The sequence below is a fragment of the Hypanus sabinus genome, chromosome 10 (assembly GCF_030144855.1).
Source record: "Hypanus sabinus isolate sHypSab1 chromosome 10, sHypSab1.hap1, whole genome shotgun sequence".
NCBI classification, from domain to species: domain Eukaryota; kingdom Metazoa; phylum Chordata; class Chondrichthyes; order Myliobatiformes; family Dasyatidae; genus Hypanus; species Hypanus sabinus.
In genome coordinates, this window is record NC_082715.1 from 135,105,657 (window position 1) to 135,177,745 (window position 72,089).

The window sequence follows — 72,089 nt, forward strand, 5'->3', positions numbered from 1 at the left end:
ACGGATCATTCGGGAGGCGGAGGCAGAGATAGATTGGAGTTATCAGGAGGTAGTCACACCAAAAAACCAAGAAGTAGGCAGATGGGTGACGGTCCAGAGAGGCAGGGGGAGCAGGCAGAGAGAGCAGAGCACCCCTGCGGCCATTCCCATTAACAATAAGTATACCGTACTGGATACTGTTGATGGGGATGACCTACCAGGAATGAGTTGTAGTGGTCCTGCCTCTGGCACAGAGGTTGAACCCTCAACTAGAAAGGGGAGGAGGGAAGAGAAGAGAGCGATAGTTTTAGGGGACTCTATAGTTAGGGGGGCAGATAGGAGATTTTGTGGGGCAGATCGGGAGTCTCGGATGGAATGATGCCTCCCTGGTGCCAGGGTCCGGGACATCTCAGATCGGGTGCAGGCTATTCTTGAGAGTGAGGGCATGAACCCAGATGTAGTGGTCCATGTAGGGACCAATGATGTAGGTAAGGTGAGTGAGGGGGTCCTGCTTAGAGAGTTCAGGGAGTTAGGAGTGAAGCTGAAAGGCAGGACCTCCAGGGTTACAATCTCGGGATTGCTACCTGTGCCACGTGCGAGTGAGGCGAAGAATAGAATGATTATGCACATTAATACGAGGCTGAGAGCATGGTGCAGGAAGGAAGGGTTCAGGTTTTTGGATAATTGGTCTTTGTTCCAGGGACATTGGGATCTGTTTCGAAGGGATGGTCTACATCTGAACCGGAGGGGTACTAACATTCTTGCAGGAGTATTTGCCAGTGCTGCTCGGGGGGGGGGGGGTTTAAACTAGATGTGCAGGGGGCAGGGATCCAGATCCAGAGGGTTGGTCAGAAGGTGCATGGGGTTAAATGTGTACAAGGTTTGGGTGATCTTGAGAAGGTCATCAAAATTCAGGGTGCAATTTGCCCGATGGAAGTTCAAGGAGCTGGGTTAGGTACAGTAGACAGTGTTTTAAGCAAAGAGAGGAGGAATGGGCTAAGAATTCTATACTTGAATGCGTGTAGTGTCAGAAATAAGACAGATGAGCTTGAAGCTCAGATGAAAATGGGGAGCTACGATATTGTTGGGATAACGGAGACATGGCTGCAAGGGGATCAGGCCTGGGAATTGAGTGTACCAGGGTATACGTGCTATCGTAGAGACAGAAATATGGGAAGAGGGGGTGGGGTGGCCCTGTTGGTGAGGAATGAGATTCAGTCCTTAGCAAGAGGTGACTTGGGAACAGGGGAAGTAGAGTCTGTGTGGATTGAGCTGAGGAACAGTAAGGATAAAAAGACCCTTATGGGTGTTGTGTACAGGCCCCCAAACAGTAGCGTGGATATTGGGTACAAGTTGATTAGGGAGTTAACATTGGCATGTGCTAAAGGTAATGCAGTCGTTATGGGAGATTTCAACATGCAGGTGGACTGGGAGAATCAGGTAGGTGCTGGACCCCAGGATAGGGAGTTTGTGGAGTGTCTAAGGGATGTATTTTTGGAACAGCTTGTGCTTGAGCCAACCAGGAACGAGGCTATTTTGGACTTGGTGATGTGTAATGCACAGGAATTGATAAGTGATCTTGAAGTAAAGGAGCCATTAGGAAGTAGTGATCATAACATGATAAGTTTTTATCTACAATTTGAGAGGGATAGGGGCAGATCAGAGGTGTCAATGTTGCAATTAAATAAAGGAGACTACGGAGCCATGAGGGAAGAGCTGGCCAAAGTTAAATGGGCGGATGCCCTGGCAGGAAAGACAGTGGATCAGCATTGGCAGATATTCTTGGGCATAATACAAAAGATGCAAAAGCAGTTCATTCCAATGAGAAGGAAGGATTCAAAGAGGGGAAAGGGGCCACAGTGGTTGACAAAGGAAGTCAGAGATTGAATAGCATTAAAGAAAAAGAAGAATGACAGGGCTAAGATGAGTGGGAATACAGATGATTGGGAAAGTTTTAAGGAACAGCAGATCTTAACTAAAAAAGCAATACGGAGAGAAAAAATCAGGTATGAGCTCAGTCTAGCCAGGAATATAAAAGGGGATAGCAAAAGCTTTTTTAGCTATGTGAAGAGAAAGAAGATAGTTAAGAACAATGTTGGCCCCTTGAAGAATGAATTGGGAGAAATTGTTATGGGAAACAGGGAAATGGCAACAGAATTTAATGCGTACTTTAGATCTGTCTTCACCAGGGAGGACACAAGCAATCTCCCAGATGTATGGATGGGCCAGGGTCATAAGATATCAGAGGAATTGAGACAGATTGACATTAGGAAAGAAACTGTGATGAGTAGACTGGTAGGACTGAAGGCTAATAAATCCCCAGGTCCAGATGGTCTGCATCCGAGGGTTCTAAAAGAGGTGGCCAAGGAAATTGCGGATGCATTGGTAATCATTTTCCAATGTTCCTTAGATTCAGGATCAGTTCCTGAAGATTGGAGAGTGGCTAATGTTATCCCACTTTTCAAGAAGGGAGGGAAGGAGAAAACGGAGAACTATCGCCCTGTTAGCCTAACGTCAGTCGTGGGGAAGATGCTTGAGTCCATTATTAAGGACGAAATAGTGGCACATCTTGATGGCAGAAATAGGATTAGGCCGAGCCAGCATGGATTTACCAAGGGCAAATCATGCTTGACTAATCTGTTGGAGTTTTTTGAGGGTGTAACAAGGATGTTAGACGAGGGTAAGCCAGTGGATGTTGTGTACCTAGATTTTCAGAAGGCATTCGATAAGGTGCCACATAGGAGATTGGTGAGTAAAATCAGAGCTCATGGCATTGGGGGCAGGGTTTCAACATGGATAGAAAACTGGTTGGCAGATAGAAAGCAAAGGGTAGCAGTGAATGGGTGTTTCTCGGACTGGCTGGAGGTGACTAGTGGGGTACCACAGGACTCTGTATTGGGACCACAGCTCTTTACGATTTATGTCAACGATTTAGATGAGGGCATTGAAAACTATATCAGCAAGTTTGCTGACAATACTAAACTGGGTGGCAGTGTGACATGCGAAGAGGACGTTAGGAGAATACAGGGAGACTTGGATAGGCTGGGTGAGTGGGCAGATACTTGGCAGATGTCATTCAATGTGAATAAATGTGAAGTTATCCACTTTGGAAGCTGGAACAAGAGGGCAGAGTATTGTCTGAACGGTGTCGAGTTAGGTAAGGGAGAAATGCAAAGAGACCTAGGAGTCCTAGTTCACCAGTCAATGAAGGTGAATGAGCAAGTGCAACAGGCAGTGAAGAGGGCAAATGGAATGTTGGCCTTTGTTACAAGGGGAATTGAATACAAGAGCAAGGATGTTCTTTTGCATTTGTACAGGGCCCTGGTGAGACCACACCTGGAATATTGTGTACAGTTTTGGTCTCCAGGTTTAAGGAAGGACATTCTGGCAATTGAGGAAGTGCAGCATAGATTCACTAGGTTGATTCCTGGGATGGCAGGGCTGTCTTACGCAGAGAGATTGGAGAGATTGGGCTTGTACACGCTGGAATTGAGGAGATTGAGAGGGGATCTGATTGAAACGTTTAAGATAATTAAAGGATTTGATAGGATTGAGGCAGGAAATATGTTCCAGATGTTGGGAGAGTCCAGTACCAGAGGGCATGGATTGAGAATAAGAGGTCAGTTATTTAAAACAGTTGAGGAAGAGCTTCTTCTCCCAGAGAGTTGTGGAGGTGTGGAATGCACTACCTCGGAAGACGGTGGAGGCCAATTCTCTGGATGCTTTCAAGAAGGAGCTGGATAGATATCTGATGGATAGGGGAATCAAGGGATATGGGGACAAGGCAGGGACTGGGTATTGATAGTGAATGATCAGCCATGATCTCAGAATGGCGGTGCAGACTCGAGGGGCCGAATGGTCTACTTCTGCACCTATTTTCTATTGTCTAATACCCCTACCCACTGAATCAAATATTTCCACAATCAGTGCCACATACATATCATTCACATCCACAACTCTATATCTTACCCCATTCCTTATAAAACTAGCAACACCACTCTTTATTCTATCACACCTAATTACAATATAATCCTGCAAAGAAAAACTTAAATGTGGCAACAAACAGGTTTCTTGAATACATACAAGATCATATAGATTTGATAAATCAGAAACAAACTTTTTTAACTCTTGTCCATTAGAAATCAGGCTTCTCGCATTCCTTTGCAATATTCTTATGTGCATTATGTATATTCACAAGGAGACTGAAGTACAGATACCCCACCCATTAGAGCTTTATTTGCAGCTTCCCACATAACACCTGTCACACCCAGATACTTTTCAGCAGCTTTCACCATGGTTTTAATTTTCTCAGTATGACTTGATGTTTGAGCAGTACAATTCACCACATCCATTATGAACATCACAAACTTCATTTTATCAAAAAAAGTATCTTTAGTAAGAGAACTATGATGCAGTCATATAGCCTCCAACTTCACATTCTGTTCTCTGACTGGTAATACTTTATCAACGTTTGGTTTAACTCTTTGCAAGGCCTCTGCACAAGACACACCTAACTGTACCTAAACCTACTGAACTTCAGCTGCCTCCTTAAGCACTTCACATCCTCCATAAGCTGCACCATGTTCTCTTCCACAATTACAATTCAACTTTATGCCTTCACAATCTTCATACTTCTGTTCCACACCACACTTAACTACATCTTAGTTTCCCATGACATACTGCTGCAACATGCACAGACCTCTGATATTTGTAAAATCTAAGTGAAGGTGGAATATAAGCTCATACATTACAAGTAACATATACCCCAAACTTTTATCATGGAACTTCACCTCAAAAATACAGCAATAGAGATAAACCATCCATCCTTTCCGCATTTCTGACAACTTGCAATCTCTTTACACCCTTAACCTTTCCTCCCAATAAATGAGATTTAACCTCTTGTGTCGAAATCTCCACCACAACACCCATTATGACATCCCCAATACCTCTGTTTTCATTGGGTAACATAGATACTATCCTTTCTCCAAGTAAAGTTTTCAAAAGTAATGCCTTCTCACACTGTTTCTTACCTTACAAATGATTAACACTTTACCCCCTCTTAAAGTACGAACATAATCTATATTCCACGATGGCCAATTCTAACTCTGTAGATTACTTAATGGGATTGATAGAAGGCAGTTCCGTATCGATCTTAAACAATACCTTGAAGGATTCTTTTCTTCCCCCACCCCCCATATCCTGCCCCTCCTCTCCATCACTTGAAATCATTCCAACGTTATACTTCTTTTCCCGTTTTCCATATCTAGATTCAACTTTATTCCAACCTCCTCCTGCCAACCTGCACTCACCCGAACCCTCCATTTGCGGATCCTTTTCCAGACTCTTCCCCCCCCCCCATCTGAACCTACAATACTTTCCAACATCCCCACACCATTCACAGTCAGCACCACCAACCACCACTCCTCCGAGTTAAAAAATCCACGGGATTTCTCAAAAGAGCCCAACGAGCCGATACAGGCAATAAACTAATGGTCAGGTGTTCCTTAAGCACTCAATTCTGAGCACAAAACATGATTATCAATTAACGGGAACATCCTAAGCCCTTAAAGAGGCTGCGCCAGCTATCAATACTCTGGAGAGTTAGAGTATTGAATTCTCGGAAGCTGGCATGATTAGGAGTGTCTCGTAGCAATGGCATTATTGAAGCCATGATAGAAATATGGTGAGGGAGGGACAGAACTAGAAACTCACAGTTTCAAGGTATAGATGAAACATATGTGACAGAGTTAGAGATGAGAGAAGAGAGGCAGTTATGTTTTGGATCAGGGTGAACTCAGTTTATAAATAGGATATTCCTGAAGGATGGTCTGCTGAGACTATAGGTGTCACTTTAAGGACTCTATCTTGTTATTTCATGCTTGTTATTTATTGCTATTTATTTATAATTCCACAGTTTGTTGTTCATTGATGCTGTTTACAGTGACTATTCTATAGATTTCCTAAGTATCCCTGCAGGAAAAAAAATCTCAAGATTGAATGTGGTGACGTGTATGTATTCTGATAATAAATTTTACTCTAAACTTTAATAGAGGCATTTTGAACTTTCTTCCCACTTCCAAAGATGTATGAGTCAGTGTTAGAAGTTGTGAGCATGCTATGTTAGTGCTCGAAGTGGTGCGACATTTGTGGGCTACCACAGCATATCTCTGACGCACATAACCATTTAAATGTATGGTTTAATGTTTTGACATATACCTGACAAATAATGAGAGCTAATCTTTAATAAGTGAGAGACATGTCCCTCAAAGATCAGTGTGGTCATCCACATGCGGAGGCTCAGGGGATGGAAGAGATTTTAAATGAATACTTCTTGTTTGTATTTACTCTGGTGAATATGATGAAAGCTAATGATTTAAGGGAATGATTCATCAACTCCTTGTGCATATTGGCATTACAAACTTTAAGCCACATGAAGGAGAATACATCACCAATGTCTCATAATGTTGATCCTTGGATACTGTGGAGAAGCAAGGAAAGTGTTTGTATGTGTCCTAAAAGAAATATTTATATAATCTTCTGGCCAGATAAATGGAGGGTTGATAATGGTGTGTCTTAAAACTGTAAGACCACAAGACCAGGAGCAGAATTGGGCCACTGTGCTCATTGAGTCTGCTCTGCCATTTCATTATGGCTGATTCATTGCTCCCTCAACTCCATTCTCCTGCCTTCTCCGCATAACCTTCCATGGCCTCTCTTATAAGGAATCTATCAACTTCCACTTTAAATATACCCAATTACCTGGTCTCGACAGCTGCCTGTGGCAACCAATTCCACAGATTCATTACTCTCGGAATAAAGAAATTCCTCCTGCTCCTCCTCTTTCTAAAGGGATGTCCCTTTATTCTGGAGCTGTGCCCTCTGGTCTTAGACTCCCCCACTGAAGAAAACATACTCGCCACATCAAATTTTTCTGGGCTTTTCACCATTCAATAGATTTCAAGGAGACTCCCCGTCATTCTTCAGAATTCCAGTGAGTACAGGTGCAGAGCCACCAAACATTTTTCATACGATAAACCTTTCAATCCTGAAACCATTCTCGTAAATACCATTGGTGATTCCACACTTGGAATACTGCACACAGTCGTAGTCTCCCAGCTACAGAAAAGATGTCATTAAGTTGGAAAGGGTGCAGAAAAGATTCGTACCAGGACTGGAGAGCTCGAGTTATAAAGGAAAGCTGGATTGTGTTCCTACCAAAGGGAAAAAACGACTGGAATCGCTTTGAATTTTTGTGTGTCATAAATCAAGCTTACAAAAATTAGTTTAAAGAAAACTGCCAATATTTACAAAAAGATATCTGCCATGACACAATAAATCACTGCATACTATTTGTCCAGTGTGAACTCATCGTAGCTCGATCTCTGAGAGCGAAGAACCCTGTCAACTATGCACAAACTTAAATTAAGACTACACATAATTTAGTCCAGATGCATGTCATAATGTAGTTACAATCATATTACAAATTAAAGAGAAGTATCTACGTTACATACAGCACACAAACAATATATACGCACTTGCACATCCGGTCACTAAAGAAAAAGAATATTCCTGTGTGTGTGGCGGGGAAGTACAATAAAACCAATACCTCATGAGAAGGGCAACAGAACTACAACAATACTTGTGTGTGTGTGCGCGCGCGCAAAGTGCGTTTACCAAGTGTTCTCCGTCTCTATCAGATTGTTTTCCTGAGAAGGTAGGACGATCACATATAATATTATTAAGTGTGTAAATAAGGCAGATGGTCAGTTTTTTTTCTCTCAGGGTAGGGGATGCCTGTTGATATTTCAGTGAGTTGCTCCAGCATTTTGTGTTTTTCGCTCCCAACAGCGCAGCCATTCACAATTCGCCGTCTCCGACCCAGCGATCAACTGCGCAGGCGTCGGGGGAGGAGCGAGGGAAAAAAATCCCCGAAATTGCGCATGCGCTCAACGGACAAATGACTCTGGCGAATTGGACGTAGGTCGAATCAAGGCTGCAGTTTGGGGATCCATCAGTACTGGCGTCGGTACCGCGGCTAACGGAAAACTTCTGTGAGTTCCGGTAACATGGTGACCCCGCTAGTTCGGGACAATCTCGGTCCTTTCCCTCTGTCAGCCCCACCTCCCTATTAGGACTCCACTGCAATTTCTGCGGATCAGTAATGGCGGCGGCGGCGGCGCCATTTCTACTGCGCATGCGCATTACTGGAAGCGTGCCGGATAGATGGGTGTCTTATTCGTGGCGATTTCTGGGTAAAGAGGCAGTCATGGCTGAAATTTTACTGCTTTCCTCACCAGTCCGTAGATTGTGTTTGGAAGCACAAGTGGATGGAATATGAGTGGATGGGTCTCCCAAACACGCCGACCTCCAGATACCAAATTCCAAGGTTTAGGTACTCGGAACAAAAATATCGTTCATTTTTTATAATAGAATATAGAAGTGTTCTGCTCAGGAACAGGCCATTCTGCCCACATTATCGTGCCAAACCAGCTGGAAAGCAAATCAAAGTTACCTAAATCCCTCCTACATACACCATGTCTAAATCCCTCCGTCCTCCTTGTTGTTTCGATGTGTGCATCCAAACTTCTCTTAAAAGCCTCTAATGTATTTGTGTCTACTACCATACTGGGCAGTACATTCCAGGCATCCATGACTGTGAGTAAAAAAAACTTACCCCTACCACACCCACTCCACCTTAACCTGTCCACTCTCACTGTCAATGCATGCCCTCTGCTATTTGACATTTCAACCCTGGGAAACACATACCCTCTGTCCAGTCTATCTCTGCCTCTCATAATCTTATAAACATGTATCAAATCTCCCCTCCAGCGCTCCAGAGAAACCAACCCAAGTTTATTCAGCCTCTTGTGATAGCACATGCTTTCTGAACCAGCCAGCGTCCTGGTGAGCTAATTCTCCACCTCCAAAGCCTCAACATTCTCCTAAGTTTGGGTGACCAGAATTGTACTCCAGATGTGGCCAAACTAAAGTTTTATAAAGTTGCAACATAAAAGCAAGCATACCATAAACCCTCTTAACCACTTTGTCAACCTGTGAAGCCACTTTCAAGAACCTATGAACTTGGATTCCAAGATCTCTCTGCTCAGCAACACAATTAAGGGTCCTGCCCTGAACAGTGTATTGTATCCTTATATTTGCCTATCGAGCTGCAATCCCTGACATTTATCTGGGTGAATCTCTCCATCTGCCATTTCTCAGCCCATATCTGCGACTGATCTACATTGTACTCTGTTCTTTGCCAGTCTTTTCCACTATCCACAACTCCATTAATCATGCTGTCATCTGCAAATTTTCCAATCCACTCATCTATCTTTTCATCCAGGTCATTCATATACATTACGAACAGCAGAGATCCCAGCACTGATCCCTGTGAAACACCACTAATTACAGACCTCCAGCTGGAATAAGTCACTTCAACAATTACCCTCTGTCTTCTATGTGCAAACCTGTTCTGAATCTAAACAGCCAACTTGTATAAATCCCATGCATTTTAATCTTCAGGATTAGCCTCCCATAAGGGACTTTGTCAAAGACCATACTGAAATTCATGTAGACAACATCCACTGCCCCACTACACTCATTAATCTCTCTCATCACCTTGTCAAAAAACTCATTCAAGCTGGTAAGCCATGGCTTGCCCTGCACAAAGCCATTCTGACTCTCCCTAATTAGGCCATGGGTTTCCAAATGCTTATATATTTTATCCTTCAGAAATTTCTACAGCTATTTCCCTACGACTGACGTGAGACTCACTGGTCTATACTTCCCAGGATTTTCCCTTGTTCCCTTTTTAAGTAGAGGGACAACATTAGTGACATTCCAGTCTCCAGGACCTCGTCTGTTACAAGAGAGGACACAACACTACTGACCAAGGGCCACCTTTGGTAACCTAGGGTAAATCCCAGCAGGCCCTCAGGATTAATCCATCTCAATACCCCTTAGGAGGCCCAAAACTTCCTCTTCCTTGACCTCCGAGAACAGGTTGAAGATGGGCAGAAATGGCACATTCTGATGCAGAAAGGAAAACAGAGAATTTGATGGTCAGTCCAGATGACTGATCTCTGCCCAGTTGGAAGAGGAGGAGGAGTTCCTTCAACGTGGGTTGAATTTCACTTGTTACAGTGTGATGTCAGAGCTCTCCATAGTGACTAAAATTATCACATCAAAAATGCTGTCCATCACTCATCGATGTATTTTATAAATCTTACAGGGTTAGAAATGGCGAAGAATTCGAGCACCTCAGGTTTGCTGTCTCTGCATATTTTAAAGAGTGACCAGATATTTCCTCTGTGACACCAATATATTTATTGTGATCCTTGGAGATGAAGAATTTTCTCATTCCAGCTGAGAATGTGCTTTGTGACTGAGATGAAGATTTCTGTTGTGACTCAGTGAAATCCACTGGAACGGATGTGCTGAGAACACTCGGTCTTCAACTTCTTTAATTGTACAAGGGAGTCACTACGTCATACATCTGACTTAGTGAATTGCTAGAGAGTTGACAGTAGGGAGATATCATTCTCATTCTGTTACGTGGAAGGGATTCACTCAGTTATCTGACCAACTGTCTCACTGTTCATTTCACCTTAGAGAAAGGCTGTTCACCTCAGAATTTGGGAAGGAATCCATTCAGTCATCTGACCTACTGACACACTAATCAGTTCATACTGGGAAGATGCTGTTTACTTGCTCAGACTGTGGGAAGGGATTTCCACGGTCATGTCAACTGAAGCTACATCAACGAGATCACACTGATAAGAAACAGTTCACCTGCTCAGACTGTGGGAAGGGATTTGATTCATCATCTCAGCTGCAGAGACATCGGTCAGTTCACACTGGGAAGAAACCATTCACCTGCACGGACTGTGGAAAAGGATTCACTCTCTCATCCAACTTATCTAGACATCTGAAAACTCACACTGAGGAAAATCTGTTCAGCTGCTCAGACTGTGGAAAACGATTCACTCGGTCATCTGACCTTCTCAAACACCAGCCAGTTCACACTGGGAAGTGGTCGTACACCTGCTCAAACTGTGGGAAAGGATTCAGTGAGTTATCTGACCTTCGCAGACACCAGTCACTTCACACTGGGATGTGGCCATTTACCTGCTCAAATTGTGGGAAAGGATTCAGTCGGTTATCTGATCTGAAAGGACATACGCGAGTTCACACTGGGGAGAGGCCATTCACCTGCTCAGACTGTGGGAAGCAATTCATTTGGTCATCTCACTTGTACAGACACCAGCGACTTCACTCTGGAGAGAGGCCATTCACCTGTTCCGTGTGTGGGAAAGGGTTTGCTCGATCATCCCACCTACAAAGACATGAGTCAACTCACAGTGTGAAGAAACCGTTCACCTGCTCAGACTGTGGAAAGGGATTTTGTCAGTCAACAGACCTACTGATACACCAGTCAGTTCACAGGGGGGAGTATTTGTTCACCTGCTCAGATTGTGGGAAAGGATTCACTCTGTTATACAACCTACAGGTACACCAGCGAACTCACACTGGGGAGAAACCGTTCATCTGCTCAGAGTGTGGGAAGCGATTTGCTCAGATATCCAACCTGCAGACACACCTGCGAGTGCACACTGGTGAGAGGCCGTTCTCCTGCTCTGAATGTGGGAAGCGATTCAGTCGGACATCCGAACTTACGAAACACTACCGAGTTCACAGTGAGGACATAATTTAAGGATGCCTTATGCTGGATATTTAATCATCAAAGTTGCTGAATCCAGAGACAAATTTAAAAGAGACTGTTGGTATTGAACTCACTAATTATTGCTGCTGCTTATCACACCCAGTTCTACACCCTGGCCACTGGACATGAGAGGAGTTTCTTCTGCTGATGTTCACCTTTAATCCTTTAATGGAAGTGGAAATTAATATTCTGGATCTGTGATTAATAAATCAGTTGTATTATATCATTTGCCTTGGGTTCATGCTGAATTTACAACTCACCCCATGTACAGTAGGGAATCATCTTAGTCCAGTTAGACCCTTCCAGTGTTTCTGTTCCATGATAATCCTTTTAAATCCATCTTGCTGTTCACCTCTCACTCTTCCTTTGGTGATGGGTTCCAGACAGTTTCCACTGTGGGTGAAGAAGTTTCCCATGAATTTCCTGCATGACTTTCTGCAGACTGAAGAAGAAGAAGACAAACTGACTGCAGTTATGTTTCTCTCTCAGATCTCTTGCCTGAGGAAGAATATCCTTGTTGGCCAGAAGGGACTACTGTCTACAAATCATTGGATTTGAATGAATGGAGGTCAGTGGAAGTAGACAAAAAGAACAACAGTCTACAAATCAGTGGATTCAGATGAATCAGGACAGAAGTAGCAGACAATCCAAATGTCTTTGTTTTCCCCCATTTTGTGAACTCTGATCTGATACTTGCTTGGGGATAATCTAATCAGAGCAATTGAATGAGGAGTTTCAAGTGCTGACTTGCTGAACCTGTATTTGTTCTCAGAGGAGTAGCTATTTATTATGCAAAGTTCCAGACCTACCAAAGAAGCAATCTGTAATCACGTGTCTGAGTCACCTTGTTTAACTGGTTTGGACTAGTCAGAGTTGAAAGGCACAAATACAGAAAGATGGGAGGGGCAGAAACCATGGAACAACATTGGTTGTAGTGCTGGACTAGAACAAGTAAGAAGGTGACTTTGAGCCAATAGAATGGAAATCCACTAATTCAACTGATGAGGGAAACTAAGAGTCTGGAGCTTCAAGATTCAAATAAACCAAGGTCTATTTTAGTTTGCTTTCATCACTTTAAAATGAAAGATCAAATTATGAGAGGGCAAGGAAAGTGAGAATTTTCAGATTCAAGATGAGGATTACCCGAAGGAGGTAATGGAACAAAGATCAAAATTTGCTTTGGGAATGAAACAGGCATATGATTTTTTAAAAAACTGTACCTGTTCTTGCGTTACCCAACCTGAATTAAAGTTTTTCCCCCAATTCTTCTGCTCGTACATTTTTTGATCATGAAGATGCACTATACCCACTGTAATTGACGATTGAACTGTGTGGAAGACTGCTTGGTTATCTGACATCTCATTGGTATTTCGGAAAGAAGATTTATGAAGATCACTTGGACATTTCATTGAGAGACTATTAAAAAGAAGATAAAGGTTCTTGTTCATTATTGCATATCATTGGTATTTCGGAAAGAAGATACATGGTTCAAATATGTTCAAATGGTTATTCGGACATTTGTCCGAGGAAAATAAGATAAAGGGACTTGTTCCTTTGACCTATTAATTGGTTTGATGTTTTTTTTTGTTTGTTTCTTAATGAATTGGTAGTTTTTCTTATTAATGGATTTTTATATATATATACACACACACACACATATAGCTGGGGAGGGTTCAATTACTTACATAATATTACTAGTTGGTATTTTTGAAAATTTATTTGGGTTAAATATGCTATTAATCTTTTTTTCCTACTCTTTTTTTGAAGAACTGTGCTGATTTGTTATTAAAAACTATGCTTAGGTTTTTCTAGGTGACATGTTTTAGATCTTAAAAATTGCTTTTTTTTTCTTTTTTGGTTTAATTTCAATATATCAGTATGTTTTTAGATAATAGAATGTCATACCATCATATAACAGAATTTAAAGCTTTTTTAGGGATTTAATGTTAAATTTAAGATGGTGTTGGATTTTCTTTTTCAGCCATAACATAGTTATCTTTAATTTATTGTTTTGGTCCTGTCGGGTTCTTTCTTCATTTAAGAAAGGCTAAATATGAACATGGGATAGTTTATAGATGTTGGAAATGTAAACATTTTCCTTCATTGAGATTTTGCTTTTCCTCTTACAAGGTCAGTGAGTTTTGTTTCTTTTAACTAGAGGGAGCGATTTAAAAATCTTTCTGAATTTTCTGTTTTTTTTTCACAGTACATCACTTTGTATCTATTTATGGGGTGCCTGCTATCCTTCAGGCTGTGGGGGGAGGGAGTGGGGTTAGAGTTCGGGGGCTTTTCCCATTGGGTGGTTCCGGAGCATGCGTGTTTTCTATATGGTGGTTTCTTCATCACTGCCATTTTTGATTATCCCATATTGGTATGTGCTCTGCGCTTGTGTAAAGTAGAATAAAACTCTGTTATGGTATTTAAACGGATTAATGTAATATGCTGGAATGTGTCTGGTTGGAATCATCCTATCAAACTAAAAAAGACTTTTAAAATCATCAATTGATTCCAATCTGATACAATTTTTGCCCAGGAGACACAAATCAGGGCAGGAGATCGAAAGAGATTTTTTAGATGGTAACCACAAGGAAATCTACAGATGCTGTAAATTCAAATAACACACACAAAATGCTGGTGGAACACAGCAGGTCAAGCAGCATCTATAAGGAGAAGCACTGTCGACGGTTCGGGCCGAGACCCTTCGTCAGGACTAGCTGAAGGGAAAGATACTATGAAATTTTAAATTTAATAGGGGGAGGGGGAAATGCGAAATGATAGGAAAAGACTGGAGGGGGTGGGATGAAGCTAAGAGCTGTAAAGGTGATTGGTGAAAGTGGTACAGAGCTGGAGAAGGGAAAGGATCATGGGACGGGAGGACTTGTGAGTAAGAAAGAGGGAGGGGGAAGCACCAGAGGGAGATGGAGAACAGGCAAAGAACTAAATAGGTCGGTGATGGGGTAAGAAGGGGAGGAGGGGCATTAACGTAAGTTAGAGAAGTCAATGTTCATGCCATCAGGTTGGAGGCTACCCAGCCGGTATATAATGTGTTGTTCCTCCAACCTGAGTTTGGATTCATTTTGACAGTAGAGGAGGCCATGGATAGACATAGCAGAATGTGAATGGGACATGGAATTAAAATGTGTGGCCACTAGGGGATCCTGCTTTCTCTGGCGGACCGAGCGCAGGTGTACATCCCTTCCCACCGATCTCCCTCCTGGCACTTAAACTTGTAAGCGGAACAAGTGCTACACCTGCCCTTACACTTCCTCCCTCACCACCATTCAGGACCCCAGACAGTCCTTCCAGGTGAGGCAACATTTCACCTGTGAGTTTTTTTCTCTCAGGGTAGGGGATGCCTGTTGATATTTGAGGCCGAGGCCTGAGTTTCTCCAGCATTTTGTGATAGTTGCTCCCAACAGGGCACAATTCGCCCGCAATGACCCGCGATCAACTGCGCAGGCGTAAGAAGTGCCCAAAAAAATTATTCCCGCAATTGCGCATGCGCAGAACACAACGGACAAACTGGTGAATCGGCAGCAGGAAGAAGCGGGGCTGCGGCTTCGGGATTCATCAGTACTGGAGTCGGCACTGCGGCTAACGGAAAACTGCTGTGAGTTCCGGTAATATGGTGGCCCCACAAATTCGGAACAGTCTCGGTGCTTTCCCTCTCTGTCAGCCCCACCTCTCTATTCGGACGCCACTGCGATTTCGCTTATATACAATGGCATCGGCGCCATTTCTGCTACGCATGCGCATTACTGGAAGCGTGATGGATAGATGGGTATCCTATTCGTGGGGATTTCTGGGTAAAGAGGCCGTCATGGCTGTGATTTTACCGCTTTCCTCACCAGTCCGTAGGGTGTGTTTGGAAGCGTAGGCGGAAGGAATATGATAGGATGGGTCTCCCAAACACTGCCGAACTCAAGCTACCGGGAGCTGGATGAACTACGGATCATTCGGGAGGCAGAGGCAGAGATAGATAGGAGTTATCAGGAGGTAGTCACACCAAAAATCCAAGAAGTAGACAGATGGGAGAGGCAGAGAGAGCAGAGCACCCCTGCGGCCATTCCCATTAACAATAAGTATACCGTACTGGATACTGTTGATGAGGATGACCTACCAGGAATGAGTTGTAGTGGTCCTGCCTCTGGCACAGAGGTTGAACCCTCAACTAGAAAGGGGAGGAGTGAAGAGAAGAGAGCGATAGTTTTAGGGGATTCTATAGTCAAGGGGGCAGATAGGAGATTTTGTGGGGCAGATCGGGAGTCTCGGATGGAATGATGCCTCCCTGGTACCTGGGTCCGGGACATCTCAGATCGGGTGCAGCCTATTCTTGAGAACGAGGGCATGAACCCAGATGTAGTGGTCCATGTAGAGACCAACGATGTAGGTAAGGTGAGTGAGGGGGTCCTGCTTAGAGAGTTCAGGGAGTTAGGAGTGAAGCTGAAAGGCAGGACCTCCAGGGTTACAATCTCGGGATTGCTACCTGTGCCACGTGCGAGTGAGGCGAAGAATAGAATGATTATGCACATTAATACGAGGCTGAGAGCATGGTGCAGGAAGGAAGGGTTCAGGTTTTTGGATAATTGGTCTTTGTTCCAGGGACATTGGGATCTGTTTCGAAGGGATGGTCTACATCTGAACCGGAGGGGTACTAACATTCTTGCAGGAGTATTTGCCAGTGCTGCTCGGGGGGGGGGGGGGGGTTTAAACTAGATGTGCAGGGGGCAGGGATCCAGATCCAGAGGGTTGGTCAGAAGGTGCATGGGGTTAAATGTGTACAAGGTTTGGGTGATCTTGAGAAGGTCATCAAAATTCAGGGTGCAATTTGCCCGATGGAAGTTCAAGGAGCTGGGTTAGGTACAGTAGACAGTGTTTTAAGCAAAGAGAGGAGGAATGGGCTAAGAATTCTATACTTGAATGCGTGTAGTGTCAGAAATAAGACAGATGAGCTTGAAGCTCAGATGAAAATGGGGAGCTACGATATTGTTGGGATAACGGAGACATGGCTGCAAGGGGATCAGGCCTGGGAATTGAGTGTACCAGGGTATACGTGCTATCGTAGAGACAGAAATATGGGAAGAGGGGGTGGGGTGGCCCTGTTGGTGAGGAATGAGATTCAGTCCTTAGCAAGAGGTGACTTGGGAACAGGGGAAGTAGAGTCTGTGTGGATTGAGCTGAGGAACAGTAAGGGTAAAAAGACCCTAATGGGTGTTGTGTACAGGCCCCCAAACAGTAGTGTGGATATTGGGTACAAGTTGATTAGGCACATTGGCATGTGCTAAAGGTAATGCAGTCGTTTTGGGAGATTTCAACATGGAGGTGAACTGGGAGAATCAGGTAGGTGCTGGGCCCCAGGATAGGGAGTTTGTGGAGTGTCTAAGGGATGTATTTTTGGAACAGCTTGTGCTTGAGCCAACCAGGAACGAGGCTATTTTGGACTTGGTGATGTGTAATGAACAGGAATTGACAAGTGATCTTGAAGTAAAGGAGCCATTAGGAAGTAGTGATCATAACATGATAAGTTTTTATCTACAATTTGAGAGGGATAAGGGCAGATCAGAGGTGTCAGTGTTGCAATTAAATAAAGGAGACTATGGAGCCATGAGGGAAGAGCTGGCAAAAGTTAAATGGGCGGATGCCCTGGCAGGAAAATCAGTGGATCAGCAGTGGCAGATGTTCTTGGGGATAATACAAAAGATGCAAAAGCAGTTCATTCCAATGAGAAGGAAGGATTCAAAGAGGGGGAAGGGGCCACAGTGGTTGACAAAGGAAGTCAGAGATTGTATAGCATTAAAGAAAAAGAAGTATGACAAGGCTAAGATGAGTGGGAATACAGATGATTGGGAAAGTTTTAAGGAACAGCAGATCTTAACTAAAAAAGCAATACGGAGAGAAAAAAATCAGGTATGAGCTCAGTCTAGCCAGGAATATAAAAGGGGATAGCAAAAGCTTTTTTAGCTATGTGAAGAGAAAGAAGATAGTTAAGAACAATGTTGGCCCCTTGAAGAATGAATTGGGAGAAATTGTTTATGGGAAACAGGGAAATGGCAACAGAATTTAATGCGTACTTTAGATCTGTCTTCACCAGGAAGGACACAAGCAATCTCCCAGATGTATGGATGGGCCAGGGTCATAAGATATCAGAGGAATTGAGACAGATTGACATTAGGAAAGAAACTGTGACGAGTAGACTGGTAGGACTGAAGGCTAATAAATCCCCAGGTCCAGATGGTCTGCATCTGAGGGTTCTAAAAGAGATGGCTCAGGAAATTGCGGATGCATTGGTAATCATTTTCCAATGTTCCTTAGATTCAGGATCAGTTCCTGAAGATTGGAGATTGGCTAATGTTATCCCACTTTTCAAGAAGGGAGGGAAGGAGAAAACAGAGAACTATCCTAGCCTAACGTCAGTCGTGGGGAAGATGCTTGAGTCCATTATTAAGGACAAAATAGTGGCATATCTTGATGGCAGTAATAGGATTAGGCCGAGCCAGCATGGATTTACCAAGGGCAAATCATGCTTGACTAATCTGTTGCAGTTTTTTGAGGGTGTAACAGGGATGTTAGACGAGGGTAAGCCAGTGGATGTTGTGTACCTAGATTTTCAGAAGGCATTCGATAAGGTGCCACATAGGAGATTGGTGAGTAAAATCAGAGCTCATGGCATTGGGGGCAGGGTTTCAACATGGGTAGAAAACTGGTTGGCAGATAGAAAGCAAAGGGCAGCAGTGAATGGATGTTTCTCGGACTGGCTGGAGGTGACTAGTGGGGTACCCCAGGGCTCTGTATTGGGACCACAGCTCTTTACGATTTATGTCAATGATTTAGATGAGGGCATTGAAAACTATATCAGCAAGTTTGCTGACGATACTAAACTGGGTGGCAGTGTGACATGCGAAGAGGGCGTTAGGAGAATACAGGGAGACTTGGATAGGCTGGGTGAGTGGGCAAATACTTGGCAGATGTCATTCAAAGTGAATAAATGTGAAGTTATCCACTTTGGAAGCTGGAACAAGAGGGCAGAGTATTATCTGAACGGTGTAGAGTTAGGTAAGGGAGAGATGCAAAGAGACCGAGGAGTCATAGTTCATCAGTCAATGAAGGTGAATGAGCAAGTGCAACAGGCAGTGAAGAGGGCAAATGGAATGTTGGCCTTTATTACAAGGGGAATTGAGTTCAAGAGCAAGGATGTCCTTTTGCATTTGTATGGGGCCCTGGTGAGACCACACCTAGAATATTGTGTACAGTTTTGGTCTCCAGGTTTGAGGAAGGACATTCTGGCAATTGAGGAAGTGCAGCGTAGATTCACTAGGTTGATTCCTGGGATGGCAGGGCTGTCTTACGCAGAGAGATTGGAGAGATTGGGCTTGTACACACTGGAATTGAGGAGATTGAGAGGGGATCTGATTGAAACGTTTAAGATAATTAAAGGATTTGATAGGATTGAGGCAGGAAATATGTTCCAGATGTTGGGAGAGTCCAGTACCAGAGGGCATGGATTGAGAATAAGAGGTCAGTTATTTAAAACAGAGTTGAGGAAGAACTTCTTCTCCCAGGGAGTTGTGGAGGTGTGGAATGCACTGCCTCGGAAGATGGTGGAGGCCAATTCTCTGGATGCTTTCAAGAAGGAGCTAGATAGATATCTGATGGATAGATAGGGGAATCAAGGGATATGGGGACAAGGCAGGGACTGGGTATTGATAGTGAATGATCAGCCATGATCTCAGAATGGCGGTGCAGACTCGAGGGGCCAAATGGTCTCCTTCTGCTCCTATTGTCTTTTGTCTTTTTGAATTCTAGGGATTAGGGACTGGGAACAAAAATTGGAGATTTAATCTCCAATGAGGAATCATCTTCCAGTCTCTGAAAATGCCAGTAAGGGCTGTATGGAGAAATAGAACAAAATCCTCCCATCAGCTTTAGAACATAGAAGTGTACTGCAGAGGAACAGGCCATTCTACTCACATTATCCTGCCAAACCGGCTAGAAAGCAAATCAAAGTCACCTAAATCCCTCTACATACACCATGTCCATATCCCTCCCTCCATCATTCTATCTATGTGTGCATCCAAACTTCTCTTAAAAGCCCCTGTTGTATTTGTCTCTATCACCGTACTTGGCAGTGCATTCCAGGCATCCATGACTCTGAGTAAAAAATTTATTCCTCCCAACCCCCATTAACCTACCCCCTCTCACCTTCAATGCACGCCCTCTGGAAGTTGACATTTGACATTTCAACCCTGGGAAACACATAGCCCCTGTCCAGTCTATCTATGCCTCTCATAATCTTATAAAGATGTATCGAATCTCCCCTGAGCCTCCAACACTCCAGAGAAACCAACCCAAGTTTATCAATCCTCTTGTGATAGTACATGCTTTCTGAACCAGGCAGCATTGTGGTGAACTACTTCTGCACCCTCTCCAAAGCCTCAACATTAAATTGAATTGAATTTTGGTTTATTGTCATTTAGATACCACAACTGCAATGCAGCGTGCCTTAAAAAATGAAACAACGTTCCTCTAGAATGATATCACAAAAGCACACGACAACCAGACTACACCAGAAAATCCATGTAACATTTGGCAATCCCAAATCTAGAGTCTGGAAATGCTGCCTAAAGTTGGGTAACCAGAATTGTACTCCAGATATGGCCAAACCAAAGTTTTATAAAGTTGCAACATAATGTACTGACTCTAGAACTCTGTGCCTCAACTAATAAAAGCAAGCATTCCATAAGCCTTCTTAACCACCTTGCCAACCTGTGAAGACACTTTCAAGAAGCTATGAACTTGGATCCCAAGATCTCTCTGCTCAGCAACACCATTGAGGGTCTTGCCCTTAATAGTGTACTGTATCCTTATATTTGCCTATCAATGCCTCACATTTATCTGGGTGAAACTCCATCTGCCATTTCTCAGCCCATATCTGCAACTGATCAACATTGTACTCTGTTCTTTGCCAGTCTTCTTCACTATACACAACTTCATTAATCTTAGTGTCATCTGCAAATTTACTAACCCACTCATCAATATTTTCCACCAGGTCAACAGCAGAAATCCCAGCACCGATCCCTGTGGAACACCACTAATTACAGACCTCCAGCTTGAATAAGTCACTTCAACTATTACCCTCTGCCTTCCATGTGCAAACCTGTTGTGAATCTAAACAGCCAACTTGCTGCAGATCCCATGCATTTTAATCTTCTGGGTTAGCCTCCCATGAGGGACTTTGTCAAAGGCCTTACTGAAATCCATGTAGACAACATCCACTGCCCTACTACACTCATTAATCTCTTTCATCACCTTGTCAAAAACCTCAAATCAAGCTGGCTCTCCCTAATTAGGCCATGGGTTTCCAAATGCTTATATATCTTATCCTTAAGAATTTTCTATAGCAATTTCCCTACAACTGACGTGAGACTCATTGGTCTGCGTTTGCCAGGATTCTCCCTTGTTCCCTTCTTAAGTAGAGGTACATCATCAGCCAATCTCCAGTCTCCAGGTCTCGCCTGTTGCTAGAGAGGACACAAAAATGCTGGTTAAGGGCACCTTTAGTAACTTGGGGCAAATCCCATCAGGCCCTGCGGATTAATCCACCTTAATAGCCATTAGGAGTCCCAAAACTTCCTCTTCTTTGATCTCTGAAACTCCAAACATATTTATACACATGACATTGATCTTCTGGTCCTTCCTATCCTTTTCCTTAGGAAATGCAGGAAGTACTCATTAAGTACCACACTCACATTTTCTGCTTCCAGGCAGATATTCCCCCCTTTATCCTTACAGACACACCCTCTCCCAGGTTATCTTTTTACTCTTCATGTGTGTAGAGAATGAAAAAGGACCTATTATGTCCTGGTGTGTATGATGACTATGTTCTTGTTCTTAACCGACGTTTTGATGACAACCCCCCCTCCCCTGTTGTCCATTCTTCCTGATTGGTTAGTCCTTTCCAATCAGCTTTCTGCTGTCCCACTTTATTTACAATTGAATTTCAGTTCTTACTTAAGAGTGAGACCCTCATCTTTGTTAAAATTCTTCTTTTCTAGTTTGATTTCAATAGCTGGCTTAGCTAGGCAGTCCCAAAAGCGATTGGCGTGACGCAGTAGTTTTGTGCCCTCAAAGTTAATCCTATGGCCGTTGCCATCTTCGTCCACTTTTCCTGTACTCTGTGCAATTGATCTTTAAACACCCTCCACATGTCTGATGTGGACTTGCCAGAATAATGGTGTTCCCAATCAAATCTTAGTTCCTGCCCAATGCCCTCATAGTTTGTCCTACTGCAATTTAAAACTCCGACAAGGACCATACCTATCCTTATCTATAGCTATCCTGAAATATAAGGAGCTGTCGCCTCTGTTCCCGAACCGTTCATCCACTGAAAGGTCAGTCACCTGGCCAGGCTCATTATCCAACACTAGGTCCTGTTATGACCCTCCTCTTGTTGATTTAGCTTTAGTTCTTGAGAATATCTTTTTTGCTCTGCCTTCTCTTAGTCTGGACCTTTTTACTTCTGAGAACGTGTTTTACCCCACTCTCTCTGGGTATTTCAAAAATTTCAATATTCATTGGCATTGCTGAGTTCACCACTATCAATTACTTGAGGGGGAGGGGTTCAGAATAACTAGAAAGTGTCCAGATCAGCCATGTAATATCATGTATTCTTTGTAGTCCTGTGGGACTTGACCAGAACTTGAAATAATACTAATGCAGGCAGACTGAGCCAAGTCACAGGTTGAAGTTGGGCAGATATGGCCCATTCTGATACGGACAGAAAAACAGTCAGAGAATTTGATGGTCAGTCCAGATGACTGATCTCCGCCCAGTTAGAAGAGGAGGAGTGTTCCTTCAATGTGGGTTGAATTTCGCAGTTACAGTGTGATGTCAGAGGTCACCGTAAGGACTAAAATTATCACATCTAAAATGCTGTCCTTCACCAACTGATGTCTTTTATAAATCTTACAGGGTTAGAAATGGTGAAGTTGTGAACGGGAATCTCAAACTCGAGCACCTCAGGTTTGCTGCGTCTGTGCAGATTTTAAGGAGTGACCAGATATTTCCTCTGTACCACCAATATATTTATTGCGATCGTTGGAGATGAAGAACTATTACATTCCAGCTGGGAATGTGCTTTGTGACTGAGATGAAGATTTTTGTTGTGACTCAGTGAAATCCACTAGAACTGACGTGCTGAGAACACTAGGTCTTCAACTGCATTGATTGTACAAGGGAGTCACTACGTCAATCATCTGACTTAATGAATTGCTAGAGAATTGACAGTAGGGAGATATCATTCTCGTTCTGTCACGTGGAAGGGATTCACTCAGTTATCTGACCAACTGTTCTCACTGTTCAGTTCACCTTGGAGAGAGGCTGTTCACCTCAGAATGTGGGAAGGAATCCATTAAGTCATCTGACCTACTGACACACCAATCAGTTCACACTGGGAAAATGCCGTTTACTTGCTCAGACTGTGGAAAGGGATTCTCTTTCTCATCCAACTTACAAAGACATCAGCGAGTTCACACTGGGGAGAGGCCATTCACCTGCTCAGACTGTGGGAAGCGATTCACTAGACAATCTCACCTGCAGTCACATCAGTCAGTTCACACCGGGGAGAAACCATTCACCTGTTCAGAATGTGGGAAGGGATTCACTCAGTCAAATGAGCTTCTCAGACACCAGTCAGTTCACACTGGGGAGTGGTTGTTCACTTGCTCAGATTGCGGGAAAGGATTCAATTCGTTATCTGCTCTTCACAGACACCAGTCAGTTCACGCTGGGAAGGGGTTGTTCACCTGCTCAGATTGTGGGAAAGGATTCAATTCGTTATCTGCCCTTCACAGACACCAGTCAGTTCACACTGGGAAGGGATTGTTCACTTGCTCAGATTGTGGGAAAGGATTCTCTCGGTTATCTGAACTGAAAATACATCAGCGAGTTCACACTGGGGAGAGGCCATTCAACTGCTCAGACTGTGGGAAGCGATTCGCTAGGTCATCTCTCCTGTACAGACATCAGCGAATTCACACTGGGGAGAGGCCATTCACCTGCTCCGTGTGTGGGAAAGGGTTTGCTCGCTCATCCCACCTAAAGAGACATGAATCAACTCACAGTGTGAAGAAACCATTCACCTGCTCAGACTGTGGAAAGGGATTTTCCCAATCATCAGACCTACTGACACACCAGTCAGTTCACACGGGAGAGTGGTTGTTCACCTGCTCAGATTGTGGGAAAGGATTCATCTCGTCATCTCAACTGAAAACACATCAGCGAGTTCACACTGGGGAGAAGCCGTTCACCTGCTCAGACTGTGGGAAGGGATTCGCTCAGTTATCCACCCTACAGGCACACCGGCGACTTCACTCTGGGGAGAAACCATTCACCTGCTCAGACTGTGGTAAGCAATTCACTCAGATAACCAGGCTGCAGACACACCTGCGAGTTCACACTGGTGAGAGGCCGTTCTCCTGCTCTGAATGTGGAAAAGGATTCAGTCGGTTTTCTGAACTGAAAATACATCAGCGAGTTCACACTGGGGAGAGGCCATTCACCTGCTCAGACTGTGGGAAGCGATTCACTAGTTCATCTCTCCTGTACAGACACCAGCGAGTTCACACTGGGGAGAGACCATTCACCTGCTCCGTGTGTGGGAAAGGGTTTGCTCGAACATCCCACCTACAGAGACATGAGTCAACTCACAGTGTGAAGAAACCATTCACCTGCTCAGACTGTGGAAAGGGATTTTCCGAATCATCAGACCTACTGACACACCAGTCAGTTCACACGGGAGAGTAGTTGTTCACCTGCTCAGACTGTGGGAAGGGATTCGCTGAGTTATCCACCTTCCAGGCACACCAGCGACTTCACTCTGGGGAGAAACCATTCACCTGCTCAGACTGTGGTAAGCAATTCACTGAGATAACCAGGCTGCAGACACACCTGCAAGTTCACACTGGTGAAAGGCTGTTCTGCTCTGAATGTGGGAAGCTATTCAGTCGGACATCCGAACTTACGAAACACTACCGAGTTCACAGAGAGGACACAATTTTAATATGCCTCATGCTGGATATTTAACCATCAAATTTGCTGAAGTCAGAGACGAATTCAAAAGAGACTGTTGGTGTTGAACTCCAGTAATTTTTGCTGCTGCTTATCACATCCAGTTCTACATCCTGGCCTCTGGAACTGAGAGGAGTTTCTTCTGCTGATGTTCACCTTTAATCCTTTAATGGGAGTGGAAATTAATTTTCTGGATACATTATTAATAAATCATTTGTATTTTAAACTTTGCCTCAGGTACTTGCTGGATTTACAACTCACCCCATGTACAGTAGACAGGCAGCTCAGTCCAGCTAGACCCTTCCAGTGTTTCTGTTCCATGATAATCCTTTTAAATCCATCCTGCTGTTCACCTCTCACTCGCTCTTTGGTGATGGGTTCCAGACAGTCTCCACCATGGCTGAAGAAGTTTCCCATGAATTTCCTGCATGACTATCTGCAGACCGAAGAAGAAGACAAACTGACTGCAGTTATGTTTCTGTCTCAGATCTCTTGCCTGAGGAAGAATATCCTTGTTGGCCAGAAGGGACTACAGTCTACAAATTATTGGATTTGAATGAATCAAGGACAGTGGAAGTAGACAAAAAGAACAACCGTCTACAAATCAGTGGATTCAGATGACTCAGGACAGAAGTAGCAGACAATCCAAATGTCTCTGTTTTCCATCATTTTGTGAACTCTGAACTGATACTTGCTCGGGGATAATCTAATCAGAGCAATTGAATGTGGACATAAGGAGGTTCAAGTGATGACCTAGTGAATCTGAGATCATTCTCAGACAAGTAGCTATTTATTAAGTAAAGTTCTAGTCCTACTAAAGAAGCAATCTGTAATCATGTTAAATTGAGTGTTTGGGTCAACTCGTTTAACTGGTTTGGACCAGTCAGAGTTGAAAGGCACAAACACACAAAGATGGGAGGGGCATTAACCATGGAACAACATTGGTTGTAGCCCTAGACTAGAGCCAGTAAGAAGGTGACCAAAGTAGGTCAGGTGACTTTGAGCCAATGGGATGGAAATCCATTCATTCAACTGATGAAGGAAACTATAAGAATCTGGAGCTCCAAATGCAAAATGGTGATAACTCTCCAGCAACCAGAGACCAACTATCATGGATGACAAGGGCGCCACAGACATGTGAGATTGGGACCACAAGGAACACCTGTCCAGCATAGACTCCTTTACTGGGTAATACCTTTTCTCTTAATTGACTGTTCATGGAGGGTCAGGGAATTCTAGTGGATATGCATACAGTTAGCTAGATTATGAACCACGTGTTCTTTAGTTGAGACAATAAAGGCTACTTCTTGGTAAATACAGATTCTCTCTGACTCTCTCTTCGGTATTATAAGATCTGTATAATAAAATTGGCATCCCTGATGGTGGCTCAAGGATAAATCTTTCTCTTCATTTGTCGGGTCATGAAGGTAGGTAGTTAGAAGTTACTAACCCACATGAAAACCTCAAGGAAAATCTGCAAGCTCAAAGGTCTTGGGTTGTTTTGATTGGAAGGGATTCCTCTAGAAATTTGTGTTGAGGAAGTGGCCACAAGGGGACATCACGTGATGACGTAGGATCGAGACGTGGAAATCCAGCTCTCCCGTAAAAAACCAGTAAAACAATGTTTAAGTGAAGAAAAGTTAGTAAATACTTTCTAAAAGTTATTTATAAACTACTCAGGATTGTCCCAAGATATGTCTCATAAACAGAAGCAGAAGAAAACTACTACCTTGAAGACAACACAAGTTGGAAAAGAATCAAGGCCGGCCGCAATGGAAGGGCCGCGGGCTCAAGTGCATTTTACCTCTGGCGATACACAACAGGAAACTGCGGCAACATCAACAGTCTCCAAAAAAAAAGAGCAAAAGGAATTGCGCATGCGTGAAGGAAGGGGAATGCGCAAACACGAGCAACTTAAACTACAAATCCCAGCTACGATTGGAACTGAAAATGAAAGTGAATCTGAGGTAGATTTAGATTCTTTGGATAAATCAGACGAAGATGAAGAGACAAAATAAAGAAGAACAACAGGAAGAGATTGGAGGTGAAAGTTTTTCTGGAGACATAAGAAAATCTTTGGTGCAAATAATGCATTAATGAAAAGCATTAAAAGTAATAAAAATATTAAAAATATGAAGACTATGATAAAATGATAAAAAGACAGGACAAAATGGACAAGAAAATTAAAAATGAAACAAGTGACATCATTGATGGAATGAATAAAATGGAAGATAATATTTCTGCCTGGACATCAGAAAGAAAACAGTTGTTGGAAAAAGTGGACATGCTTGAAAATTTTAGCAGACGAAATAATATTAAGATTGTTGGACTTAAAGAAGTTATAGAGGGAGAGGATCCAATAATTTTTTTTCAAAAATGGATCCCGGAAAATTTGGAAATGGAAGAAGGAACCCAGTTAATTGAAATTGAAAGGGCTCACAGAACCTTAAGACCAAGACCTCAAGTTGATCAAAACCCACAATCAATCTTGATAAAATGCTTAAGATAGCAAGATAAAGTAAAGATCCTGAAGGCGGCTGCCCAACATGCCAGAAAGAGAAACGGGCCATTGATGATAGAAGGGAAAGCAGTTCTTTTCTATCCTGATATAAGTTATGACCTTTTGAAGAGAAAGAATGAATTTAATCCAGAGAAAAAAGTTTTATGGGAAAAGGGTTATAAATTTATATTGCGTCACCTGGCAATCCTGATAGTTTTTTTGGATGTCGGAAAAAGAAGATTTTTTACTGATTATCGGGATGGGGAAGGGTTTGCACAAAAACTGCCAAATATTTGCTAACCACAGCCTAAGATTTAAAAGTGAAGTGGATTAAAGATGAAGACAGGGACAGTGAATGGAGTTGATGGACATATAAGAACAGAAGAATATTGAAATATATTAGTAATTATATGATACAGGGGGTAAAGGTTAAAATTTGAGAAATATTAATCGAGAGTAGCGATATTTTTTCTTTTCTTATATATACTTTTTTAAGTTACGGGGGAGCTGGGGGAACTTCGGATCGATTGCTACGGGAATCACGTGTGTAATCATGGCGATTGCCATGACCCGTACACCGGAGGGGGGTAATGTGTTTTCTTTTATCCACAACATTAGTAGGGGGGTATTCTGTTACTTTTTTCTTTATAATCTATTTTTCTTTTATTTTTCTTTCTTTGCCTGGATGATCACATAGCAACATGGAGAATTTTAAAAAGATTCCCCAAGGTACTCTGAAAGTTGAAAGATTAGGTATTATTATAGATTGGAGTAACCCTGTTAAAAATAATGACTAATTTACTGAATTTTTAAAGTTTTAACGTTAATGGGCTTAATGGACCGGTGAAAAGAAAAAGAATTTTAACATACATTAAGAAAATGAAAATCAATATAGCTTTTTTACACAAAACAAACTTAACAGAGACAGAACATCAGACATTAAAGAGAGATTGGGTCGGAAATGTTATTGCAGCTTCATTTAATTCAAAGGCGAGGGGAGTTGCAATTTTGGTTAATAAAACTTTACCAATTAAAATACAAAATGTATTAATTCATTCGGTGGGCAGATATGTAATTATACATTGACAAATTTTTTCAGAACTATGGACTTATGAATATTTATGCACCAAATGAAAATGGTGTAAAACTTATATGAGGCCTTTTTGAATTTGGCTGACGCACACGACAAAATATTAATAGGTGTCTAGACCCAGTTTTAGATAGATCAACAACAGTTGTTACAAAATCAAAAGTAGCAAAATTAACTTTTTGATGAAAGATTTAAATTTGATTGATATATGGAGAAGAATTAATCCAAAAGAAAGAGATAGTTGGAAGAATGAAATTTTCAGCTGCATTCCACTTGAAAAAATTGCTTATAATTTAAGAGATAAATATGAAATATTTCCGAAAATTTGGCGCACTTATTTACAAAAGATAGGATTAAATATATAGATGCTCCGAAGATAAAATTACTGGTTATTTGGGGAAATAAATAAATATATATACTAAAGCTATTATGAACTCCATGGAGCATGTGGGGATCTTCCGATATCCAGTCATTCTTTCTTTCTTTTTTCTTTTCATTGTTTTCTCTTCTATAGGGATATGCTGCGGGGAGGGGGGAAGGGTTGATAATTTTTTTTTTCTTTTTGTAACCTATTTGAAAACTCAATAAAAAAAATTATTAAAAAAAAGTAAGTGGTCACAATATGAAGGGTTTGTCAGTCACCCTGGCTGCGAAGGGAAACCTACAGGGTATACCCTTTGGAAAATCGCCCAAGAGAAGCTGCCGGAATTGTTTAAACAATTACTAAAACTAGTTACAGTTGGTTATTTAATTGAGGATTTGCTACAATTACCACAGAGTGCTAAGGCAGAATGACACAGATTAGTAATAGAAAACAAATGTCAGCATAAAGCAAGTGAGATAGGTTACAACTAGAAATATTAGAAAATCGGCATAAAGCAGAAGCTGACTAAGGTAGGTTAAATGGAGAATACAAAAGGAGGTAGAAAGCTTGAGAGAAAGGGTTACTGATTTACAGGGTCGAAGGAGTATGGGCTTGATGCTTGTGAACCAGTTTCAGAGAAAGCAGCCAAGATAGCAAAAAGTGAAGTGGAAGGATTAAGGAAACAGTGCAGTGATTTAAAGATGGCAATGCATATGATTCAGGAATCAGCACAGGAAAGGAAGAATAACACTGGCGATCATGCAAAGTGTTTAAAGCAGATGCAAAAGCTGCAGGACCAACTTGCTGCACAGCGAGGAATAATATGTGCTTTTGGATATGAAAGAGGGGAGGAAGGTGAATTTGGAGATATTGATTGGTATGATTTTGCAGATGAAGCTACTAGGTGACGGTTTTGATAATTAGGGATTTTTAAATTATGCTGAGGAACTATGACTGAAACCCTGGCAATGGCAACACTTTACATCAGTGAGATTGGGAGGGAGAAGGAACAACAGATTATGGATTTAACCAAGGAGCAGAAGAAAAATAAAGATTTCAAAAAATGAATAGAAGGAGCAGGGTCTGAAATATACAAAGACAACAAGGGAGTGTTTGTTAAAGATGAAGTAGTCCTGTATCATCAATGGGGACACCAGGGGTACAAAAGCACTCTGGAAAAGATAAAGGAAGTGTGCTGGTAGCCTAAGATGAAGGATGTCAAGAAATGCTTGATCTCTGCACCATATAAACCAGACAGAAAGGTAAAGAAAGGAGCCCTACAACACACCAGACCAGTGGAAGGGTCTTGGACTAATTTGCAGATAGATTAATGTTGGTTCATTACTCTCCACCCCAGGAGGGTACAAATACATTCTGGTAATAGTAGAGACCTTTACGGAGTGGGTGGAAGGTTTCCTAGCTAGGACAAGCACAACAAAGGCCTTTGTAAAAATCCTATTGGAAAGATATTCACTTGCTGGGGATCAAGGCAGACATTTCACAGCCCAGATAATGCAAGATGTCATGGCAGTTTAATGGATCAAGCAGAGATTTCATACACCCTGTAGACCACAGTCTAGTGGAATTGTGAAAAGAATGAATTGAACACTAAAAAATATGTTGCAAAAATGGTGCAGAAACATGGCAGGCAGTTTTGATAATAAGGAATAGAGAGCCATCTTCAACAGTTTACACCCCTTATAAGCACGTGACTAGAACGGACGTGAAAGGATTGGAGGAGTTGTTAGGATTAGATGTCAGAATGTGAAATTGATGGGATTGTGTTGGAAAAGTGGCTACAACAATTGGTAGAGACAGTGAAAGAGGCCAATTATGTGGCAGCCCACCAATTAGAAAAATGAAGAATCAACAAAGTGAAGCCTACTGTGACTCAAAAGTCAGTCTCATAGAATTAAGTCCAGGATGGAGAGTGATGATTCAAATACATCAACCCACCTCATTTTTAAATCCAAAGTTTGCAGGGATCTATGAAGTTATAGACAAATCAAGTCCTTCAGTGTACAAAGTACTGACTCTTCCATATAAAAGTGGGTGGTACCATGTCAACCAACTGAAATTGCTGGGGGAGAAACAGGAATGTTATCACCATTGACACAGAACAATTGATGTAGCCCTGATTTGGGAGTCTTGAGGATGAAACAACTTTTCCAAGTAAATGGGGACAGATCCCAGCAAGGGGTAATTTTCAGTTTCCTCATCCTGAGAACTGGGGATTTTTGTCAAAAAAAAAGGAAAAGGAAAATGTGCTAGTGCTTATCTCTCCTATCCTGAAATCACGTTGGGTGCCTTCAGTCCAAAGACAATTGCGAGTCCAGATTGGATGGTCTAGAAAAACAAATCGAAAATATAGACTTAAAATAACTTAAGATTTAAACTTGAAATAAGAACAGTAATTACTGTTGTGTAATACAGATTTAATTCAACATGGAGAGAATAATGTATCTTGTTGCAATGGAATTAACCCTGACTGGGGCCATGGTCAGTCTTGCTTCAGAGCTATTACACAAACATATCAATGGTGAGGTCATTGCTTGGAGAACACTCAGTGAACAAAAACAAATCTACTCAATGGAATTGGGTAATGTGGACTAACAAAGGAGAAATGGAGGACTCCAATTTGTATTGTACTGGGGTAGATGGCTTGACAAAAGGTACAAAGCTACAATTCCTATGCAATAAAATTCTAGAGGTGGCATTATTCAGTATCCCAGAGGGGATAATCATACGCCGGTCTTTAGGTGCAATTACTCAGTAGCCTTCAGGTAATGATGGCCACAGTAAGATTACAGTTCTGTGGGATCACACTCAAGTGAATATTGAGTGTAGTAGTGATCTATACAAGAGGTATGTCGACTGGGCTGGCCATTCCAAGCATTTCGCAAAGGTTGCTTCTATCGTTATAAACTGTCCACAGGAGAGTAGAATGGAGAATGCCCTAAAGGAGATGGGAAAGAGTTGCTGTCAGGGCCCAAGCCCTTTCCAGGTTTTTAAAACTTTGAAAAATCTCTACCCCACAGCCTCTAGTGACGGAAACTACACCAGAGCCTAAATGTAGTGGTAACCAGTGTAATACGAACGGGATAAGATTAGTGTTAGAAGATATGTGGAATTTGTCATTTCGGTACCAGGGTACCAGCATGTGCAGGTAAGTTTTAATCTCACTGAAGTAATGGTGCTCACCTACAATGGAGCAATAATTTACTCACCTTTTTGGAAGGTAACTAAGCAGTAGTGAATTTAAGTCCGTCAAAAGTAGAAGGGGTAGCAAGAGTCACCACCCTAGACATAGCAGAATTAGAAAGCCAGGTACAGTCTCTCCAGCAGAAAATACGAGATATTACTAGAGAAAATTATAAAGGTCAGCTACAAACTAATCAGATTGGTCGAGATGCATCCCAAGTAACTCTGGATATGGTTAAATTTCTGAAGCCCCTTGTGACGGACATGGACTGTGCCTTTAAAAGAGAGAGCGAGAAACTGACTACTGCTGCCTGCTTCTAGGTTGCTATGGTGAAAGAAGTGGAGTTATATGATAGACAATTGATGTTTCCAGATGCTTTGCAGCGTGTTTATTTAAGGAAGATCAGATGACTCTCTTGCTGAGAGACACAGAGTGGAACACCAGTTAAGGCGGCCAGTCAAAAAAACAGGAAGCCAAGGACAGAAAAGTCACTGGGTAAAACTTTTGAGTGCCCACAAGGGTGGGTTGAGGATCGACCAGGGAAATCGTTCAGTGTCCATCATGGTGTGTAGAAGGGCTGACCCTGTGGAGGCTACCGGTGTGTTTACCCATGCTTGGGTGGTAGTTTTCCATCAAAGGCAGTACCCTTTGTGATCAGCTACGTTTGGTTAACTCGAGAGTGGATTTGGAGTTTGACGAGGGAAGACCAACCTGATTATTCATTCTTCTCCTATTGAGGATTTCACCTTGGCTGACAGATACCTCTCTCTTCCCCCCCTCCCCCAAACCAACTCTGCATTGAACTGAACTTTCTTACATTACCATCATAAGACTTTAAATCTTGCCACTGGAGCTTGAACGACTTTGGAAATCGTATTTACACACATGTATATGCATAACACTGCTATCTTTTGATTTACCTGGTTTAAGTTACTAAATTAAGTAGTTTCTAATAAATAGTGGTTTTTAGCATCAAAACCAGACTCCAGGTGTAGTCTATTGCTGCTGGTTCTTTTAAACCATTGCATGCATGTAACAAATTTGGGGGCTTATTGATTGATCCATAATCTGAGTAGAAGATCGCAGCAATGGAGGTTGATAGGTTTCTGGCAAAGCCAGCCCCTGAAGCATTGGATGACGCTAAGAGGGCTGGGCTGTTGGAAATTGCTCAAAAGTTAAAACTTAAGGGGAACACTAAAATGAGGAAGGCTCAGATTTAGACGTTAATAGTGGAGTATTATGTATCCAAGAAAGTGTTTGAGGAAGATGTGTTGGACATGTTTGCTGAAAGTAAATCTACTGAGGTTGAGATTCAGCTTCAGGTAGAAAAAATCAAGATGGCAGCTGAGGATAGGCAAAGATGGCATGAGTGCAATTAAAACAGCTCAAGGCAGTGGAAGCAGATAAAAAGAGGCAGTTGGAAAAGATAGGGATTGCAGCAAGGAGATCTACTGTTAGACCCTGGTGATTGGTTTAGTGCCAGTCGAGAAGTTGAAGTTGGTACCTCCGTTTGAAGAAACAGAAGTTGATAAATATTTCCTGCATTTTGAATAAATTTCTCAAAATCGAAAGTGACGGAAAGACGACTGGCCTGTTTTGTTACAAATTGTATTTAAGGGTAAAGCACAACAAACTTATTCAGCCCTATCACTTGAAGAGACAGGTGATTACGAATTAGTGAAAGAGGCTGTGCTCAAGACTTATCAGTTGGTTCTGGAAGCTTGCAGATAAAGGTTTAGGAATTTGAGGAAATCTGTGAACCGGACTTAAGTGGAATTTGCTTATGAGAAGTTTGTGTATTTTGATCGCAGGTGCACTTCTAAAAATGTAAATGATGATTTTAACAGCTTGAAAGAGTTGGTTTTGATTCAGGTTTTCAAAACCTGATGAGGTAAAGACAAATTTAGTTGAAAAGGATGCTACCTCTTCGCATGCATCTGCTAGACTAGCTGATGAGTATGCTTTAACCCACAAGGTTAAGTTTACCCCAAATAAAGCTTCCAAAAGAGTAGCAGGGATAACCCACAGGGTAAGCAAGAAATTAAATCGGGGACTAGTGACAGAAATAAGGACGATGGGAAGCAGTTGAGGGAGAAATCTTCCAGTCTTACTTGGTACTATTTTAAGAAACTGGGTCATATGATGACTAATTGTTCCATTCTGAAGAAGAGAAAGGAAAAGGAAAAGAAGGCAGTCCTGAATGCCTGTGTTCAGTGTGCTGAGGCACTGCTAAGGTTGGAGGGTCTGACCGAATTAAGGAGGGATTCGAATGGTTTCATATCAGATGGGTTTGTGTCCATAAAGGAGGGGTCAACCCCAGTCCCAGTGAGGATCTTTTGAGATACTGGAGCTTGTCAGCCCCTTATATTGGACAGTGTTCTGGAGTTTGGTGATGAGACAAAAACTGGTGAAGTCAATATTGTTAGAGGTATTGGGAAAGGGACTGGTTCCGTGCCTCTGCATAAGGTGATTTTGGAGTCCGGATTAGTATCAGGACATGTTAAGATAGGGATAGAACCTGAATTACTGCTGAAGAATGGTTCTTTGTTGTTGGGCCATGACCTTGCAGGTGGTGAAGATTATCCAGCAGTGCAGCTAGCAAGCAAACCTGCCACTGATGATCCATATGTGGATTCTGATGTTTATCCCCCCTGTGCAGTAACCCGAAGTATGACTAAAAGGTCTGCCGACACAGACAGTTCTGGGCAATTTGATTCTGATGCCCATGATAGCCAAAATCAGGGTTCAGGTTATGATGATTGACTTTTCAACACCTTTTCTACCCTCTATTTTTCAACAGGATGTAGGTAGTAAGTCTGATGAGAAAGGTTTGTCTGGGAAGGAGGTTATAGCAGAACTGAATCAATATTTTGAGACTGAAGCTTTCAAAGAAACAGCTCTCTCAGATTATGAGATTAAGAAAGTGCCAGTAGGGTATTATAGCAAGGATGGAGTATTGATCAGGAAGTGGAGGCCACCTACTGTACCTGTGAGCGAGGAATGGGTAATTGTTCTCCAAGTTGTAGTTCCTAAAGTCGATATAGGACTGAGATTTTAACTTCGGCTCATAATATGCCTTCAGGTGGACACTTCGGAGTGAAGAAGACTGTGAACAAGATTATGAAGGCATTTTGCTGTCTAATTTAAGGGAAGATCTTGTGACCTTTTGCAGGACCTGTCGCACTTGTCAAGTTGTCGATAAACCTAACCAGGCCATCCCAGTGGTCCCACTTCAGCCTATACCCACTTTTGGAGCAACTTTTTCCACAATCCTAGTGGATTGTGTTGGCCCAGTGCCAAAGACTGCAGCTGGCCATCAGTATTTGTGAAGCATTGTGTGCACTGCATCTAGGATCCTTGTAGTGATCCCTCTCAGGAATATTAAGGCTAAAACTGTGGTCAAAACCTTCATTAGGTTTTTTTATCTTGTTTGGTCTGCCCAGAGAGATTCAATCCGACCAGGGCAGTAATTTTACCTCAGGAATATTCCAGCAGATAGTTTATGAAGTGGGAGCTAAACAAATTACATCGTCTGCATATCACCTGGAATCCCAGTGAAATTTAGAAAGATTTCATTCTACCCTTAAAACAATGACTAAGACATACTGTATTGAGAATAGGAAAGATTGGGATGAGGGGGTACATTTGCTCCTGTTTGCTGTAAGGGACTCAGTGCAGGTGTTGTTAGGGTTTAATCCATTTCAACTCGTGTTTGGTCACCGAGCGAGAGGACCTTTGACCTTGCTCAGTGAACACTGGTCTGATGAGAAGATGCATGTCAGCTTGTTATGTTTTGGAATTCAAGGGTAGACTCAACAGGGTATGTAATCTTGCAAAACAGAACCTACAAAGTTGTCAAAATAAAATGAAGATCTGGTATGGTAAACGAGCTCGAGAGCAGACATACCACGTGGGTGACAAAGTGCTGGTGCTGTTTCCAATATTGACCAATCCGCTTCAAGCAAAGTTTAGTGGGCCATACCAAATAATTTCTAAAATCGATTCTTTAAATTATGTTATTAAAACAATCGACTGTAGAAAGCCCAGTCAATATGATAAAACGTTATTATGACTCAGAAATGGCATCTGTGAGTATTGTTGTGAGAACACATGAAACTGGAGAGCCTGAGGAAGGGGTGATTGACATGTTAGAAAACTTTATCAAGCCAAACATAGTCTCAGTGTGGCTCATGAATTCCACTAACCTGGAAAACATTGACACCAAATTAAGCCATCCGCAGCCATGGCAGCAAAAACAATTGAAAAGTTGCTTCTTGAGTATGTGGATTTATTTCCCATTGTGCCCAAGCAAACCACTACTGCTGCTGTGCATGATGTTTATGTATGTCAGGCTGACCCAATTAAGCAGCACCCCTACCGGATGAATTTAGAAAAGAGTAAATTGGCTGAGCAAGAGATTGAACACATGCTGAAAAATGGTATTGTTAGTCCGTCAACATCTGATTGGGTCTCACCTTGTGTTATTGTCCCCAAGCCTGACGGTAGTGTGAGATTTTGTACTGATTATAGGAAAGTAAATAGAGTGACAAAGACAGATGCTTATCCTATCCCTCGGGTGGATGATTGTATTGATAAGGTTGGAAAGGCTACATTCCTTATGATGATTGACCTGTTAAAAGCGTACCGGTGTGTTCTGTTGACAGAAAGAGCCAGAGAAATCTCTGCGTTTGTAACACCTTTTGGACTGTATGAGTATAATGTTTTACCCTTTGGAATGAAAAATGCTGCTGAAACATTCCAAACAATAATTAATTCTGTGATTTGAGGTTTAGAAAATACAGATGCCTACATTGATAATTTAGATGTAGGGAGTGACACGTGGAAAGGACATATCTTGGCAGTAGAAAAACTATTTGACAGGCTCTCCAAGGCCCACCTTACTGTCAACCTAGCTAAGAGTGAATTTGGCCATGCTGCTGTTACATGTCTTGGCTATGTAGTAGGTCAAGGCCAATTGGCTCCGGTTCAGTCAAATGCTGAGGTTCCTATTCCAATAGGTAAAAAGGCTTTAAGAAGGTTTTTGGGAATGGTTGGACACTATCGTAAGTTTTGTAAAAACTGTTCTGATCTCGCTCTTCCCCTAACTAATCTACTTAAGAAGGGTGAAAAATTGGTGTGGACTGAACCTTGTTAGGAGGCGTTTGATCAATTAAATACTATTCTACAAACGTATGTTATCAACCTGTGCTCAGAGCACATGATTTTACAAAGCCATTTTCTATAGCTGTGGACGCCAGTGACGAAGCTGCTGGAGCAGTGTTGTTACAAAAGAATGATGATGATGATGTTGAACATCCAGTAGCTTACTTTTCATGGAAATTTAATGAACATCAGAAGAATTATTCCACTATCGAGAAAGCATTGTTGTCACTCATTTTGGCCTTGCAACATTTTAATGTCTACGTTTGTCCCGCACAGAAACTATTTGTGGTTTACACTGATCATAATCCATTAGTGCTTCTGAGTAAGATAAAGGACAAGAATAGAAGGTTGTTGAACTGGTGTCTGATTTTGCAGGAATATGACATGGTAATAAATCATGTAAAAGGTACCGATAACATTATCGCAGATTGTTTATCCGCGTGTTAAGTTAAAGTATGTATACGCTTCTGGAATGTGTTACCTGATAGTTACATATGTATTGCTTCACATTCTATAAACTACAGTTATAAATCTTGCTCCTTGATCAAAATGTTCCCTTTTGGAGTGAGGTGTGATGGACATGGACTGTGCCTTTAAAAGAGAGAGAGAAAAACTGACTGCAGTACTGCTGCCTGCTTCTGGATTGCTATTTTGAGAGAAGTGGAGTTATATGATGGACAATTGATGTTTACAGATGTTTTGCAGCGTGTTTATTTAAGCAAGGTCAGATGACTCTCTTGCAGAGAGACACAGAATGGAACACTGGTTCAGGCGGCCAGTCACAAAAAAGGAAGCCAAGGACAGAAAAGTAATTGGGTGAAACTTTCGAGTGTCCACAAGGGTGGGTTGAGGATCGATCAGTGTCTATCACGGTGTGTAGAAGGGCTGACCCTGTGAAGGCTGCCAGTGTGTTTACCCTTGCCTGGGTGGTAGCTTTCTCTCGAAGACGGTACTGTTTGTGATAAGCTACGTTTGGTTAACTCGAGAGTGGATTCGGAGTCCAATTATGGAAATCCAACAGCACCTGTTTATTCGTTCTTCTCCTATTGTGTATTTCTCCTTCGATTACAGATACCTCTCTCTTTCCCACCCCCCGCACCCAACGACTCCGTGCATTGAACTGAACTTTCTTACATTACCATCATAAGACTTTATGCTATATTAAGTAGTGACTAATAAATAGAGGATTTTAGCATCAAAGCCAGACTCCAGGTGTATTCTATTGCTGCCGGTTCTTTTAAACCATTTTGTGTACATAACACCCTTCAAGATACAACCAATCTGATTAGTGACCACATAGACGTAAATGTCTAAGGAAATGCATAAAACTGAGATATGTGTTACATATACTAGTTGGTTGCTACCATGATTGGATCTAATTTATTACAAATTGATGCACATGAAGTACCAAAATGGGTATCCGATGAGCAACTTGAAGAATGGGTTGTAGAAAGGGCACAATTGTGTCATACTGGAAGCCTCACAATACCCAACAGGGTACTGGGTACCTGCGATGATGGTAAAGGAAGGTTTTATGTCAGTACAGTATTCCACATTCCCCAACATGGAATTAACTCAACCTACCATTGAAAAGGGTTCACAATGTTAGTAACTATGAGAATACATGGATATCCTCAAGTAACCCACGAACACATGCTATTGTTATGAATGGCACTGGGAAGGAGACAGAATTATCAAGAGACCATTAGTCCTGTCCAGAAAAAATGACAAAGCAGAAACTTACAAATTGTGGTCTCAGTACTTAAGAAAATTGTTCATTGTCTACTTTGCCTGTGAATAATCAGTCTGTCTTACAATTTGCATTGGTGGGACAGACATTATATAGCAACAGTAGACGCAAGTTATACAAAGTGATGGAAGCATGCCCTTTGGAAAGTCTGAATGTTGCCATTGGGAATGCAGCATTGGATCTGGCCATTGGAGGACCAACTTTGTCACAGCCAGCAGGAGATAGTAATGAAGGAGAACTTCAAGATCCAATGCTCTGATGCAGATCAATATCTGTGAGACTAAGTTATTACTGAATTGCCACCAATTCCTCACTTCAGTGCAGACTGGACAAGTGTTGTGGAGGGGTCAAGGGAGATGATCCATCAATGAACTAAACACACTAAAGTAATTAAAACACATGCTGGTAAGGCAAAAGAAATATTGTGTGACCCAGGCATTTGGAGTAACTTTTGGAACTGGGGAACAAATGTTCAAATACATCCGTGGGTGAGAATAGTATTGCATGTTGCTGTAATACAAATTGTATGTACACTGATTATTGTAATTCTTAATGAATATCAGCTGAGAAGGTGAAGGCTGAAATAATGCAAAATCTAGAGGATAATATTTTCATGAAACAGTAAAGTCTATTGTCAGTATGGTGTGTAAATTTAGTAAGTAAATGTTAGTATTATTTGTAGAATGTAAATATTACACACCTACTGGGGTTCCATGGCAGTCAACTGAATGAGAGAAGGAAAGGATCCTAAAGTAAGTATCTTTCCATCAAGAGCAGGGAGATCTTGGCCAGAAGGAACAGCAGTCTACAAATCAGTGGATTCAGATGAATCAAGAACAGGGGAAGCAGACGAACCTATGGTCTTTGTTTCCCCCATTTTGTGAACTCTGAACTGATTCTTGCTCTGGGGTAAGGGTAATCTAACCAGAGCAATTGTATGTGGACACAAGGAGCTTTAGATAATGACCTGCTAAACTGGAGACCATTCTCAGACTAGTTGCTATTTATTATGTAAAGTGCCAGACCTGCCAAAGAAGCAATCTATAATCTCATTAGACTGAGTGTCTGAGTCGCCTAGTTTAACTCGTTTGGACCAGTCAGGGTTGAAAGACATATATACAAAAGGCTGGGGAGGTGGAGGGCTGAAACCATGGAACAACATAGGTTGTAGCCCTGGACTAGAGCCAGTAAGAACATGAACCAGGTAGGTTAGGTGATCTTGAGCCATGGGGATAAGATCCATCAGTTGAACTGATGATGAACACGTTAAGAGTCTGGAGATCCAAATGTATAACAGCAATAACACTCCAGCAACCAGAGACCAACCATCACGGCTGAGGAAGATCCCACAGATACGTGGAGGTTGGGTCCACAAGAAACGCTTGGTCAGCATATTCTCCTTTCCTGTGTAATACCTTTTCTCTTCATTGACTGTTCATGGGGGATTGGGGAATTCTGGTGGGTGTGCACACAGTTAATTGGTTTGTAAGCCCACGTGCTTTTTAGTTGAGACAATAAAGGTTACTTGTTGGGAAATACAGATTCTCTCTCCCCCTCTCTGATCATTATTACAAAGGTACAGCCATATAACACTCTCATTATTCCCTGATCATTTAAATGGTTTGGATCATTTTACCTGCTTCCAAAGGACTGTATCTCACACAGCTTATTTGTTAAAATACGCCACTGTCCTCTAAAGTCTGAAAGCAGAATGGAGAGCCATTTGTTGGATGTTTAACAGAGCAGACTGGTCAGTCAGCACAGGGCAGAGCTCTGGGCTCTGTTCAGTGGTAGGTGTAAGAGCATATGCTAGGGAGCAGGGAAATAAAGCAGGGGGTGCGTGGCATGAATAAAAAGCAACATTTGGAAGCTGATTGACAGAAAAAATTGGGTTGACTTTGTTGACACAATGCCTGTTGACATTGAGTACAGTGTCTGTTGGGTTAAACTGGCTACTGAGTTCTCATAAAATTGATTGGCGCCATTTGGCAAAGTGAGGGCAATTCTTGTGAACACTTTCAATGACTCTGTTCTTACCCAGAAATCTCTGAACTTCAGAACACTATCACTGTGAATCGGGTGCACATACACTGGGAGTTTAAAGTTGTGTGAAAGGGTGTGTATGAATTCAGTGGGGAAAAGACTCCAGGAATGGAATTGATTGAACTTCCAGACAGAACTAAAGTCTTGTTCTTAATTGGGAATTCATACCTTGAGCATGAATACCTTGATACCTAATCACTTTAGTGTTCATGCATTTTGATTTTTTTTGATATTTTATATATATTTTTTGATGTTTTTCTCTATTAATAAGGCTTAGTATGGGTATGTATTTTTTATTATTTTGAAATTCCAATAATTAATCTTTGTGTGTTTTTCGTAAGAGGTTTAAGTTTCTTTCTCAGTTGTTTTGTCTAGGTTGGAATGCAGCTAATCTTGATATAGATTGGAGCTAGAATAGCAGGATTTTTTGGGGGGATGACGTTATTAGTAGTAGCTGCCAGCTCTCTATTGGTCGGCTTTCTGGCTTTGGGTGGAGGGAGGGGAAAAAAGCTCTCTTTCTGGAAGTTGTGTTGGGTTCTCAGCCTAATCTGTTGCTTGGTTACCTTATCTCAAGGTTGGTTGTCTGGTTTTCGTATACATTCTAGTGTGGTCATTATCCTAACCTTTTTTTTAAATAGTACTAAAAATGGATCAAATTATTAATTTACTTAGTCTTAATGTGAAAAGATTAAATCACGCTGTGAAACAGAATAAGATTTTTGCCTATATTAAAAAAAACTTAAGGTCCCAATTGTGTTTTTACAAGAAACTCATGTATGTAACTGTGACAATCCACGCCTTTTCATCCCTTTCTTCGAGCTAAATCTAGAAGGGTTTCAATCTTTATAGATAATACTGTTCCTTTTGTTCAACGTAAAGTAGTGTCTGATATTAATCGGCTAATAAATTAATATTATTCGCTAATCTTTATTCCCCGAATATAGATGACCCAGGATTATTTCACTGTTTTTTTTCCACTCTTGCCAGATTTGAGTCTTTATTCATTAGTTTTCGGAGGAGACTTTGATTGCTGATTAGATCCAGTTTTAGATCGGTCATCTTCCAAACCAGCTACCCTTAACAAATCAGCTTTATTTATTCAATCTTTCCTAGTTAAATGAGGTATTGTTGAATTTTGGCATTTTTCACATCCAGAAGATAGGGAGTACTCGTTTTCTTTTCTCATGTTCACCATACATATTCCAGGATTGATTTTTTTATTGATAGTCAAATGATTACATCAGTTCGATCCTGTGAATATGAAGAGATTGCTGTTTCAGACCATGCTCCTGTGCTTTTATCTTTAAACCTTCCTGGTCTCCCTCAAATAGATTTTGGCGTTTTACTCTAACTTTGCTATCTGGTAGGGATCTTTTAAAGTTTCTGGAGAAACAAATTATTCTTTTTTTAAAGAGAATATGCTAGAAGTGACTTCTCATCTTATTATATGGGACGATTTAAGGCCTATATTAGAGGACAAATTATTTCTTCTACTGCAATTGTTACGAAAAAAGCTAATAAAGAGAGAATTGATTTAACTAATCTGTTGAAACAATTAGACCAAAAATATGCTTTGGCTCAATTTTCTGCTTTATATAAAAGACATGTTGAAATTAAAACTAAATATGATCTTCTTTTAACATATCCAATTGAAAGTCAACTCCTAAAATATAAAATTCAATTCCATATTCATGGAGACAAAACAGGTAAATTATTGGCTAACCACTTAAAAACGTTTATTGCTAAATGGCAAATTAAAGAAATTTTTAAAGCTAATGGTGATAGGACAACTGACCATTTAGAAATAAATGATACCTTTAGAGAATTTTATTCTAAACTTTATAGTTCTGACTCTCCTAAAGATAATGCTGTAATGAATATTTTTAGACCAATTAAACATCCCTGTACTTTCTGTTGATAATCGAAAGCAGTTGGATCAACCTATTTCTTATGAGGAAAATGCAGAGGCTGTATGTTCATTGCACTCCGGGAAGTCTCCGGGTCCTGATGGATTTTCTGGAGAATTTTACAAGGCTTTTTCCTCATTGCTTATACCTTATTTATGTTCTGTTTTTCGGATTTCTTTAAGTTAGGTAGACTGACATAAAGGTAACAATTACCAAAACCAGTCGCAGTTGGCTGTTTAGTTGAAGATTTGATGCAATTACCGCAGAATGCTAAGGCAGAATGTCACAGAATAGAAACAGAAAATGAATGTCGGCATATGGCAGAAGCCAAGTGAGTTAGCTTACAACAGGACATATTGGAAAACTGGCATAAAGCAGAAGCTGACTGAGATAGGTTAAATGGAGAACACAAAAGGAGGTAGAAAGCTTGAGAGAAAGGGTTACTGATTTACAGGGTGAAAAGAGTATGGACTTGATGCATGTGAACCAGTATCAGTTGAAGTCTAAGAAATTACTTAAAGAAAAATGTAAACAAGAGGAAGCCCCCGAACCAGCGAAGAGTGAAGTGGAAGGATTAAGGAAACAGTGCAGTGAATTAACGATGGCAATGAATGTGATTCAGGAATCAGCACAGGAAAGGAAGAGTAACACTGGCAATCATGCAAAGTGTTTAAAGCAGATACAAAAGCTGCAGGATCAACTTGATGTACAGCGAGGAATAATATATGCTTTTGGATCTAAACGAGGGGAGGGTGAATGTAGAGATATTGATTGGTATGATTTCACAGATGAAGCTACTAGATAACGGTTTTGATAATTAAAAATGTTTTAATTTCGCCGAGGAGCTCCCACCAACACCCTACCAATGGGAGCACTTTACATCACTGTGATTGGGAGGCAGAAGGAACAACAGATTATGGATTTAATCAAGGACCAGAAGAAAGATAAACAATTCAAACAAGTAATAGAAGGAGCAGGTTCTAAAATATACAAGGACAACAAGGGAGAGTTTGTTAAAGATGAAGTAGCCTATGATGAAGGATAACATGCAGCATTATGTCAAGAAATGCTTGATCTCTGCACCATATAAACCTGACAGAAATGTAAAGAAAGGAGCCCTACAACACACCAGCCCAGTGGAAGGGTCTTGGACTAATTTGCAGATAGATTATTTTGGTCCCTTACTGTCCACCCTAAGAGGGTACAAATATATTCTGGTAATAATAGAGAACTTTATGAAGTGGGTGGATGCTTTCCCAGTTAAGACAAGCACAGCAAGGGCTTTGTAAAAATCTTATTGGAAGGATATTCACTCGATGGTGATCAAGGCATCATTTCATAGCCCAGATAATGCAGGATGTCATGGCAGTTTAAGGGATCAAGCAGAGATTTCATATACCCTGTAGACCACAGTCTAGTGGAATTGTGGAAAGAATGAATTGAACACTAAAAAAATATGATTGCAAAAATGGTGCAGAAACATGGCAGGTAGTTTTGCCTTATGCCCTGATGATACTAAGGAATAGAGAGGCATCTTCAACAGCTTTATAAGCTCATGACTAGAAGGGATATGAAAGGATTGGAGGATTATTCAGGATTAGATTTGTCAGAATGCGTAATTGAAGGGATTGTTTCGGAAAAGTGGGTACAACAATTGGTAGAGACAGTGAAAGAGGCCAATTATGTGGCAGCCCACCAAAGAGGAAAAAAAGAATCAGCGAAGTGAAGCCTACTGTGACTCAAAAGTCAGTCTCATAGAATTAAGCCCAGGACAGAGAGTGATGATTCAAATACACCAACCCACCACATTTTCTTAAATCCAAAGTTTGCGGGGCTCTATGAAATTATAGACAAAACAAGTCCTTCAGTGTACAAAGTACTGTCTTCTCCATATGAAAGTGGGTGGTACCGTGTCAACCAACTGAAAAATTGCTGGGGGAGAAACAGGAATGTTATTATTATTGGCACGTAACAATTGATGTAGCCCTGATTTGGGAGACTTGAGGATGGAACAACTTTTCCAAAAAGATGGGGACAGGTCCCAGCAAGGAGTGATTTTCAGTTCTCTTATCCTGGGAACTGGGGGATTTCTGTCAAAAACAAAGAAAAGGAAAATATGTTAGTGCTTGTTTCTCTTATCCTGAAATTAAGTTCGGTGAAGAAAAATGGATGCCTCGAGTCCAGAGACAATTGGACGTCCAGATTGGATGGTCTAGAAAAACAAATCGAAAATATAGACTTAAAATAACTTTAAGATTTAAACTTGAACTAAGAAGAGATATTACCATTGTGTGTTACAGGTTTAATTTAATGAGGACTAACAAAGGAGAAATGGAGGACTCAAATTTGTATTGTACTGGGGTAGATGGTTTGACAAAACCTTAGTTATTCCAGAAGGTACAAAACTATAATTCCTATGTTATAAAATTCTAGACGGCATTATTCAGTATCCTAGAGGGGATAATCATAAGTCAGTCTTTAGGTCCGATTATTGAGCAGCCTTCATGTAATGATGACAAGATAAGATTACAGTTCTGTGGGATCACACTCAACTGAATATTGAGTGGCATAGCAATCTCTACAAGAGGAATGTCAACTGGGCCTTTCGCCTAGTTTAACTGGTTTGGACCAATCAGAGTTGAAAGACACATATAAAGAAGGCTGGGTGGGGTGTGGGGTGGTAGAAGCCATGGAACAACATTGGTTGTCGCCCTGGACTAGAACCAGTAAGAAGTTGACCCAGGTAGATTAGGTGATCTTGAGCCACGGGGATGAAGATCCATTAGTTAAACTGATGATGAACACAATAAGAGTCAGGAGATTCAAATGTATAATGGCGATAACACACCAGCAACCAGAGACCAACCATCACGGCTGAGGAAGACCCCACAGATATGTGGAGATTAGGACCACAAGGAACGCCTGGTCAGCTTGGACTCCTTTCCTATGTAATACCATTTCACTTCATTGACTGTTCATGGAGGTTTAAGGAATTCTAGTGGGTGTGCACACAGTTCATTAGTTTGTGAACCCAGGTGCTTTTCGGTTGAGACAATAAAGATTACTTGTTGGGAAGTACAGATTCTCTCCGCCTCTCTGATCATTATTACAAGTGTATCTCATTATTCCCTGCTCATATAAATGGTTTGGGTCATTTTCATTGCTTCTAAAGGACTGTTGGCTCACACAGCTGAGTTGTTAGAATAAACCACTGTCCTCTAAAGTCTGAAAGCAGAATGGATAACCATTAGTTGGATGTTCAATAGAGCAGGGTTTGAGACTGGTCATCACAGAGCTCTGGGCTCTGTTCAGTGGTAGGTGTAAGAGCATATGATAGGGAGCAGGGAAATAAAGCAGGGGGTGCGTGGCAGTGAATAATAGAGCAACATTTGGAAGCTGATTGAAAGAAGAAAAATTGCGTTGACTTTGTTGACATAGTGCCTGTTGAGATTGAGTACAGTGCTTGTCGTGTTAAACTGGCTACTGAGTTCTCATAACATTGGTGCCATTTGGCAGAGAGGAGGCAATTCTTGTGAACACCTTCAATGGCTCCATTCTTACCCAGAAATCTCTGCGCTTCAGAATTTACTATCACTGTGAATCGAGTATGCATGTGCTGGGAGTTTAAAATTGTGTCAAAAGGTGTGTCAAATTCATCGGGAAAAAGGCTCCAGGAATGGATGTGATTGAATTCTCAGAAAGAACTGAGATCTTGTTCTTGATTTTCCACCAATTGAAGTGGAACATTGAGATCAGATCTGATATTCTCAACCAGCTGATGTCCATACCTTGGTAGATAATAGGAATAGTTGATACTGAGGCCTAAAAGAAAGAACTGGGACCAACTTCTGCTGAATTAAAATGTCAATTAGAGCTGCACAGGATAAACAAACTCCTTGTGTCACTTTTGGTTCTTTAACAGATCACTTTTGTTGGACGTCATCTGGTTCTGGATTCTTCTGCAAGGTGAGACTGTTGTTTCTTCTATTCTGTCTAGATTTATAACGATAGCAAACATCTCTGTTTTGGGCATCAAGTGACCTATGGCATTCACACCATAAATGTTCCACACATTAACGACTTCCAGTGAGAAAATCTAATCACCCACTCTTCACTTTCATTGACATTGCCATTGCTGAGTTCACAACCATCAGTCACTTCAGGGTCACAGTGATCAGAACATCTCCCTAAGCAGCTGTGAAATACCACACATTTCCTGGAGGGCAGTGGGATATGACCAAAACATAACAGTGGGAAAAGTGGGGATTAAAAAGGGAGATAGTTGTGACCTGTGCTGGAAGTGGTGGAATTGAGGGGAAGAGGGTGGCCTAGAGGTGGAGACCCAGATTGATCATGGGAACGAGCCCTCCAATTGACAGGGTAGAGTAAAAGGGAATAACCTAGTGAAGGGTGAGGGGTTAAATAGATGACAGAGATTTTGGAGAAATTAGGGTCAATCCAGAGGTGGGGGATCTGAGGGGGGCATCCCAGAGATGCAGGGGAGAGGAAAGTTAATGACCCAGAGAAGGGACAAGGGAGATAAGTGTGGAATGACCCAAATAAATGGTGAGAGTAGTGACCCAAAGACTGGGAAGAAGGGAGTGGCCCTGAGATGAGGAGTGGGAGTGCACAAGTTTTCAATTGATCAATGTGCATATATAATTGAGAATTCTGAGCAGAAGTTTCAGAGTATTTTGGTGAGATGGGCTGGACTGTTGCCCTTGGACACAAGATTGGTAAATTAAGTTTGAAGGAAGAATGAGTGCAAGTTGTCAGAGACTAGTTAATCAGTGACGTCACTTCCTCACCGACAGTGATGACTATTCAGAACCCATCACCACAGGGACAGCCAAAAGGTGAGCAGCAGGGACACATTGAAGGGAAAGCTGAGTGAACAGAGATAGAGAAAAGAACATCACTACATGGTGATGGGAGGACATGGAACAGAAACAGTGGCAGGGACCAGAGGGGCAGAATGGCCTCTCCACTGTACATTAGTGTTTTTCAGAGTCAGTGGGTTTCCGAAACACAAGTTTTAAAATAGAACTATATTTATTTATGACATATCCGTAGTGTTACATTCCAGTATAATTAAAGGCGAATGTGATCAGAGTAAACCCATCCCGTGCCCAGTGACCACGGTCCATCTCCCGGTGTGATGAACAACAGCAAAAACTGTACAATCTGACAACAGTCACTACTCAATTTGCAACTGGATTCAAGAGCTATGAAGGTTAAAATTCTAACACACAGCCTATTTGAACTTCCTCCCTGATGTGAACCTGCTGGTGCTTGAGCTGGTGGGATGACTGAGTAAACCCCTTTGCTCACATAGGATCAGAGAGCACTCACTATTGCCTCACAATGTTGGAGAACTGAATGAATTCTTTCTCACAGTCTCAGCCACTGAATGGCCTCTTCCCAGTAAATCCAAGAAACACAGTGCAATCAGTGGAAGACCACACCCAACAGGATGGATCAGCAGCTAATGTGCAGAACACAGTAAATTGCAAATAAAAAATAAGAGAGAATAATATTTTTTTTTAAAAAAAGCAATAATTACTGAGAAAATGAGATGAAGAATCCTTGAAATGGAGTCCGTAGGTTTTGGGAAGTTCAGTGGTGGAGCAAGTGAAATTGACTAAAGTTATCCTTTCTGGTTCAGGAGCCTGGTGGTTTATGGTGACAGGAAATTCCCTCATGGATAAAGAGCAGTTGAAAAGCTGGTGTGAACTCTGTGATGTGTTAGTCACTCAGATGAATGAATCCCATCCCACATATGGAGCAGATGAATGGCCTCTCTCCAGTGTGAATTTTCTGATGTGTCTTCAGTTGCACAACTGAATGAATTTCATCCTACAGTCAGAACCTGTGTACTGTCTCTGTGCTGTGAACTCCCTGATGTATCTTCAGACTAAGTGACTGCATTTACCCCATCCTACACACCTAGCAAAGGAATAGCCTCTCTACAGTGTGAATTCACTGGGGTTTTGCAGTTTGGAAGTGTGAAAATATTCCTTCCCACACATAGAGCAGGTGAACGACCTTTCCCCACTGTGAACTCGCCGGTGTGTCTGCAGTCTAGATGAACAACTGAATCCCTTCACACTCAGAAGAGGTGAATGATTTCTCCTTGCTCTGAATTCTCTGATGTCTCATCAGGTCAGATGATGTAGTGAATCCCTCTCACAATTCAAGCAGTTGACCATCTAATCTCCAGTGAAGCTTCTCAGGGCCTGGAATCCGATGGATTTCAAAGAGAAGCTGAAACAGAATCCCCAGGGCACATTTAACAAGTGTTTTGAGTCATTGTTTGCTTGTGAATAAAAGTTGCAAAGATACATACACCAGGATGCTCTTTATCAATTACAGCTTGGCATTTAACACAATCATCCACCCAAAACTAATCAGTAAACCTCAAGACCTGGACCTCAATACCCATTTATGCAATTTGATCCTGTATTTCCTCACCTGTACAACCCCATTCAGCTCAGATTGGCAAAAACATCTTCATGATCTCCATCAGCACAGGATCAATGCAGGGATGTGTACTTAGCCCCCTGTTCTACTCATTTTCACCTATGTCTGTGTGGCTAAGTACAGCTCCAACACCATATACAAATTGCAAATGACAACACTGTTGTGGGTTGTATCAAAGGAGCTGATGAATCAGCATACAGAAGGAGACTGAAAACTTGGCTGAGTGGTGTAATAACAACAACCTCTACTCAAGGCCAATAAAGACCAAGGAACTGATTGTAGACTTCAAGAATGGGAAACCATAGATTCATCAGCCAGTAATCATTGCAGGATGAAAGGTGGAGAGGGTCAGTAATTTTTAATTCCTGGGTGTCACTATCTCAGAAGACCTGCCCAGGACTCATCATATAAATATTATTGCAAGAAAAGCACAACAGTGCCTCTGCTTCCTCAGGAGTTTGAGGAGGCTTGGCATGTCATCAAGAACCTAGTCAAATTTCTTTAGATGTGTACTGACTGGCGGCACTATGGCCTGGAATGGGAACACCAATGCCTTTGAGTGGAAAATCCTACAAAAGGTAATGGATTCGGCCCAGTACATCACAGGTAAAACCCTTCCAATCATTGAGCACATCTACATGAGATGTTGCCATAGAAAAGCAGCATCCATCATCAACTAGCCCCATTACCAAGGCTATGCTCTTTTCTCACTGTCATAAGGGGAGGTGAGACTGGACCCAAATGCAGGACGCAGCACTGAAGTACTAGGGGCAGGATGGAACAAGCTAAAGGATAGGACGAGGCGTGGAGACCATGGCGTTTGTGGAGATCCTGGAGTTCAGAGATGATCCTGGAGTTCAGAGAGATCTTGGAGTCCAAGGTGGTCTCAAGGCTTGGCTAGAGGCAGGGGTCTCGAGGCTTGGCTAGAGGCAGGGGTCTCGAGGGCTTCACTGGAAGCTGGTGTCTAGAGGCTTGAGTCTTAAGGCTTGCTTGAGGCTGAGGTCTTGAGGCTTGGCTTGAGGATGGGTTCTTGAGGCTGGTTTCTTGAGGCTTGCTTGAGGCTTGGCTAGAGGCAGGGGTCTCGAGGGCTTTGCTAGAGGCTGATGTCTAGAGGCTTGAGTCTTGAGGCTGAGGTCTTGAGGCTTGGCTTGAGGATGGGTTCATGGGACTAGGAATGCTGGGAGCATAGCTCCCTGGGCGTGCCGCAGAACTCTTGGGCAGGACCTGGACCTCCCAGGCAGGACATAGGGGTTTGGGCAGGTCGTGGGACACAACCCGTTGGAGGCGATGGATAGAAAGGGGCTGAGTCCTCTGGGTGGGCCACAGAACTCTTGGGCAGGACTCGGACCTCCCAGGCAGGGCACAGTGGCCTGGGCAGGTCGCGGGGCACAACCCATCGGAGGCAAGGTATAGGAAGAGGCAGAGCTCTCCGCTGGGCAACAGCAATCTGGCCTGGCTTACCCGACGGAGGCAAAGGATAGGAAGGGAGCTAAGTCCAGGGTGACTTCAAGACTCACTGCGGCCAGAAGACTCGGGTGGGCTACAGAGCAGCCCAGTCCATAACTCACTCACAGAACTCGTCGTTAACGGTGGTGCTACAAGCCCAGATGGACAGGACAACCCCCATCTATACTCAATCCCAGAGCCCTTATGTTCACAGCCAACTGATAGGCATCAGATGTGCCTCCTTGAGCCCAACCAAGCTAAGATGATCCTCAAGTGTGACTATTTGAGTTCAAGGCGAAACGAGGGGTGGTCAAGGGACCCGGAGTCCGCGGAACGGATCAAGAACCGGAATGCGGACTTCAGACCCAACCCTTACACTCACTGCTGCCATCACATAGAAGGTACAAGGGCTTCAGGACTCGCACCACCGGGTTCAAGAACAGTTACTACCCCTCAACCAACAGGCTCCTGAATAAAAGGGGATAATTACACTCATTTAAGTAATCTGTTTGACTGTAATTTCATGCTCGTTATGTATTGCTATTTATTTATATCTGCATTTGCAGTTTGTTTACAGTTACTGTTCCACAGTTTTGCTCAGTATGCCCGCAGATAAAGGATCTCAGTGTTGCATTTGGTGATATGTATGTCCTCTGATTTAAAAAATTACTTTGTATCTTTGTCACTTTCAGCAAATTATGTTCCTGTATTCCCAGATCCCACTGTTCTACCACACACACCAGTGCCCTACCATTCACTGGGTAAAACCTACTTTGGTTGGTCCCACCTCGCATTTGTCCACATTACATTCCATCTGCAACTTGTTAGACAATTGCTCCAGCGGTCCAGATCCCACTGCAAGCCATGATACTCTTCCACACTGTCATCCAAATCGTTGATATCAATGAGAAGCAACAACAGACCCAGCACCATTTATTGCGGCACTCCACTAGTCAGAATCCTCCAGTCAGAGAGGCAACCATCTACTAACACTCACTGGCTTCACCCCTACAAACCCAGTGTTAAATCCAATTTACTACCTCATCTTGAATGCCTTGTGACTGAATACAATGTAGACAACATCCACTGCCTTGCTTTCATCAACTTTCTGGGTAACTTCCTCAAAAAAAATTATAAGATTGGCTTGACCCGACCTCCAATGTCACATTCAAAAGATCGATGGTATTCAAGTACTGGTGAACTGTCATGCAGAGCAGAATTGATCAGTTGTATTTGAGATTTCCGAACATAAATCCTTTGACTTTTCTACACAGAGTTTTAAAAAAGGGAACAACGTATGAAGAGCACAATTTCAGATGAGACAGTTTTAGTCTCCAAGGTGATATACGTCCTTCCTGTAGGTAGGTGACGATACTCCAAATTAGGCTTCACCAATGTCTTGTACAACTTCAATGTAACATCCCATCCCCATTACTCAATATGATGTTTACAATGAGGCTCCACAGAAGTTAAGAGAACAAATCCTCATCTTCTATCTGGTTAGAGTTCAAACATCTGGACTCAACATCAAGTTCCCTGACTGTTCACTGATCTGTATCATAATGAGATAATCTTCCCCATCACCTGTCTGTGATTTGGTTTAGTGTATCTGAATATAACAGTTCTGCTCATATCCCACTGCCCTCCAGGAAATTTGTGGTATTTCACAGCTGCTCAGGGAGATGTTCTGATCACTGTGACCCTGCGGTGACTGATGGTTGTGAACTCAGCAATGGCAATGTCAGTGAACGTGAAGGGTGGGTGATTAGACTTTCTCACTGGAAATCGTTAATGTGTGAAACATTTATGGTGTGAATGCCATAGGTCACTTGATACCCAAAACCGAGATGTTTGTTATCATTATAAACCTAGACAGAATAGAAGTGTTATGATCCCAGCCCCCTCCTTTGTGAGAATCGCAAGAGCACCCGTTGGGGGGGGGGGGTCAGTAGACCCAGGAAGTGAGAGAGAGAGAAACGTGAAAAATTGCACGTCCCACCAAGGATACAGAATAAGATGCCAGCAACTATTGTCTCATGGAGACCACGTGAAAAGCCCTCGGGCAAGGTGGGCTGGTTGAGAGAGAGATTGCTTCATCCCAACCTGATTGACACCTGCGACCCCGTGAGGAAGTATAAAGGAGAGTCTCAGGGGGACAGCCCCTCAGACGCACCCAGAAGACACGAGAGAGTGATCCCGCAGCAGCGGGAAGCCATTCTGAAGGAAGCCACGTGCATTAGATTCCGGGATTGGAATTTGTGGCTGGAATCACAGAAAACCGCTTTTAACTAACATCGGGGAGAGGAAACCAACGCTCCCCCGATTTCACTGAAGACTCATCAAGACTCGGCAAGTTCTTTCTCTTCTCCCCCAATCTCTCTCTCTCGGTCGCCCCACACAAAACCCAGCGATTTTCAAAGGGCTGAGGCCTGCAGACTTTCAGAGTGACTTTTATATTTCCAACGGACAATCTATTAACCCCTAGACACCAGCAGAGCTCACTTCTTAATGATGATTATTACTATACCCGCGCTTTAGATTGAATGTTGACAATGTGCACTATCTGAATGTATGTATTAACCCTACTTTTGTGTCCCTTTATGAATAAAATGTTTGAAAATAGTGACATCAGACTTCAACGGACCTCTCTATCTTTGCTGGTAAGTTCTCCAGTTAAGGGATTCATAACAGAAGAAACAACAGTCTCACCTTGCAGAATCCAGAACCAGATGACATTCAACAAAAGTGATCTGTTAAAAAATCAAAAGTGACACAAGGAACTTGTTTATTCTGTGCAGCTCCGAGTGACAGTTTAATTCACCAGAAGTTGAACCCAGTTCTTTCCTGTCGGCCTCAGTCTCACTGTTCCTATTATCTACCAAGACATTGACATCAGCTGGTACAGAATATCAGATCTGATCTCAATGTTCCACTTCAATTGGTGGAAAATCAAGAACAAGATCTCAGCTCTGTCTGGGAGTTCAATCGTATCCATTCCTGGAGCTTTTTCCCCAATGAATTTATACATACTTTTTCTCAATATTTGTATTAATTTTCACATAGAATACAGAGTACATGAGAATATATATTATGAGCCAATAAAAAAAGATAGAATAGTACTGAATACATTATATTTAAATCAAACTTGCAACCACAGTACCCTATATTCATAATCAAACACATGTATTAATTAAATTGTAATTTGAATTGTAATAAAAATTTTATTATAAAAAGAATCTAAACCCACTATGAAAATCAAAGCTGTTTGGTAAAGAAGGAAAGACAGAAAAAATCCATATCACATAGTGATTTATGTTATTAGCTAACATCTGTACTTTAACACCAAATCAAAGGTTTTGAAAGTAGTTCAAGAATGCTGCCCACAATGTTTGATAGTCTTGGTTAAAATCAGAAATTGAACAACGGGTCTTCTCTAAATTTAAGCATTGAGCGTTTGTAAATGGAGGAACATCCTTCCATTTAAGCAACACAGCCCTCCTAGCTATAAGAGAAAGAAAAGCCAGTACATGCAAACCAGATGTCTCCGAAGTTATGCCTTTTTCTCCAACAATACCAAATAAAGGATTAGGCTTTAAGAAGTACAGAAAAAGTTTGAAATACTTGCTTCCAGTATTTTCAAGACTCGGACCTGTCCAAATCATATGGATTTGTGAAGCCTCTCCATTGTTACATCTATCGCAATAGGGAGATATATCCGGATAAAAGTGAGATTGCTTGTCTTTGGACACGTGGGCCCTGTGGAACCAATTGTAGGAGGGAGTGGTGAGCACACAGTGATGAAGTGTTAACCAATTTAAACATTTCATTCCAAGTCTTCTCAGAAATTGATATTTGTAATCTTGACCCCATGCATTTTAGTTCTGTCTAAAGGAGCCTCTCTTATTCCCAACAACATGCTATAAATATTAGATATTGAACCATTCTGAAAATGTATCAAATTAGAAATTACATCTATCAGTTCTTATCAGCAATAGCAAAGGCATCTAAAGCCAGATCAAAGAGCAAAGGGCTCAAAGGACATCTTCGTCTGGTTCCACATTGAAGTTTAGAAGGTTTTGAATTCTGAAAATTAGTAAGAACCCGAGCAGAGGGAGATAAATAAAGTAATTTAATCCTCTGAATAAAATTAGGCCCAAAGTTAAAATTTTCTGATGTTTTAAATAAATAATTACATTCAACCCAATCGAAAGCCTTCTCAGCATCTAGAGATATCATGCATTCTGATATCTCCCTAGAAGGCGAATACATAACATTCAGTAAATGATGTATATTAGAATGGGAATAGCGATTTTTAATAAATCCACTCTGATCATCAGATATGATAGATGGTAAATATTCTCAAGCCCATGAGCCAAAGCTTTGGTTAGAATTTTAGAATCAACATTCAGGTAAGAAATTGGTCTATGTGAAGAGCATTCCGTAGGGTTCCTAATTTTATTAAGAATAAGTGAAATGGAAGCTTCATAAAAAGATTGTGTCAGTCTACCTAACTTAAAGGAATCCAAAAAACAGAACATAAATGTGGTATAAGCAATGAGGAAAAAGCTTTGTAAAATTCTCCAGAAAATCCATCAGGACCCGGAGTCTTCCCGGAGTGCAATGAACATACAGCCTCTGCATTTTCCTCATAAGAAATAGGTTGATCCAACTGCTTTCGATTATCAACAGAAAGTACAGGGATGTTTAATTGGTCTAAAAATATTCATTACAGCATTATCTTTAGGAGAGTCAGAACTATAAAGTTTAGAATAAAATTCTCTAAAGGTATCATTTATTTCTAAATGGTCAGTTGTCCTATTACCATTAGCTTTAAAAATTTCTTTATTTTGCCATTTAGCAATAAACGTTTTTAAATGGTTAGCCAATAATTTACCTGTTTTATCTCCATGAATATAGAATTGAATTTTATATTTTAGGAGTTGACTTTCAATTGGATATGTTAAAAGAAGATCATATTTAGTTTTAATTTCAACATGTCTTTTATATAAAGCAGAAAATGGAGCCAAAGCATATTTTTGGTCAGATTGTTTCAACAGATTAGTTAAATCAATTCTCTCTTTATTAGCTTTTTTCGTAACACTTGCAGTAGAAGAAATAATTTGTCCTCTAATATAGGCCTTAAATCATCTCAAAATAAGACGAGAAGTCACTTCCAGCATATTCTCTTTTAAAAAAGAATAATTTGTTTCTCCAGAAACTTTAAAAGATCCTTACCAGATAGCAAAGTTAGAGTAAAATGCCAAAATTATTTATTTGAGGGAGACCAGGAAGGTTTAAAGATAAAAGCACAGGAGCATGGTCTGAAACAGCAATCTCTTCATATTCACAGGATTGAACTAATGGAATCATTTGACTATCAATAAAAAATCAATCCTGGAATATGAATGGTGAACATGAGAAAAGAAAACGAGTACTCCCTATCTTCTGGATGTGAAAAATGCCAAAATTCAACAGTACCGCATTTAACTAGGAAAGATTGAATAAATAAAGCTGATTTGTTAAGGGTAGCTGGTTTGGAAGATGACTGATGTAAAACTGGATCTAATCAGCAAAGTCTCTTCCGAAAACTAATGAATAAAGACTCAAATCTGGCAAGAGTGAAAAAGCACTAAAATAATCCTGGGTCATCTCTATTCGGGGAATAAAGATTAGCAAATACTATTAATTTATTAGCCGATTAATATCAGACATGACTTTACGTTGAACAAAAGGAACAGTATTATCTATAAAGATTGAAACCCCTCTAGATTTAGCTCGAAAAGAGGGATGAAAAGGCGTGGATTGTCACATTTACATACATGAGTTTCTTGTAAAAACACAATTGGGACCTTAATTTTTTTTAATATAGGCAAAAGTCTTATTCTATTTCACGGGGTGATTTAACCTTTTCACATTAAGACTAAGTAAATTAATAATTTGATCCATTTCTAGTACTATTTAAAAGAAATATTAGGATCATGACCATACTGTAATGTATACTAAAACCAGGCAACGAACCTTGAGATAAGATAACCAAGCAACAGATTAGGCTGAGAACCCAACACAACTTCCAGAAAAAGAGCTTTTGCCCCCTCCCTCTTCCCAAAGCCAGAAAGCCGACCAATAGAGAGCTGGCAGCTACTACTAATAACGTCATCCCCCCAAAAAATCCTGCTATTCTAGCTCCAATCTATATCAAGATTAGCTGCATTCCAACCTAGACAAAACAACTGAGAAAAAAAACTTAAACCTCATACGAAAAACACACAGAGATTAATTGTTGGTATTTCAAAATAATAAAAAATACATACCCATACTAAGCCTTATTAATAGAGAAAAACATCAAAAATATCTATAAAATATCAAAAAAAATCAAAATGCATGAACACTAAAGTGATTAGGTATCAAGGTATTCATGCTCAAGGTATGAATTCCCAATTAAGAACAAGATTTTAGTTCTGTCTGGAAGTTCAAACAATTCCATTCCTGGAGTCTTTTCCCCACTGAATTCATACACACCCTTTGGCACAACTTTAAACTCCCAGTGCATGTGTACCCGATTCACAGTGATATTAAGTTCTGAAGTTCAGAGATTTCTGGGTAAGAACAGAGCCATTGAAAGTGTTTACAAGAACTGCCCTCACTCTGCCAAATGGCACCAATCAATGTTATGAGAACTCAGTAGCCAGTTTAACCCAACAAGCACTGTACTCAATGTCAACAGGCATTGTGTCAACAAAGTCAACCCAATTTTTCTGTCAATCAGCTTCCAAATATTGCACTTTATTCATGCGACGCACCCCCTGCTTTATTTCCCTACTCCCTATCATATGCTCTTAGACCTTCCACTGAACAGAGCCCAGAGCTCTGCCCTGTGCTGACTGACCAGTCTGCTCTGTTAAACATCCAACAAATGGCTCACCATTCTGCTTTCAGACTTTAGAGGACAGTGGCGTATTTTAACAAATAAGCTGTGTGAGATACAGTCCTTTGGAAGCAGGTAAACTGATCCAAACCATTTAAATGATCAGGGAATAATGAGAGTGTTATATGGCTATCCCCTTGTAATAATGATCAGAGAGGGGGAGAGAGAATCTGTATTTCCCAACAAGTAACCTTTATTGTCTCAACTAAAAAGCACGTGGGCTTACAAACCAATTAACTGTGTGCACACCCACCAGAATTCCCCAATCCCCCATGAACAGTCAATGAACAGGAAAGGAGAATACGCTAACCAGGCGTTTCTTGTGGACCCAACCTCCACGTATCTGTGGGATCTTCCTCAGCCATGATGGTTGGTCTCTGGTTGCTGGAGTGTTATTGCTGTTATACATTTGGATCTCCAGACTTTTATCATGTTCATCATCAGTTCAACTGATGGATCTTATCCCCATGGCTCAAGATCACCTAACCTACCTGGTTCATGTTCTTACTGGCTCTAGTCCAGGGCTACAACCTATGTTGTTCCATGGTTTCAGCCCTCCACCTCCCCAGCCTTTTGTATATATGTCTTTCAACCCTGACTGGTCCAAACGAGTTAAACTAGGCGACTCAGACACTCAGTCTAATGAGATTACAGATTGCTTCTTTGGCAGGTCTGGCACTTCACATAATAAATAGCTACTCGTCTGAGAATGGTCTCCAGTTTAGCAGGTCATTATCTAAAGCTCCTTGTGTCCACATACAATTGCTCTGGTTAGATTACCCTTACCCCAGAGCAAGAATCAGTTCAGAGTTCACAAAATGGGGGAAACAAAGACCATAGGTTCGTCTGCTTCCCCCGTTTTTGATTAATCTGAATCCACTGATTTGTAGATTGCTGTTCCTTCTGGCCAAGATCACCCTGCTGTTGATGCAAAGATATTTACTTTAGGATCCTTTCCTTCTCTCATTCAGTTGACTGCCATGGAACCCCAGTAGGTGTGTAACATTTACATTCTACAAATAATACTAACATTTACTTACTAAATTTACACACCATACTGACAATAGACTTTACTGTTTCATGAAAATATTATCCTCTAGATTTTGCATTATTTCAGCCTTCACCTTCTCAGCTGATATTCATTAAGAATTACAATAATCAGTGTACATACAATTTGTATTACAGCAACATGCAATACTATTCTCACCCACGGATGTATTTGAACATTTGTTCCCCAGTTCCAAAAGTTACTCCAAATGCCTGGGTCACACAATATTTCTTTTGCCTTACCAGCATGTGTTTTAATTACTTTAGTGTGTTTAGTTCATTGATGGATCATCTCCCTTGCCCCCTCCACAACACTTGTCCAGTCTGCAGTCAAGTGAGGAATTGGTGGCAATTCAGTAATAACTTAGTCTCACAGATATTGATCTGCATCAGAGTATTGGATCTTGAAGTTCTCCTTCATTACTATCTCCTGCTGGCTGTGACAAAGTTGGTCCTGCAATGGCCAGATCCAATGTTGCATTCCCAATGGCAACATTCAGACTTTCCAAAGGGCATGCTTCCATCACTTTGTATAACTTGCGTCTACTGTTGCTATATAATGTCTGTCCCACCAATGCAAATTGTAAGACAGACTGATTATTCACAGGCAAAGTAGACAATGAACAATTTTCTTAAGTACTGAAACCACAATTTGTAAGTTTCTGCTTTGTCATTTTGTCTGGACAGGACGAGTGGTCTCTTGATAATTCTGTCTCTTTCCCAGTACCATTCATAACAATAGCATGTGTTGGTGGGTTACTTAAGGATATCCATGTATTCTCATAGTTACTAACACTGTGAACCCTTTTCAATGGTAGATTGAGTTAATTCCATGTTGGGGAATGTGGAATACTGCACTGACATAAAACCTTCCTTTACCATCATCGCAGGTACCCAGTACCCTGTTGGGTATTGTGAGGCTTCTAGTATGACACAATTGTGTCCTTTCTACAACCCATTCTTCAAGTTGCTCATCGGATACCCATTTTGGTACTTCATGTGCATCAATTTGTAATAAATTAGAGCCAATCATGGTAGCAACCAACTAGTATATGTAACACATATCTCAGTTATATGCATTTCCTTAGACATTTACGTCTATGTGGTCAATAATCAGATTGGTTGTATCTTGAAGGGTGTTATGTACACAAAATGGTTTAAAAGAACCGGCAGCAATAGAATACACCTGGAGTCCGGCTTTGATGCTAAAATCCTCTATTTATTAGTAACTACGTAATATACTATAAAGTCTTATGATGGTAATGTAAGAAAGTTCAGTTCAATGCACGGAGACGTTGGGTGCGGGGGGTGGGAAAGAGAGAGGTATCTGTAATCGAAGGAGAAATACACAATAGGAGAAGAATGAATAAACAGGTGCTGTTGGATTTCCATAATTGGACTCCGAATCCACTCTCAAATTAGCCAAACGTAGCTTATCACAAACAGTACCGTCTTCGAGAGAAAGCTACCACCCAGGCAAGGGTAAACACACTGGCAGCCTTCACAGGGTCAGCCCTTCTACACACTGTGATAGACACTGATCGATCCTCAACCCACCCTTGTGGACATTCGAAAGTTTCACCCAATTACTTTTCTGTCCTTGGCTTCCTTTTTTGTGACTGGCCGCCTGAACCAGTGTTCCATTCTGTGTCTCTCTGCAAGAGAGTCATCTGACCTTGCTTAAATAAACACGCTGCAAAACATCTGTAAACATCAATTGTCCATCATATAACTCCACTTCTCTCAAAATAGCAATCCAGAAGCAGGCAGCAGTACTGCAGTCAGTTTTTCTCTCTCTCTTTTAAAGGCACAGTCCATGTCCATCACACCTCACTCCAAAAGGGAACATTTTGATCAAGGAGCAAGATTTTTAACTGTAGTTTATAGAATGTGAAGCAATACATATGTAACTATCAGGTAACACATTCCAGAAGCGTATACATACTTTAACTTAACACGCGGATAAACAATCTGCGATAATGTTATCGGTACCTTTTACATGATTTATTACCATGTCATATTCCTGCAAAATCAGACACCAGTTCAACAACCTTCTATTCTTGTCCTTTATCTTACTCAGAAGCACTAATGGATTATGATCAGTGTAAACCACAAATGGTTTCTGTGCGGGACAAACGTAGACATTAAAATGTTGCAAGGCCAAAATGAGTGACAACAACGCTTTCTCGATAGTGGAATAATTCTTCTGATGTTCATTAAATTTCCATGAAAAGTAAGCTACTGGATGTTCAACATCATCATCATCATTCTTTTGTAACAACACTGCTCCAGCAGCTTCGTCACTGGCGTCCACAGCTATAGAAAATGGCTTTGTAAAATCATGTGCTCTGAGCACAGGTTGATAACATACGTTTGTAGAATAGTATTTAATTGATCAAACGCCTCCTGACAAGGTTCAGTCCACACCAATTTTTCACCCTTCTTAAGTAGATTAGTTAGGGGAAGAGCGAGATCAGAACAGTTTTTACAAAACTTACGATAGTGTCCAACCATTCCCAAAAACCTTCTTAAAGCCTTTTTACCTATTGGAATAGGAACCTCAGCATTTGACTGAACCGGAGCCAATTGGCCTTGACCTACTACATAGCCAAGACATGTAACAGCAGCATGGCCAAATTCACTCTTAGCTAGGTTGACAGTAAGGTGGGCCTTGGAGAGCCTGTCAAATAGTTTTTCTACTGCCAAGATATGTCCTTTCCACGTGTCACTCCCTACATCTAAATTATCAATGTAGGCATCTGTATTTTCTAAACCTCAAATCACAGAATTAATTATTGTTTGGAATGTTTCAGCAGCATTTTTCATTCCAAAGGGTAAAACATTATACTCATACAGTCCAAAAGGTGTTACAAACGCAGAAATTTCTCTGGCTCTTTCTGTCAACAGAACACACCGGTACGCTTTTAACAGGTCAATCATCATAAGGAATGTAGCCTTTCCAACCTTATCAATACAATCATCCACCCGAGGGATAGGGTAAGCATCTGTCTTTGTCACTCTATTTACTTTCCTATAATCAGTACAAAATCTCACACTACCATCAGGCTTGGGGACAATAACACAAGGTGACACCCAATCAGATGTTGACGGACTAACAATACCATTTTTCAGCATGTATTCAATCTCTTGCTCAGCCAATTTACTCTTCTCTAAATTCATCTGGTAGGGGTGCTGCTTAATTGGGTCAGACTGACATACATAAACATTATGCATAGCAGCAGTGGTTTGCTTGGGCACATTGGGAAATAAATCCACATACTCAAGAAGCAACTTTTCAATTGTTTTTGCTGCCATGGCTGCGGATGGCTTAATTTTTATCATATTGACTGGGCTTTCAACAGTCGATTGTTTTAATAATATAATTTAAAGAATCAATTTTAGAAATTATTTGGTACGGCCCACTAAACTTTGCTTGAAGCGGATTGGTCAATATTGGAAACAGCACCAGCACTTTGTCGCCCACGTGGTATGTCTGCTCTCGAGCTCCTTTACCATACCAGATCTTCATTTTATTTTGACAACTTTGTAGGTTCTGTTTTGCAAGGTTACATACCCTGTTGAGTCTACCCTTGAATTCCAAAACATAACAAGCTGACATGCATCTTCTCATCAGACCAGTGTTCACTGAGCAAGGTCAAAGGTCCTCTCGCTCGGTGACCAAACATGAGTTGAAATGGATTAAACCCTAACAACACCTGCACTGAGTCCCTTACAGCAAACAGGAGCAAATGTACCTCCTCATCCCAATCTTTCCTATTCTCAATACAGTATGTCTTAGTCATTGTTTTAAGGGTAGAATGAAATCTTTCTAAATTTCACTGGGATTCCAGGTGATATGCAGACGATGTAATTTGTTTAGCTCCCACTTCATAAACTATCTGCTGGAATACTCCTGAGGTAAAATTACTGCCCTGGTCGGATTGAATCTCTCTGGGCAGACCAAACAAGATGAAAAACCTAATGAGGGTTTTCACCACAGTTTTAGCCTTAATATTCCTGAGAGGGATCACTACAAGGATCCTAGATGCAGTGCACACAATGCTTCACAAATACTGATGGCCAGCTGCAGTCTTTGGCACTGGGCCAACACAATCCACTAGGATTCCGGAAAAAGGTTCTCCAAAAGCAGGTATAGGCTGAAATGGGGCCACTGGGATGGCCTGGTTAGGTTTATCAACAACTTGACGAGTGCGACAGGTCCTGCAAAAGGTCACAAGATCTTTCCTTAAATTAGACAGCAAAATCCCTTCATAATCTTGTTCACAGTCTTCTTCACTCCGAAATGTCCACCTGAAGGCATTTTATGAGCCGAAGTTAAAATCTCAGTCCTATATCGACTTTAGGAACTACAACTTGGAGAACAATTACCCATTCCTCGCTCACAGGTACAGTAGGTGGTCTCCACTTCCTGATCAATACTCCATCCTTGCTATAATACCCTACTGGCACTTTCTTAATCTCATAATCTGAGAGAGCTGTTTCTTTGAAAGCTTCAGTCTCAAAATATTGATTCAGTTCTGCTATAACCTCCTTCCCAGACAAACCTTTCTCATCAGACTTACTACCTACATCCTGTTGAAAAATAGAGGGTAGAAAAGGTGTTGAAAAGTCAAACATCATAACCTGAACCCTGATTTTGGCTATCATGGGCATCAGAATCAAATTGCCCAGAACTGTCTGTGTCGGCAGACCTTTTAGTCATACTTCGGGTTACTGCACAGGGGGGATAAACATCAGAATCCACATATGGATCATCAGTGGCAGGTTTGCTTGCTAGCTGCACTGCTGGATAATCTTCACCACCTGCAAGGTCATGGCCCAACAACAAAGAACCATTCTTCAGCAGTAATTCAGGTTCTATCCCTATCTTAACATGTCCTGATACTAATCCGGACTCCAAAATCACCTTATGCAGAGGCACGGAACCAGTCCCTTTCCCAATACCTCTAACAATATTGACTTCACCAGTTTTTGTCTCATCACCAAACTCCAGAACACTGTCCAATATAAGGGGCTGAGAAGCTCCAGTATCTCAAAAGATCCTCACTGGGACTGGGGTTGACCCCTCCTTTATGGACACAAACCCATCTGATATGAAATGATCGAATCCCTCCTTAACTCGGTCAGACCCTCCAACCTTAGCGGTGCCTCAACAGACTGAACACAGGCATTCGGGACTGCCTTCTTTTCCTTGGGATGCATCTCGACCAATCTGATTAGTTTGTAGCTGATCTTTATAATTTTCTCTAGTAATATCTCGTATTTTCTGCTGGAGAGACTGTATCTGGCTTTCTAATTCTGCTATGTTTATGGTGATGACTCTTGCTACCCCTTCTACCTTTGATGGAAAATTCACTACTGCTTAGTTTTCAGGACTGCCTTCTTTTCCTTTTCCTTTCTCTTCTTCAGAATGGAACAATTAGTCATCATATGACCCAGTTTCTTAAAATAGTACCAAGTAAGACTGGAAGATTTCTCCCTCAACTGCTTCCCATCGTCCTTATTTCTGTCACTTGTCCCTGATTTAATTTCTTGCTTACCCTGCGGGTTATCCCTGCTACTCTTTTGGAAGCTTTATTTGGGGTAAACTTAACCTTGTGGGTTAAAGCATACTCATCAGCTAGTCTAGCAGACGCATGCAAAGAGGAAGCATCCTTATCAACTAAATTTGTCTTTACCTCATCAGGTTTTGAAAACCTGAATCAAAACTAACTCTTTCAAGCTGTTAAAATCATCATTTACATTTTTAGAAGTGCACCTGTGACCAAAATACACAAACTTCTCATAAGCAAATTCCACATAAGTCCGGTTCACAGATTTCCTCAAATTCCTAAACCTTTATCTGCAGGCTTCCAGAACCAACTGATAAGTCTTGAGCACAGCCTCTTTCACTAATTCGTAATCACCTGTCTCTTCAAGTGATAGGGCTGAATAAGTTTGTTGTGCTTTACCCTTAAATACAATTTGTAACAAAACAGGCCAGTCGTCTTTCCGTCACTTTCGATTTTGAGAAATTTATTCAAAATGCAGGAAATATTTATCAACTTCTGTTTCTTCAAATGGAGGTACCAACTTCAACTTCTTGACTGGCACTAAACCAATCACCAGGGTCTAACAGTAGATCTCCTTGCTGCAATCCCTATCTTTTCCAACTGCCTCTTTTTATCTGCTTCCACTGCCTTGAGCTGTTTTAATTGCACTCATGCCATCTTTGCCTATCCTCAGCTGCCATCTTGAATTTTTCTACCTGAAGCTGAATCTCAACCTCAGTAGATTTACTTTCAGCAAACATGTCCAACACATCTTCCTCAAACACTTTCTTGGATACATAATACTCCACTATTAACGTCTAAATCTGAGCCTTCCTCATTTTAGTGTTCCCCTTAAGTTTTAACTTTTGAGCAATTTCCAACAGCCCAGCCCTCTTAGCGTCATCCAATGCTTCAGGGGCTGGCTTTGCCAGAAACCTATCAACCTCCATTGCTGCGATCTTCTACTCAGATTATTAATCAATCAATAAGCCCCCAAATTTGTTACATGCATGCAATGGTTTAAAAGAACCAGCAGCAATAGACTACACCTGGAGTCTGGTTTTGATGCTAAAAACCACTATTTATTAGAAACTACTTAATTTAGTAACTTAAACCAGGTAAATCAAAAGATAGCAGTGTTATGCATATACATGTATGTAAATATGATTCCCAAAGTCATTCAAGCTCCAGTGGCAAGATTTAAAGTCTTATGATGGTAATGTAAGAAAGTTCAGTTCAATGCAGAGTTGGTTTGGGGGAGGGGGGGAAGAGAGAGGTATCTGTCAGCCAAGGTGAAATCCTCAATAGGAGAAGAATGAATAATCAGGTTGGTCTTCCCTCGTCAAACTCCAAATCCACTCTCGAGTTAACCAAACGTAGCTGATCACAAAGGGTACTGCCTTTGATGGAAAACTACCACCCAAGCACGGGTAAACACACCGGTAGCCTCCACAGGGTCAGCCCTTCTACACACCATGATGGACACTGAACGATTTCCCTGGTCGATCCTCAACCCACCCTTGTGGGCACTGAAAAGTTTTACCCAGTGACTTTTCTGTCCTTGGCTTCCTTTTTTTTTGACTGGCCGCCTTAACTGGTGTTCCACTCTGTGTCTCTCAGCAAGAGAGTCACCTGATCTTCCTTAAATAAACACGCTGCAAAGCATCTGGAAACATCAATTGTCTATCATATAACTCCACTTCTTTCACCATAGCAACCTAGAAGCAGGCAGCAGTAGTCAGTTTCTCGCTCTCTCTTTTAAAGGCACAGTCCATGTCCGTCACAAGGGGCTTCAGAAATTTAACCATATCCAGAGTTACTTGGGATGCATCTCGACCAATCTGATTAGTTTGTAGCTGACCTTTATAATTTTCTCTAGTAATATCTCGTATTTTCTGCTGGAGAGACTGTATCTGGCTTTCTAATTCTGCTATGTTTATGGTGGTGACTCTTGCTACCCCTTCTACTTTTGACAGACTTAAATTCACTACTGCTTAGTTACCTTCCAAAAAGGTGAATAAATTATTGCTCCATTGTAGGTGAGCACCATTACTTCAGTGAGATTAAAACTTACCTGCACATGCTGGTACCCTGGTACCGAAATGACAAATTCCACATATCTTCTAACACTAATCTTATCCCGTTCGTATTACACTGGTTACCACTACATTTAGGCTCTGGTGTAGTTTCCGTCACTAGAGGCTGTGGGGTAGAGATTTTTCAAAGTTTTAAAAACCTGGAAAGGGCTTGGGCCCTGACAGCAACTCTTTCCCATCTCCTTTAGGGCATTCTCCATTCTACTCTCCTGTGGACAGTTTATAATGAGAGAAGCAACCTTTGCGAAATGCTTGGAATGGCCAGCCCAGTCGACATACCTCTTGTATAGATCACTACTACACTCAATATTCACTTGAGTGTGATCCCACAGAACTGTAATCTTACTGTGGCCATCATTACCTGAAGGCTACTGAGTAATTGCACCTAAAGACCGGCATATGATTATCCCCTCTGGGATACTGAATAATGCCACCTCTAGAATTTTATTGCATAGGAATTGTAGCTTTGTACCTTTTGTCAAGCCATCTACCCCAGTACAATACAAATTGGAGTCCTCCATTTCTCCTTTGTTAGTCCACATTACCCAATTCCATTGAGTAGATTTGTTTTTGTTCACTGAGTGTTCTCCAAGCAATGACCTCACCATTGATATGTTTGTGTAATAGCTCTGAAGCAAGACTGACCATGGCCCCAGTCAGGGTTAATTCCATTGCAACAAGATACATTATTCTCTCCAAGTTGAATTAAATCTGTATTACACAACAGTAATTACTGTTCTTATTTCAAGTTTAAATCTTAAGTTATTTTAAGTCTATATTTTCGATTTGTTTTTCTAGACCATCCAATCTGGACTCGCAATTGTCTTTGGACTGAAGGCACCCAACGTGATTTCAGGATAGGAGAGATAAGCACTAGCATATTTTCCTTTTCCTTTTTTTTTTGACAAAAATCCCCAAGTTCTCAGGATGAGGGAACTGAAAATTACCCCTTGCTGGGATCTGTCCCCATCTTCTTGGAAAAGTTTTTCCATCCTCCCAAATCAGGGCTACATCAATTGTTCTGTGTCAATGGTGATAACATTCCTGTTTCTCCCCCAGCAATTTCAGTTGGTTGGCATGGTACCACCCACTTTTATATGGAAGAGTCAGTACTTTGTACACTGAATGACTTGCTTTGTCTATAACTTCATAGAGCCCTGCAAATCTTGGATTTAAAAATGAGGTGGGTTGGTGTATTTGAAACATCACTCTCCATCTTGGGCTTAATTCTATGAGACTGACTTTTGAGTCACAGTAGGCTTCACTTTGTTGATTCTTCATTTTTCTATTTGGTGGGCTGCCACATAATTGGCCTCTTTCACTGTCTCTACCAATTGTTGTAGCCACTTTTCCGACACAATCCCATCAATTTCACATTCTGACATCTAATCCTAACAAATCCTCCAATCCTTTCATATCCCTTCTAGTCATGAGCTTATAAGGGGTGTAACCTGTTGAAGATGGCTCTCTATTCCTTATTAACATCAGGGCATAAGGCAAAACTACCTGCCATGTTTCTGCACCATTTTTGCAACATATTTTTTAGTGTTCAACTCATTCTTTTCACAATTCCACTAGACTGTGGTCTACAGGGTATATGAAATCTCTGCTTGATCCATTAAACTGCCATGACATCTTGCATTATCTGGGCTGTGAAATGTATGCCTTGATCCCCAGCAAGTGAATATCCTTCCAATAGGATTTTTACAAAGGCCTTTGCTGGCTTGTCCTAGCTAGGAAACCTTCCACCCACTCCGTAAAGGTCTCTACTATTACCAGAATGTATTTGTACCCTCCTGGGGTGGGGAGTAATGAACCAACATTAATCTATCTGCAAATTAGTGCAAGACCCTTCCACTGGTCTGGTGTGTTGTAGGGCTCCTTTCTTTACCTTTCTGTCTGGTTTATATGGTGCAGAGATCAAGCATTTCTTGACATCCTTCATCTTAGGCTACCAGCACACTTCCTTTATCTTTTCCAGAGTGCTTTTGCACCCCTGGTGTCCCCATAGATGATACAGGACTACTTCATCTTTAACAAACACTCCCTTGTTGCCTTTGTATATTTCAGACCCTGCTCCTTCTATTCATTTTTTGAAATCTTTATTTTTCTTCTGCTCCTTGGTTAAATCCATAATCTGTTGTTCCTTCTCCCTCCCAATCTCACTGATGTAAAGTGTTGCCATTGCCAGGGTGACAGTCATAGTTCCTCAGCATAATTTAAAAATCCCTAATTATCAAAACGGTCACCTAGTAGCTTCATCTGCAAAATCATACCAATCAATATCTCCAAATTCACCTTCCTCCCCTCTTTCATATCCAAAAGCATATATTATTCCTCGCTGTGCAGCAAGTTGGTCCTGCAGCTTTTGTATCTGCTTTAAACACTTTGCATGATCGCCAGTGTTACTCTGCCTTTCCTGTGCTGATTCCTGAATCATATGCATTGCCATCTTTAAATCACTGCACTGTTTCCTTAATCCTTCCACTTTTTTGCTATCTTGGCTGCTTTCTCTTGTTTACATTATTCTTGAAGTAATTTCTCACACTTCAGCTGAAACTGGTTCACCTGCATCAAGCCCATACTCCTTTAACCCTGTAAATCAGTAACCCTCTCAAGCTTTCTACCTCCTTTTGTATTCTCCGTTTAACCTACCTCAGTCAGCTTCTGCTTTATGCCGATTTTCTAATATTTCTAGTTGTAACCTATCTCACTTACTTTATGCTAACATTTGTTTTCCATTACTAATCTGTGTCATTCTGCCTTAGCACTCTGCGGTAATTGTAGCAAATCCTCAATTAAATAACCAACTGTAACTAGTTTTAGCAATTCTTTAAACAATTCTCTTGAACTTAAACAATTCCGGCAGCTTCCCTTAAGTGATTTTCCAAAGGGTATGCCCTGTAGTTTTCCTTTCGCAGCCAGGGTGACTGACAAACCCTTCATATTGTGGCCACTTCCTTTTTTTAAATAAGATTTTTTTATTGAGTTTTCAAATAGGTTACAGAAAGAAAAAAAAATTATCAACCCTTCCCCCCTCCCTGCAGCATATCCCTATAGAAGAGAAAACAGAGAAAAGAAAAAAGAAAGAAAGAATGACTGGATATCGGATGATCCCCACATGCTCCATGGAGTTCATAATAGCTTTAGTATATATATTTATTTATTTCCTCAAATAACCAGTAATTTTATCTTTGGAGCATCTATATACTTAATCCTATCTTTTGTAAATAAGGGTGCCAAATTTTCAGAAATATTTCATATTTATCTCTTAAATTATAAGCAATTTTTTCAAGTGGAATGCAGCTGAAAATTTCATTCTTCCAACGATCTCTTTCTTTCAGATTAATTCTTCTCCATATATCAATCAAATGTAAATCTTTCATCAATGATAAAGTTAATTTTGCTACTTTTGCTTTTGTAACAACCGTTGTTGATCTGTCTAAAACTGGGTCTAGACAAAAGTTAAAATCTCCACCTATTAATATTTTGTCGTGTGCGTCAGCCAAATTCAAAAAGGCCTCTTGTATAAATTTTACATCATTTTCATTTGGTGCATAAATATTCATAAGAGTCCATAGTCCTGAAAAAATTTGACAATGTATAATTACATATCTCCCCGCTGAGTCAATTAATACATTTTGTCCTTTAATTGGTAAAAGTTTTATTAATCAAAATTGCAACTCCCCTCGCCTTTGAATTAAATGAAGCTGCAATAACATTTCCGACCCAATCTCTCTTTAATTTCTGATGTTCTATCTCTGTTAAGTGTGTTTCTTGTGAAAAAACAGCTATATCTATTTTTATTTTCTTAATGTATGTTAAAATTCTTTTTCTTTTCACCGGTCCATTAAGCCCATTAACGTTAAAACTTTAAAAATTCAGTAAATTAGTCATTATTTTTAACAGGGTTACTCCAATCTATAATACCTAATCTTTCAACTTTCGTACTACCTTGGGGAATCTTTTTAAAATTCTCCATGTTGCTATGTGATCATCCAGGCAAAGAAAGAAAAATAAAAGAAAAATAGATCATAAAGAAAAAAGTAACAGAATACCCCCCTACTAATGTTGTGGATAAAAAAAGCACATTACCCCCCTCCGTTGTACGGGTCATGGCAATCGCCATGATTACACACGTGAATCCCATAGCAATCGATCCGAAGTTCCTCCAGCACCCCCGTAACATAAAAAGTATATATAAGAAAAGAAAAAATAATATCACTAATCTCGATTAATATTTCTCAAATTTTTACCTTTCTCCCCCTGTATCATATAATTAAGAATATATTTAAATATTCTTCTGTTCTTAAATGTCCATCAACTCCATTCACTGTCCCTGTCTTCATCTTTAATCCATTTCACTTTTAAATCTTAGGCTGTGGTTAGCGAATATTTGGGAGTTTTTGTGCAAACTCTTCCGCATCCCGATAATCATTAAAAAATCTTCTTTTCCCATCATCCAAAAAAATTATCAGGGTTGCCGGGTGATGGATGCAATATAAATTTATAACCATTTTCCCATAAAACTTTTTTCTCTGGATTAATTTCATTCTTTTCAAAAGGTCATAACTTATATCAGGATAGAAAAGAACTGCTTTCCCTTCTATCATCAATGGCCTGTTTCACGTTGGGCAGCCACCTTCAGGATCTTTACTTTATCTTGATATCTTAAGCATTTTATCAAGATTGATTGTGGGTTTTGATCAACTTGAGGTTTTGGTCTTAAGGTTCTGTGAGCCCTTTCAATTTCAATTAACTGGGTTCCTTCTTCCATTTCGAAATTTTCCGGGATCCATTTTTGAAAAAAATTTATTGGATCCTCTCCCTCTATACCGTCTTTAAGTCCAACAATCTTAATATTATTTTGTCTGTTAAAATTTTCAAGCACATCCACTTTTTCCAACAACTGTTTTCTTTCTGATGTCCAGGCAGAAATATTATCTTCCATTTTATTCATTCCATCAATGATGTCACTTGTTTCTTCCAAATTTTTAATTTTCTTATCCATTTTGTCCTGTCTTTTTATCATTTTATCAAACATAGTCTTCATATTTTAAATTTTTTTATTACTTTTAATGCTTTTAATTCATGCATTATTTGCACCAAAGATTTTCTTATGTCTCCAGAAAAACTTTCACCTCCAACCTCTTCCTGTTGTTCTTCCTTATTTTGTCTCTTCATCTTCGTCTGATTTATCCCAAAGAATCTAAATCTACCTCAGATTCACTTTCACTTTCTGTTCTGATCGGAGCTGGGATTTGTAGTTTAAGTTGCTTGTGTTTGCGCATGCCCCTTCCTTCACGCATGCACAATTCCTGTTGCTCTTTTTTTTGGAGACGGTTGATGTTGTCGCAGTTTCCTGTTCTGTATCGCCAGAGGTAAAATGCACTTGAGCCCACGGCTCTTTCATGGCGGCCGGCCTTGATTCTTTTCCAACTTCTGTTGTCTTCAAGGTTGTAGTTTTCTTCTGCTTCTGTTTATAAGACATATCTTGGGACAATCCTGAGTAGTTAATATAAGTAACTTTTAGAAAGGATTTACTAACTTTTCTTCACTTAAACATTGTTTTACTGGTTTTTTACGGGAGAGCTGGATTTCCACATCTCGATCCTACGTCATCACGTGACGTCCCCTTGTGGCCACTTCAACACAAATTTCTAGAGGAATCCCTTCCAATCAAAACAACCCAAGACCTTTGAGCTTGCAGATTTTCCTTGAGTTCTTCATGTGGGTTAGTAACTGCTAACTACCTATC

General features: G+C 41.1%; 3 protein-coding genes across 11 annotated transcripts in view; 2 read left to right on the forward strand and 1 right to left on the reverse strand.

The window, feature by feature from the left end:
• Positions 1 to 7,519: 7,519 nt before the first annotated feature.
• Positions 7,520 to 13,267, forward strand: LOC132401152 (gastrula zinc finger protein XlCGF57.1-like). Of its 5 annotated transcripts, none has more exons than XM_059983052.1 (2): positions 7,520 to 8,030; positions 10,591 to 13,267. In XM_059983052.1, the coding sequence occupies exon 2, from the start codon at positions 10,676 to 10,678 to the stop codon at positions 11,690 to 11,692; it is 1,017 nt and encodes a 338-aa protein (XP_059839035.1). In that variant the 5' UTR covers positions 7,520 to 8,030; positions 10,591 to 10,675; the 3' UTR covers positions 11,693 to 13,267. The 5 variants fall into 5 exon arrangements, with proteins under 5 accessions (XP_059839035.1, XP_059839032.1, XP_059839034.1 ...); XM_059983049.1 differs by having other exon boundaries at positions 7,521 to 8,371; positions 10,211 to 13,267; XM_059983051.1 differs by having other exon boundaries at positions 7,521 to 8,231; positions 10,211 to 13,267.
• Positions 13,268 to 15,117: 1,850 nt separating this feature from the next.
• LOC132401151 (zinc finger protein 229-like) lies at positions 15,118 to 25,034 on the forward strand. 3 transcript variants are annotated; one of them, XM_059983046.1, is made up of 2 exons: positions 15,118 to 15,321; positions 22,670 to 25,034. In XM_059983046.1, exon 2 carries the CDS (start codon positions 23,156 to 23,158, stop codon positions 24,500 to 24,502), a length of 1,347 nt encoding a protein of 448 aa, XP_059839029.1. In that variant the 5' UTR covers positions 15,118 to 15,321; positions 22,670 to 23,155; the 3' UTR covers positions 24,503 to 25,034. The 3 variants fall into 3 exon arrangements, with proteins under 3 accessions (XP_059839029.1, XP_059839028.1, XP_059839030.1); XM_059983045.1 differs by having other exon boundaries at positions 15,118 to 15,311; XM_059983047.1 differs by lacking the exon at positions 15,118 to 15,321 and adding an exon at positions 15,345 to 15,507.
• A 44,239-nt stretch (positions 25,035 to 69,273) lies between these two features.
• LOC132401153 (zinc finger protein 229-like) overlaps positions 69,274 to 72,089 on the reverse strand; it is a 9,830-nt gene continuing 7,014 nt past the window's right edge. For 2 of the 3 annotated variants that reach the window (XM_059983053.1, XM_059983055.1), the window contains exon 2: positions 69,274 to 72,089. This exon is cut by the window's right edge and continues 3,333 nt beyond it. The gene's annotated coding sequence lies outside the window, so the exon portion shown is untranslated. The other variant, XR_009514503.1, reaches the window with a different exon arrangement.

Coding starts and splice junctions, on each gene's coding strand:
- LOC132401152 (XM_059983052.1), top strand. CDS start 10,676: ATGCTGTTTACTTGCTCAGACTGTGGGAAGGGATTTCCACGGTCATGT.
- LOC132401151 (XM_059983046.1), top strand. CDS start 23,156: ATGCCGTTTACTTGCTCAGACTGTGGAAAGGGATTCTCTTTCTCATCC.